The 72,089-nt window shown below is 43.4% G+C and overlaps 3 long non-coding RNA genes across 4 annotated transcripts; 1 reads left to right on the forward strand and 2 right to left on the reverse strand.

Annotated features, from left to right (window-relative positions):
• Positions 1–23,975: 23,975 nt before the first annotated feature.
• LOC128805710 (uncharacterized) lies at positions 23,976–37,109 on the reverse strand. The gene is made up of 4 exons (XR_008436533.1): positions 37,049–37,109; positions 27,343–27,598; positions 24,566–24,695; positions 23,976–24,224 (listed from the first exon to the last, which is right to left on the reverse strand). It is a non-coding gene; the product is annotated as an uncharacterized LOC128805710 (long non-coding RNA).
• A 125-nt stretch (positions 37,110–37,234) lies between these two features.
• LOC128804468 (uncharacterized) lies at positions 37,235–38,650 on the forward strand. Its single transcript, XR_008436088.1, has 2 exons — positions 37,235–37,329; positions 38,455–38,650. It is a non-coding gene; the product is annotated as an uncharacterized LOC128804468 (long non-coding RNA).
• A 1,076-nt stretch (positions 38,651–39,726) lies between these two features.
• On the reverse strand, positions 39,727–42,198 carry LOC128805643 (uncharacterized). Of its 2 annotated transcripts, none has more exons than XR_008436507.1 (4): positions 42,138–42,198; positions 40,978–41,030; positions 40,067–40,161; positions 39,727–39,888 (listed from the first exon to the last, which is right to left on the reverse strand). It is a non-coding gene; the product is annotated as an uncharacterized LOC128805643 (long non-coding RNA). The 2 variants fall into 2 exon arrangements; XR_008436508.1 differs by lacking the exon at positions 42,138–42,198 and adding an exon at positions 41,217–41,306.
• Between the last annotated feature and the right edge of the window lie 29,891 nt (positions 42,199–72,089).

Below are 72,089 nucleotides of genomic sequence, written 5' to 3' on the forward strand. Positions count from 1 at the left end.
AGCCCTTGTGCTGGAACTCGGGTGGGGCGAGCACCAACACTTGCCACTACGGAGCCCGAGTGGGCTGCTGTCCCTGGGTCCCTGGGGGACACATTGTCCAGGCAGCCTGAGCAGCCAGGCACGAAAGGCTGGACCCCCGGTGTCGTGTCTGTGCTGGAGCACCGCTGCCCGGTGGCCTTTTGCTACAGCGGGAAAGGGCCGCCCGGCAGTACCGCCACCTTCGCCCCCCCCGCGGCTGCTCAGGAACACAAAACAATTTCCTTGGGATCAGTGCCCGTTTCCTCCCCGAATGAGCTGTGAACAAGGGTTTTCTTGCTGCCACTGCGTCCCACCCATATCCTCCTTAGCCCACCCTTCCAATCTGACAGCACAAACTCTCGAAGGAAGTGTTCAAGCAGAAATTCAGCTGGGGAGGCTCAAGTGGGCTTGCTTGGCCATGGCTGGAGCAGAGGGGGAATGGCAACCTCCCTGCAGAATAAAGCAGAGCTTCACGTGAACAAGAGGAGCTCGCTTTGACATTGCTGTTTCTCCATGCCAAGGTTTACTGCGGTTCTGGGGGCGGTGTTGGTTGCCTGCTGTGCACCGAGTGAGGGGGTCCTTAGCTTAGCAAAAAGGCTGCTAAAGCTTTAATTCTGCCTGATGCAGCTTCGCTTGACAGTACAATGATTTCAATGTATTTTTTTCTCCAAAACCAGATAATAATTGAGGGTCTTTTGTGTTTGACGCCACAGAGGAAGAAGGTGTTCATTGTACATTGTGTGTAATGAGCTGTGTGGAGCACCAGTTTGCTGTCACTCCCCAATGCAGCTGAGAGCTTCTGTAGGGCTTCATCAGACACAGGGGAGGGAGAGCCCCAATCCTTGCTGTGTGGTCTCTGCTCTGCAGTAAATTCATTTAACCTGCTGCTTGAGAATTTGTCCAGGCACAGAAGAGGCAGATTGGGTAGCAGATTCCCCAGTGGAACAGGTATTGGCCACTCCTTGCTGCTAGATGCAATCTGGATATGCACTGACACTGCTCTGCTCTGTGCCACAGGAAAGGGATTAAAAGCAAAGTGTTGACACTCAGACAGCCCCACACAGAACCACAGACACTCACACCCACATCCCCACAGCTTCCTTAGCTGTCCTGTCTTGAAGGGATCCAGCTACTCCAGTGGCAAAAGAGATGTGCAGATACCCCATGCTCCATGATGGAAGAAGAGGCAGGAGGAACTGGGAAAACACAGGGTGACACTGTCCTCAGGCTGCAGAGCTCAGAGGCAGGGCTGCCAGCCTGCCAGCTCCCTTCTGAAACTACCTGGATGCCCAGCCAATCTTAGTTATATGCTATCAAAGTGGTTTTCATGAGTAAGGACTGTAGAAATGGTCCTGAGCCCAGAGCCTTGATTTCCCCTAGTGAATCAAGACCTAGCAGCACAGAGCTGAATTACTTCTCCCCTCCCACTCTCTGACAGGGCACCCTTTGCTTTGACTGGCAAGCGCAATAAAAATTAGGAACTTAGAGGAAATAGCTTTTTTTTTTCCTCCCTCCTTTCTTTGTTTTTTCAGCTGTAGTAAGCTGGGCACCCCTTTCCTCTTCTGAAAGGTGTTGCAGAGGCTATATTACACTTTCAAAACCATCTCCTATTAACACCACCTTCCTGACGACAGGATGTGGTGGGGGCTTGTTTGTATGGCCCTGCAGGAAGGGGTGTGGGGATACCTCATGGTTGCCCCTGTGCCAGTACCCCAGGCAAGAAGTGATCTGCTCCTGCAAGGTTGTACTGTGCCCAGGGTGACTTGCTTGACACCGAGAGAGAGGAAAGGCTGTCCCCTCTACCTGGCTGCAGAATGGAGAAAAGAAAAAAATATGTTCACCCTTTAGAGACCAGAGACATTTTGAGAGATTCATGTTTTCAGATCAATGTGCATTTAAAGGGAGGTGGATATTTTAGGAAGCAAATGGTAATGAGTAGAGATTTAGGGCTTAAGTAGTCATTTTGTCATAAAAGACTGAATTTGTATGCTTCAGAAAAATAGTCTTTTCCTCTCAGTTGATGATAGGTTTCCTTGAATTGCCATAATTATTCATCTTTTTATGAATGCATAACAGACAATGACATGTGATTAAATCTCTGTCCAGGGCTTCCTTTCTGAAGATCATAGAGATACATAGAAATCACTCTCAGCTCTCTGAAAGGTTGTTAATTCCTGTCCCTGGCTGCTGTATATATATATATCATTCAGCATAGGCACATATAGAGAATTCCACAACCTATAGGTGGTTATATAAATGCCTGTGAAAGTAATAAATTTCAATTAAGTCCCACTGGTGTTGCAGTCTGTTATCTTAAAGAATATCATGTGTTATGCCACAAATTACAGCCACAGAAAGCTTTGAAGAGAGTTTGTGATTTAAAAAAAAATTAAACTTAATCTTCCTATAAAAGAGCTAACAAAAACTATTTTAATAATTTCACTTGAAAATTGTGGTTGGGAGTAGAATTGTTTGGTTTTCCTTGGAAGGTAACAAAGCAAGAAATTTAGTGATGGTGGGGGAACTTATTTTGAAGAATATTGTCTTGAGAGGGTATAAAGGACACCTTTTATGTCCTCTCAGCACTGGTTACAGCGATAGCTTGAACACAGCCACATCTTATCACACATTTTTGTTGGCAACGAAAGCTGGTACAGAGTCCATGACACCAGCACAGCATGCAGTGCTAGAGGAAGGTTTAACTGGAGGTTTTCCTGCCCATCAACGTTTCTAAGGCCAGCAGACACTGCTTTCCCAAGGTGCACAGTGTGTTAATAGGGCACCTTGGCAGTGGTGCTTGGTTGGGGAGATCACTGTGGGCTGGGACACACTGCAGGCTGCTGGAGATACATTTTTTTGCTAGGTTACAGTAACACAGGAAATGAGGCCACTCCTTGTTTAGGTCCATAATGAGGTACAAACACACCTAGGTCTTACAGTGCTGCTAGGTCTCCTAGTTCTGCAGCTGGTATGAAGACACTTCCCTCAGTCAGCCCTGGGTACCAAGTCAATGACAGGGTGTCAGAGCAAAAGGGATTCTCATAATTCCCTGCCAGTTTGTGCTTTTATTGCATCAAACAGGAGCATGGATGCATTTGCAATCATCTGAGGAGATGGTGCTGAACCATTAGCCACTTGTGAGAACCTTGTGCACAGTCAGATGGTAATTCCACCAAACTGCTGGCAGTTTTTGGGAGGTCAGAAAGCAGCCCAGGCCTACCAGCACCAGTGGTGGGTCCATAATTCTGCCCCTCCCCCAGAACTACAATGCCATGTTGTCAATATGTGATCATTCAACATCAACAATTCTGCCTTCTCTCTGCCCTTTATCTTCCCCAGTATTGTAGCGTAAATGCCAGCATGTACAACTCCAGTTTGAGATTAAATGCCACCCTCACTGCAAATGAGAAAGATCAGCTTTTTTTCATTGGAAATATCCAGAGAAAAGTATTCTTGTTTGTTTTCTGTTCTTGCTAATATTTTAGCAACCAATCCTTGTTTCTGTTTTTTATTCATTGCAAATTGTCTAGCAAAAGAATAAAAGTTAGTGTATGCCATCCATTCTATTAATATATCGAGATCTTTAGACTTGTAAACACCAGAAAGATTCAAGTTTGCCCTGTGCATGTCAGAGGACTCTTAATAAGCTCTGCTGAAAGTCAAAACCATGTTAGCTTGCATAGGTGACCTCTTATCTGAGATACACCATCTGTGGTCAGCTCAGGGTGTGGATAGGAAGATCTCTATGGCTAAGGGTGTCTGCCTATTCCTGTACTATGGAAGACCTAAATCATCTCACAATCTTCTTATAAAATGCAAGGGATACTTCAGCTGCACACAGTTGCTTTTGGTACTACAGCCAGGTGATTAAGTCTCTTGTTTAGCTGAAGGAACTAGATTCTAACTATTGGAGGGTTTAAAGTCACTAGTACAATTGGACAGAAGTCAGTGGATTTTTATTTAATTGTGGCATGGATTTGATTTTTATTTAATTCTTGGCATGAGTTTCTGAGTAAATGTAGCTGTGACCTACTTGAGATTAATGTTTTGTGATGAATTTAATGCTATTTGAGAAAATAGCTTGTCCTGGGAGCCTTTGCACCTCTACCCTAGCTGAGATTCCCAAGCAAGGTGGGAATCCCCATGCCAGTGGGGCTTGGTCAGAACTTCAGGGGCAATTCAGACAGGATGGCTTTGCCATGTGTGGACAGAAAACTCTGATGTGAGGAATGCGCACAAGGAAATGTCATGTCGAACAATGGAGTGTCTTTAGAGCTGGATGTCAGATTAAGAGGATGGTTTTGGAGGTTGGGACTTAAGTCTGCCCCAGGCTTGTCTTAGGTACCAGCATCTGCCACGTGATCTGTCCTTGGAGCCTGGATATGTTTGGGCATTTGGCCCTTAGAACTCCTCAGTCACAACATACGGTACTCTTGGCCTGTGATTAGCCAGCCAATCAACATGGTGACATTACTGCTTCCTGGATGGGTACCAAAGCTTGATACATGGAGAAATGATGACTAAACCAGGACAATCTCTCTGGAGCATGGCATACGTCAAACAGGCCAGGGCCAAAACAGGAGCAAATTGGTCAGGCAGGGTAGAGAAATGATGAGGGATTGACAGAAAATGTGAGGTAATTGCTCAAAAAACTAAGGATGGTAATAAGAAGGGGAATTAGAAATAGCTAAGAAGAAAAAACTTGTTCCCAAACATTTGCTTGCTTTCAGAACTGAATGTCACAAAGAAATATTTAAAGTTCTGAAAATGTGGGTAGTTGGTTTTCTTTGTTACTGCTTTTTGCCAAGAGGAAACAAAGGGAGTCTAATCCACTCCTCCTTGGCATGCCCTTGAATCTTTACTCAAGAACAACCCTAGTGAAATAACTGGGATCATATTAGTGAAAAATTGATTTAAGACTCTCTTTTAATAGCCCGAGCAAACACACTGGCATTCACAAACCGCAGAAGGGCTGTGGAGCCTGTCCTTATCAGAATTCCAGGTTAGTTCTGTGGAGACATCTGTGCCTTTCCAAGATACTTATTTGTATCAGACACCTCCACCAAATCCTAAGTATGTAACCATGTGTGTTTGACTTTAAAGCCAATCAACTGATGTACTGGTGTCAGTCCACGTCCCATGTCTCACAACAGCCTGCACTGTTGCGAATGCCAAGATCTGACATCTAGCAATGGAGACAGTTGGAGAGATCATCAGAGCCCTGTGTTGCAACTTCAGGAAAATCCGTATGCAAGAGGGGAAGAATTCTGGAGGGACAGACTGGAACAATTGTAAATATTTTGCTTTTGGAAAATGAAGATTGTCTTTTCCAAATGGAGACAGCTGGTAGGTACATGAGAATTGTGTAGTGACAGCAGCATTTTCTTGGAGCATTCTCAATTGAATTACACAAGTCTCTCTGTTCACTTCAGGAGCATCACTACTGCAACTGTGTCCCAGAGGTTGCTAGGACCCTCTGAGAAAGGTTCTTTAAAATCCTTGCTGTTTAATCCTTTGATAGCTATAATGAGCGACTGGGCTCTCCTGGCTTATGTACACATCAGTATGTGAAATTCCCAAAAGTATCTGAACAGAGCACTCACTAGTGGCACATCAGAGTTGCTTTGTTAGCCAGATGTGAATTCTTTGCACAATTTGCAGAGTTTTCAAATATTTCACTCCTTAATTAACTAGATGCAGACTTAATTAAGTAGATATAAACATATTTTAAATCAATTACCTATGGATCTGTCCAGCTATTTATCAGAACTTTCCTATAAGATAAATCCTTATTGCAAATGCCACTCAGTTAAATATTTCTGCAGAAATCAAGAGAAGGAGAATCCAAATAATTCGCTGTGAGGCTCCTCTCTTGCCTTCCCTTGTTGTTCTTGTCCTTACAGAACTCAATTATATTCCTCTTACTTAAAAAGCTAAAATATGTTTTTCAATGGTTTTTAATGTTTTTGGTAACATTTTGTTTGAGGAATGGGAAGAGAGAGGAAAAGCCGGAACAGGATCATAGAGGGAAGGACTGGAGAGCTGCATGATTTATAACAAGGAAGCAGTTTTCCCAAGGAAGAACACAGGATAGGAACTGAAGGATAGGCAAGGAAACCTTTGGTGGGATCTGTGTTATTGTGAGGCTGCAGTTCACTCAGTGCCTTTCAACCTAAGTTCTTTCTACTCGTCAGCAGCAAACCAGTGAAGCCACTGTGGATTCACAAAGCTTTAGTTGCAAAAGTGTAGCCTGCATGTGGTTGCCCATCTGAGCTGAGAATCCGGACCCTGAAGCATAAGTCCTACAATTTGAATTTATAAATGTTAAAGAATGTGCTCAACAGCAGTGATCGAGTCAGTTACAAAGTCATATAAGACCATGACCCTCCTGCTTCTTTGAGTCAGATGCTTTTCTCTAGGCCGTGTTATCTCTTGTAATGCAAGCAGGCTGGATTAATTAGGGCTATGTTTTCTCTATTGTGACTCCAGGGAGTTTATAAGAAGGATGAATTTGTCCCTGAGGCCAGGCCCAATTCATAAATGTAATGTCCTTGTCTGTTTCATTGTGCCATGACTCTAGAGCTGGCTCAAGGTTTCTCAGCAGTGCAGGAAAAACTAATTCTGCTGCTTCAAAAATGAGGACAAACTGCCCTGAAAATTATGCATTTAGACTATGGCTGCAGCAAAGGGCATTTTTGAGAAGGTGAGAGGGCAGAGACCTAAGGTACAACAGTGAAGACCTTTGGCTGTTTGGGGATTATTTGGAGCCTTCGTTAGGGAAAATCAAAAAGATGGGGAAATGAAAGGTATGAAAGGATCCATGAGATGCTCGGGACAGATGGAAAAGAAGGGTTGAGAGGGATCACTGAAAGGGCTGGAAGAGATGATCAGGAGAGGCATTCAGCAGCTGTTGGAAGAAGGCTTTTCCCTTTCCCTTAGCCCAACACCTTATGATTCTTTCCTCCTCCTCAGATCTAGCTCTACCTTTGTGTAAGGAGGCTGCGAGTGCCCTAGCTGGAGGTCATTGACATGTTGTTCTTTGAGAACAACTTCAGCACAGCTGAAGCTGCCAGTTTCCTCGAACATTACTGAGGCTTGCGATGGATTGTCTGGTATCTAATAACATGTAGCTGCTGATCTGTTTTTCCCTCTGTGGACATTCATAATATCTCTTTCCCAGGAGGATCTTCACTGTCTAATATGGGACACATTCACATCGCAGCCTTCACCTCCACAGGGCCACTAATTGGGTTTTTCTCCTCTAGCCACCTGCCAATTTTCATAAAATGTGTTGGAATTTAATACCTTGGAGACCTCCTATTGTCTGTCAAATTTGTTTGAAATTGGTCAACAGGTTCAAAAGTTACTGGTGAGGGAGAAGCACAGCTGAGTGCAGATAGACAGGTGGAGAGACACACACTTGAGAGTGATACTACAGCACTACCTCTTTGGAAATCTGAACTAAAACAAATGGATAGACACTCTGGTCAATGCTGCTGCTCTCTGCTGTGTGACAACTGCAACCATAATACCCCCAAGCATCAGCAGGATGAGTCTACATCCTTTTGCCATCTTGAAAAGTATGATCTTTTCCTTGCAAAAAAAAAAAAACAAAGAGTGCTTGGTTCTGGGCAAACCTGTCCATCTGACTTAAGGCTCCTTTTTACTGAATGTTCAGTTTCAGATTTTTTACGTGCCATCCTTCTTTGTGCAAAATTACTAATGCTGGTATACGAGGACATGTCCTGAGCAAAAAAATGGTCTTCAGGGCCCAACCAATCTTACCTGTGCCTTGCAAGGTGAGGATGGGAACATTACACCGGCATGCTTTCTCCAGTATGTCTTGGCACCTGACAGACTGTAGTCCCAGCACAGGTTACTCTTCTTGGGTCTCATCATGAGCATGAGGCACCTCACAAGCTAGGATGAGATGGGATCCTGCATTCAACACTCTCCTCACCAGCATGGTTCATGTGGCTGTGGGAGAAAATACGCAATTACTCAGCAGAGCATGCTCCTGCAAGCTGGTATGTTTATGGAGATTTCTCAGTATCCCTGCCCCTTCCTGCATGCTGTCGACACCAAACAGTAGGGCTGGGTAAATAATTGTACTTTTTGTTTGTCTTCCAAAGACACTCCATCTGATAGTGAATAGCTGGAGGTGACTTTCCCATATGGGGCAGTCCCACTCTGTGTAGCACATTGAAATGCTCCCCAGCAATGGGACAAACAAGAAGTACTTCCAGTTCAGAAGTGACGATATGTACCTAGAGATTAATATTTATAACTTGGCCCTGAACAGGTATTCACAGCAAGCAAGCAGAGTCAGCAGGGGACTGACAAGACCTTTTCCCTTGAACCTGCTGCAGCCTGGAAGTGTGTGCACTCTTCCAGCCGGAAAGAGATGTGGATTTGTAGCCTTTAAGATGATGCAGCAATCCACATTGATGTTGCCCATACTTGATCAAGTATTCAAATCTCACTGGGTAAAAGGGCACAGTGTTTACCTCTTCCTTATTTTTTTTTTCTTTTTTCTTCCTTTGTTTTTTTACAAATCTTGTCTGCCCTGTCCTCCTTTTCTTCCTCTTCAGTTTTGGTTACTTTACTACTGAGCAGCAGCAACAAAGCAACACCACCAATAAAGCTTCTTGCTTAAAGCACTGCATCTTCAGCTGGTGCAGACTTGTTGCACAATCAGTTGAAGCTGTGCTTATATTGCTGTGGGTTATCTGGGTGTTCCCATTCTTGCCCCAAGAGCCATCTGCTTCTGTATGGGTTTGACTGCAAGGATGTGCTAGTCAGTGGGATTTCAGGTTGGATTTCCAATGAAACAGGCACTTCAGTGAGTGGAGTTCTGGCATCCTCAAGCACCATTTTCCCAGGATTCTTTTCATGGAGATTTCTGGGCTGAAGCTTGGTGTTATAATTTTAACACAGTTCTTATACATTTTTATCCCAGCCAGTGGCACTGGGAATATTTTAGTGAATCATAGAAATGTTTAATCCTTGTTAGGATCCCGCTAAGTTCTTTGCCTTTATAATTATCTTGTGGGTTAGCTCAGTCAGTACAAAACTATAAGACAAGAAAAACATCCCTGGATCTATGCTGGAGTCAAATAACTCAGCAGTGCATTTGAATGCAATAGGCAGTGGAAGTTTAGGATCAGACAGTTCAGATTAGCAGGCCAATGAACCCTCCCCAGTGGCCAATGAGCTGTGCAATTCATGATGCTGCTCTACTCGTGCTTTTGTCAGAGGTTATGAATCAGAAGCATTTTTGACAGCACAGCACAATTTCTGCATTCACAGCCCAGAAAGCCAAAGTGAGTGAGGTGGCAGCACAAAAATGAGTTTGTTTTCCAAAACCCTCCAGCTCCACTCAAAGCTTCTGAGTCACTCTGAAAATCTCACTGGAGAGAAATGAGATGCTCAAAAAACTCAGCTGCTGGATGACTGGGAATGTTGATCTTAAAAACATATCTTGTGTTTATCAGATGGGAACCTAAGGACTTGATTCCTTGAGGGCAATGTTTATACCTTATTCAGCATGAGACCAGTGTGCTGTTGTCACTGATTTTGGGGAGAGATGTTGAAATATGTCTTATGAGGAAACCTTTGGATTCAAAGGACCAGCTGGACTGCAAGATGAGCTGTAGAGTGATTCAGAGGAGGCTGAGCACATTGGGAAATCAACTGTCCTACCTAGCCTGCCCTCAGCAGTCTAAGGCTCTGTTCAGGGATAAAAGCCACTTTTTTGGTGGGGACAATCTTCTGCACTTGCACACAGGTGAGCTGTTTGCTCTCCATACAGTGGCAAATACAGATATTTCTGTTGTAAGAGGCTTTCAGTGAATGAGTGAATGGAACTGTGATTTACTTCTGCTGTCGAACCCAGGAGGAGCACTTTCTCGACCCCAATGCTGCTCTTATGTACAGTTTGGGGGATGGTAATGGGGTAGGGAGTCTGTCCCTTGTGGTCTGATCCTGCTTCACTGCAGGCAGGGAGAGATGAAATAGCACAGGAGTTCACTGAACCTTGCAGCACAGACCCATGTTTGGCACTCATTAAGTATCTGAAGCCCTGATGCACCACAGTCATATTGATACTGCAGAATCATAGTTGGAGGACTGGACTTCAAATGAAATCCAGACAAACTGATATGCCAGCTTTGCTCATTAGAAAATTTCCCTTCTTGCTTTGTGTGTATCAGTGATCTTTGGTGCTAGTGAGAGATTGTGCTATTTCCATTCTATGAAACCTGCAGGAAAACTCTACTTGTGAACAAAAAGGCCTAAGCCAATTTTTTTTGCAAGTCCTAGGCTGGGACTTAGATGAACTGTACACAACAGTACAGCTTTGTCAATATTCCATCCTAAGCAAGGGTATTTTCACTGCTCAGTATAATTTATCTGCCTATGAAATGATGAAACTGCTGATCTCATACATAAAGCTATTTTGGGAGAGCTCAGTGGAAGGTGCAATAGAAAAGTTGCCCAGAATTAACCCCCAGACAACCGAAGAAAGCACAGTGCTTGATGGCATGAGTTTCATATGATTAAAGCTAGTTTGCAATACTTGGTGAAAATGAGCACTTCCAAGTAAACTTGTGAGGTTTTGCTTTCTTGGGTTACTTTGCACTAACACCCCTGTTAAATTTATAAATACCATGATCATGGTGACTTCCAGAGGAACAGACCCTCCAGTGAGGGTGTCCTGCCTCTGGATGGGCAACATCAAATTCTTCCTTAATTCTTCCTGCTCTCATTTAGACCAGCTGCAAACTTAGCATGCCAGTGCAAATTTCCTGTTTTGCTAACAATATTGCTTGCGAGCCTTGTTGCATTTACAGTGCCTTAATCCCTTCATCTAGAGTCTGACCTTGGTTAGGTCTTGGTGAGTTTGGATTTCTCTTCAGAGCAACTCCACTGAATTTGAGTGCTTCCACTGAAAACTTCACTTCATTGCAATATAAAACCAGTCAGAGAGTGAAGTCATATCCCTGGAGAGTAATGAGAACATGGGGCCTGACACGGCTGCATTTTTCCAGCAATTTTCAGCAGCAGTAGGCTGAATTCTGTGGTGATGTGCATCCATGTGGCTTCACAGAAGGGGATTTTTTTTTCTCCAGTCACTTTTTTTATGTAAGGGGTCTCTGACGCCTGCACGTATGATGTGACGTGGAAGGCCCTACAGCCGAACAGCTGTGAGAAGGAGCCTCCTGTTATCTATTGTGCGTGAAGCCTACCCTGTAGGTCTGCATCGGCAGCCACATATGGAGGGAACCCTTTTCATCTTCTCCTCACTGACTGCTGAGGGCTGCTCCCACGCGGCCGCGGAGGGCCGGGGGGCCCATGCTGTACAGTTGTGGTTGCAAATTCTTGGGTGGGGAGGGGAGCTGCAGGGCTGCATGGGGGAGGCTTGGCTGGGGCCAGGGCGGGATCTTTTCAATGGCAGCGCAGAGGATCGGTTAATTAAAGCGCTCACAGATGGTTTAGGTTATAGGACACATGTGTGCACCCGGCCGCATGACGTTCATCCCAGCCAATTAATGGGATGAGGGAGACCGGCCTCGCGTGGGAGAGGGATGCTGGCTGCACTGCTCACAGGCAGTGGGAAGGTCGGAGCTGTGTGGTGGGCACTGGGGTTGGCAGGCCCCCTTCAAGGTGAGCACCAGCCGAGGGTCTGTTGTCTGTCCCCACTGCAGAAGCAGGATGACCTGCAGTTGCAGACCGAGCCTCGAGTGCTACTGAAGAGTGGAGCCCATGGGGCCCAGCCCTGCTGGGGGAGTACTGCGTGGGAAGGGCAGCAGGCACCTCACCTGTGCGCCCTCTCTCCGGGCCTCGCTTACTCCAGCGTGTGCCGAGGCCACAGGGAGCTGGAGGAGTGCTGTGGGTATACAGTGCCTGCAGCACTTGGGGAGCAGTGATGCACGGCCTCTGATTTCATATCTGCTCTGGTCACATTCCGCACTGGGAAACTGAGGAAGAGCACTGGCTTTTGGTGATGCAAGCATAGACCAGGAATGAATTCCTTGAAATAGTTTTTTTTTAAGCTACGAAAGGGTATTTTAAGAAAGTTAGAACAACACAGAATGTGATTTATCCTGTCACTGAGCTCCATGCAAACCACACAAATGTGCTTGAAATATTAAAAATTCAGTGAAATTATGTCACTGGGTCTAAGATTAGCTGAGAAACAGAAATATGATGGTAAAAATTGCTCAAAAATTGATGACTAAAGACAGGAAAAAGAAAATCCATCCAGCTCCACCTTGTTAGGTAAACAAATGAACAGTAAATCTGGATTATTTGCTTACATTTGCTGGAATGTAAATTTGCAGATGCTCAGGAGCTTGAGCAGATTGACAGTCAGGGACCAGCTGCTTTTGGGTACTTCAGAGCTGGCCCATGGCAGTAGGTGGCTCTGGGATGAAGATGACCCAGCTCTCTCCAACCATGTTGGTGTGTGCATGTGGCTTATCATGACAACCAGCTGGGGTTGCCAAGCATTGCTGCATGTTTAGGCAACCTGCAATTTGCTTGGGCTGATTATCCCTTTAACTTCAAATATTTTCACTGTATTGGTGGTATTTGGAAATTTGGATACACAATGCTGTTTGGGTCTTTGTTTTGTAAAGCCAAATACCTTAAATGCTTTTCAGGACTTCACCCACAGCCGTGTAGGGAATTGTATCAGTGTAGGGAATTGAAGCAAACTCTTCTTCCAAATCCAGGGTGCAGATGTAAATTCTGGGGTCAAATATGATCATCTCTCAGCCACTGCTGGTCCAGTAAATGGTGGTTAGAATTGCCTGAGCCTTTGCAACTTCTTTCCTTTTGGTGACAAAATTAAATTTTCTGCTTGAATTTGTTTCTGAACGCTTTTCACTCTTGGAAAGGAAACCATTTTAGTGTCAGAAATATTTAATTCTAAAAAGCTGTCTGGAGTGGCAAAGACAAACCAATCAATGTAAGTGCAGGAAAAAAACAGTCCATTAAACCCAGAGTAAAAACAAATCCTGGAAAATATTTATTGGAAATTAAGACTTAAATAGTCTATTGAATGACGAACCTCCATCAAAATTTAGAAGTTTTCTAAAACTAAAATGTTTTTGTGAAAAATCAATCTTTTTGCTAAGAGGCTAAATGTTATTAACAGAAGCTTATAAAACAGGAGAGAAAATGATGGAGAGATGCATTCATTATTTGAATTAAGTGAAGAATACAGTGCAAACTAATCAATGTTTCTCTACTATGGTCTGTACAGTCAGGGATGGCAATTTGGCAAATTTGGTGTAACTGATGTCAAAGGAGGCATCTGAAGTATTGAAAGATGCTGTGGGCATTTTGTGAACTCTCTGAGAGTTTGTAGCCTTCATCATGGCTTTGCACAGTGCTGCCGACATCAGGGATGGCTTCATGGGTGCTGGGTCCTGTGTGACAAGACTCAGTGGCTGGGGCAGAGTGCCCTGTATCAGTGTTTCTGCAGTGCCTTGAGGCCCTGACTGGCCACGCTGCCTTGGGCATTGCTGTTCCACTCTTCTTGGCAAGTCACCACCTTGCAGAGGCGTATAGGGTCTGCTGGGCACATCTCTGTGGCATTTCGTGTGACTGTGCTAAGGAGCTGCAGAGCCTGGTTTAGGGACCTGGGCTGCCTAACCTGGTTACAGCTAATACAAGCATGCAGTTTTTTTGATCATGGTGCATTATGGAGCAGGTGATATATCCCTACAAAAAGCCATGCTGATGACCTTTAAATCCCATTGGAAAACACAGTCTGAGCTCTTAAGGCATTGAGACACCTGAAGAAATGTCCCCATTACTGCTATCAGCAGCGGTGGCAGTGGCTGTGTGGCGCTGCTGTTTCACAGGGTGCTGGTGACTCTTCCAGAAGCAGGACAAGGAAGGGTCAGAGGAGGAAACCCTGATTATAAATATGGCAGAGACCTCCATGACATTTTCTCACTTCTGTTTATTCTCATATTTTTGACTATAAAAATGTCTGAAGTGAGATCAGTAAATGTATTGATTTGAGGAGCCAACAAAACAACAGCAACAAGATCTAAGCTGAAAAACCCTCCCCACAAAATCATCTCATGAGGAAATCATGTGGGTCTGTGAGTTCATTTTGGCTGGAATACCCAGTCATGCAGTTTTTGCACTGTCACAGGACACTTCTGTACAGAAGGTACTTCTGTAATTCAGCTATTTTTCTCATCATCTTAGGAAAGGAGTGGGACAGAGAGAGAAGTACATGTGTTATTCTGCTCTGCTAAGCCAAAACTAAGCACAGATGTACTGTGGCCAAGTTTAGCTGAATTGACTGTTTGTCATAGCTGCTTTCAGAAAACACATGAAATCTCTGGCCTCTGTCACATGAAGAAATTTGCCAGAGGGAAGCTCTCTGTCTTGCCAGAGAGAGTGTTACTTCACATGAGCAAAAGGGTACAGTAGTATGGCTGCCTGCAGGGCTAGATTTTGAGGTGATGTCCACAGCAGTGTGCAAGCTTGCTTAATTGATTAGGCATTTGCATTGATTCAAAAATGCATGCAGAATAGTCTCCTCACCCTATTAAAATATTTGTGTTTTGGTTTCTTTCATGCTGAAACACAGAGTGATCAAGTGCCACAATACCTATCTACCCATGGCAGTCTTCACAGAAACACAGGCTTGTGACAATATTTTGTTTTCCTGTAGAGAGTTGATGAGTTTGCTTACAGGTCTGACTAAGCTGACCATGGTCAAGAGATGTTATTTGGTATTGATACTAAAAGACTGAGCTCCAGAAGGAAAGGATACAGTAAAAAAATCCCACTTCCAGTCTAGAAGAAAGAAACTGTGCACATACAAATCCACATCCAGCTCTGCCAGCCTCAGTCAAGGAAGAAAATAAAAACATTTTCAGAAGAAATTTAGCTTCTGGTAGGGGGGAGTTAATGGGAATTGACTGTCATTCACCTCATCAAAATAGGATCGTGTTGAAATTGTTGGGTACAGAAAGCTTACTATCGTCATAGCTTCTGAAGGGAATGTTCCTGAAGCATCTCACCACCCTGTTGTGGGGATGTCTGGGTGCTTTCTGGAGCTGGTGGGCTGGCAGAAAGCATCAAAACATGCAGATTTTATTTTTCAGACAAAAATAATAGGAAAGGACTTTTGTTGATTCTTTTCTTTTCCACTGACCTTCATTTTAATGCAGTCTGGCTTATTTTGCCAAGACAAACATGATGTGTTGGCTCTGATGCTGAGCATGGTGTTGGCTGAAGGTCAGGGAGTTAGCAGGATGTTTGAAGGAAGAAAAGTACCCATCATGAGGCAGCTGGGCAGATCTTAGACACTTAACACCTGGGTCAGGAATGGCTTCCACAATGAGACATTTTTACACACACCAATTAACCAAAAGCACCTCAGGTTAAAAAAAAAAATCCCTTTTATAATGATGCAAGGGGGTAAAAGCCTTTCCATGCTGAACTAATAAGCGTAACACACAGAAATCAGCAAGGCTAGGATTTCACCCTTTATTTCTCTGTTAGATTTTGGAAAAGACTGGGTGGTTTTGGGGGACTTTTTTGTTTCCCTTTATTTTTTCTCTATATCACCCCAAATTATCATCCAATATTATTAAAAAAAAAAAGAGGGATCTGAGGCAGTGAATTTTTTCCTGGATAGATGCATGGGGATATGGCCGCCTCTGATTTCCTCTCTTTCCATCAGCAATATTAATAGTTTGGTCCTTTGTTGTGGGCTCAGAAACTGCACTGTCATGAAGGAGATGGAGAAAAAGGCTTCCCAGGCTGAGGACATAGCCTGTAGGCCGTTCTGTGTCTCTCCAAGAGTCGCAGTGTTTTGCTCTTCTTTTACTCCTGCTGTGCTTGTCACAGCCCAGGTGCTGGTGGCCAAGGGGCTGCGGTGGAGAACAGACCATGTGAGCTGGAGGCAAAGGCAGCCCTGCTGGCAGAGACCTGTAGGAGCGGGAAGGTTGGTGGTCCCCTCTGCCTGTGATCCAGGACAGGAGTCTAGAGCCAGCCCTTCCCCAGGAGGGAAGGCCTTCAGCATCCAGGCTGCCTTGCTGGGGCTGGGCATCAACACCAGCTTCCCTGTAAGCATGTGGTCCTCTGCAAACCTTGGAGCCCTCTCCTCTCATCTGTGCTCTGACATGTTGTTGAATCCAGGATTTAATTTGGACTTTTTTTGGACAGACTAAAGAGGGTGGGAGCTGTTGTCACAGTTTCCCCTGCTATTTATTCTTGCACAGTGCACACTTTCCACCACTGCCCAGAACAAATTCAGGAATTATCTGCAGAAAACTGTGGAAATCACCTGAAGCCATTTCTTTATAGTTCAAAGTGAGGCATTAAAAACAATGGACCGAGTAAAGCATGAAAGTAGATCAATCTCACCCCCATTTTAACTTCCTCTCCTTCAAGATCACTTTGAACCTACAGTAATTATGATTCTTTCTGCTAGCTTAAATCACCCTTGCCCTCATTAGAGCTGTGCAGAGTGACCATTTTCCATTTCATGAGTTGCCACATGTAAAAGCCGCTGTGTTTGGAAGTATTCAGGCATACCTGCCTGCACTACACAAGTCATAAGTGATAACAGTCATAATTAATATCCATTATACACCTTCCATGTACACTGACATCACTGATAACATCAAGCACAATTTATGTGCTGCTACAAACAGCAAGCTGCAGTCTCTTTTGAAACATCCTAGAGATGGGTTTGTTGGTTGTACTAGAAAGAGGTTCTTTTTAGGCACTCAGCCTGAGTATTTTGAAGTGACCTGAAGTCATATCAAGAGTATAGAGTTTCTGTGGGCTTAGAGTGGGGGAAAAAAAAAAAAGGGAAGTGGGTTTCCAACCAGTCAAAATTTTTTAGGCTGTTTTAGACTTTAATGTTGTTTTTAAATTAAATGTTACATTCTCAGGACACACTTATTGTTCCAACAAGTTTATTTCAAAGCTATGATCCTCTTGGCAGCTGTCAGTCACTTTTCATACACTGTGAAACCCTTTTTCATGTATTAAGAAGATATTCTTTTTCTACAGTGAGAAGTTGAGAAAAAAATGCTACCTGAATGTATTTGCAGTAATATATCCTTTTTCCAAGTGTGATTTCAAAAGTCTGTGGGTGACCACTGTCAGGAAAGCAGATCCTACCTCCTTCTGCCTTCAAACCAGATGTCTTTGGAGACCTCTGAATTGTATAGTTGATGTTAAGGCACCAGTCTGCCTTCATGGCAGAGAATAGAACGAAATTGTATTCTCTAAATATTTTAATTGCCTTTCCTGATATCAGTGGTGTTACATCTGGGGTAATTTGGCCTCTTAATTACCTCAGAAAGAGTCTGAGTATCGAGCAGATATGACGGTAAAAAGCTCAGGAGTGTGAGTGCATCCCCCCGCAAAAGGTCTAAATGGCTGCCCGGCGGTGTAAACTTTTGTACCCCTTTCATGCCCTGGGAGGTTAATCTCTCCATGTCCTCCCCCTTTCATATGCATGAAGAAGAGGAGATTTAGGGACTGGCGGGCGGTGGGGCGGGCGGTGGGGCGGGCGTGGGGGGCGAGCGGCAGCGCGCGGCCGGGGGCAGCTGCGGGGCTGCCGGCGGGGAAGAGGCCGGGCCCGGCCCACTGAGCGGAAAGAACAAACTCTGCGGACCCGTCTGACACGCGGGTCAGGGGGTCACCCCGAGCTGGTGGAGGCGGCGCAGCAGATTGGAGGCTCGCGATGCCCCTCCGACATCATTTAGACAAACAAGCAGATGGCAGGTGTCAGCGGTGACAAAGAGCCATCTGTGCAGCGGGGACCATCCCCTCCATTCTCTCACAGGCTACTTCATTAAACCCTCACTTCAGAGTGACTGTGCCGTAGCCTTTAACCAACGGGGTCCCTGCTACCACGGGGTGAGTTTTCTTTCCTCTTCTTTTTTACATTTTACTTTATTATTTAAGGGTGGCTCGAGTTCTGCTCTCAGCCACCTATGGGCAGCTTGTTTGTGCACCTTATTGCCTCCGAAGGGGCAGAAGGGAAGGAAAATAAAAACAGAAACACATAACAAAACCCTCCTGCCATGCCGAAGAAAAAACATGTTTGCGCAGAGCTGAATAAGTGACTGTAAACACGGCAGAAGGAGTTAAAAATCCCCCTGGGAGCTGCTGGCTATCTGGTCTGAGGGGCCGCAGGGAAGCCCTGGGGACCCCAGGGGTTTTCACTGGGTGGAGTGGTGGAGAGGGGCTGTGCAGGGCAGGCCAGGTGCCCTGCGGGGCAGCAGTGTCTTCAGGGCTGGCCAACCCAACTCTCTGCTCCTCTGGAAGCTGAGGCAGCACCTTTGCTCCTCCCGAAATCCAGATGTTCCTCCAAAAAATGCTAAGGATGAGCCTGGCCACAGGGCAGGTGTCAGGAGCGGGTCTTGGCAGGAATGGGTATAGACTGCAAAGAGAGGCACAAGGCCAGTGACAAAGGGGCCCCTGGAGGTGGCACTGGCAGAGGGGGCAACAGAAGAGCAGTCTGCTCTGCAAGCCTCTGGTGGCAGCAGGCCTCAGCAGATGTGACATCTTTCTGACCTGGGGGAGGAAGGGACAGGGAGCGGGTGTGTGCCACCGTTTATTTATTTTTTTGGTGGTTGGGCTGTGAGGGGGATCTGGGAACTTTCTAGGCCAGTGTACCTCTGCGGCCAGTCGTGCTACTTTAGCCTCCCCTGCAGATCCCAGTGGAGAACGGCACCAGCATTGCCTCTGAAGACGCCTGCCTGTCCCAGGGAGTCTCAGAGGAGCTCTGCCAGGGTCTCCTGGGAGACTCCCTGCCCCTTCCTGCCAACAGCAAACTGAGAAAGTTGAAAATCCCCTGTGAGAAGCAGTAGGATGGGTGGAAAACACACTGAGACACCTCTTCTCCCCCTCCCTGTCTCCCCATCTCAGAGAATGTGCAGACACCAGGAAGCAACACTCAGTGGTGGATTTTGGGATTGGTTCAAACAAAGCAAAAGCTATTCCCAAGCTTTTGCCAAGTCCCTGATCAGGCCTGAACTGAACTTTTTAGCACTACTGGAACACGTTTTTTTGTTTGGTTGGTTGGTTAGGGTTTTTAGTGTTTTTTTTTTTGTTTGTTTGTTTGTTTGTTTTTTCTTGTTTGAATGGGTCTCTGCATTTTCTGATTTCAGCTAAGGTAGTAGAGATGAAAGCACTAAGAAGCTAAATCAAATGCTGTCCTTGTACCATCACTGATTTTGGCAGTACCAGGTAGGACTGGAAATATCCTTGGAAAGTACATTATGCAAGAGCTTTCAGACTGAGGATGTCCAGATATATTTAGAGCTGTGACACTTGGTCAGTTGAGCTACTTGAAGCTAATGCTTTCCCTGTGCTAGGTAGCAGCACTCACCTGAATAGTTTCCCTGTGCTTGATGACAATGCAAGGGGCATTATTTCTTTATATAAGTCCTACTTGTAATCACAGCTTGGCATGCCCTTACTCCATCCTTTGAAATGCTCACAAATGGCATGTAAAGAGTGTGAGTACCAGGCTGAATCCTTCTGGTTGTCAAGGTGTGAAAAGTGAGAAGGGACAGAAAACTCTCCTATATCAGCAGCAGCCATGTCTGGCTTTCAGACTGGCAACATCAGATCCTTTATTAGTTTATAAACATTGGAGTCCTCTGGGGAGTTGTCCAGATCCACTTACCGCCCCTGAGTGACAGAGGCAATGCTTGGAGTAAAGCAGCATCCATGAAGGAAATTTGGCTTCCCTGTTAACAGAAAAAGGCTCCTGATACAAACTGACCAGTTACATGCAGGAAGCCCTTGAGTGCCAGCAGTAACTCCCCTCAGCAGAGGGGAAATGGCTGGTTGGCTAAGAAGGCAAAGGGGCTAACTTTTCCCATCCTATTGGCATGTTTACTTAGGGCAATTCCCAGACAAATAATCTTGCTTAGGCTATCTTGAGAACAAAATCTTGGCGATGTACCATCCACATTTCAGGCCTGGCTGGACTTCAAGTAGCTTCATCAATGAAGGTCTACTCCCCAGTTAGATAATTCTCTTAAAAATAGCTGTGTTTACCATCAGCTTCCTGTTTCACCTGATAATAAGGTGAAAATATCTTACTCCTGACAGCTCATGAAATAACCCAAATCCCACTTAATAAACAGGTATGAAAAAGAAGATGACCAGTGGGTATATTTTCAGCCAGCCTCTATGTAGAATTTGGAGCTGGGAGTGCCAGGTGTGTGTGTGTAGCTCACAGTCATGTATGTGAATGAAACACAGTTTAGTCTCTTAATTGGCAGGTTCCAATGGAAACATTAAGATATTTTTAATATAAACAGGTTTTACCAGTAAGCAGCAATAATTGCCATCTGCTTATCACTAGTCTTGGCTTTTTAACTGTTTCATTCCTGTTGTCTGCAGTCTTTCCATCATTAAGTGATGTGGGATTCCAACAGAACATTATGGTATGGTAATCTGATTTACATGGCTACAGGGATAATCATGAAGCCTGAAATACCAAGTCAGTATTTGAATGATGGCATTTCCTTCTGCTGGTGGGATGGTTTCCCTTGATGGTGTATTCCCATGCCATGGGTTTCATCATCTTCATTAAGCTACAGTACAGGAAAATGAAATTTTATCAGGCAAAGGCTCAAGTGTGTGCTGGGGTCCAGCTTTCCTGTCCATTTCCTAGGGGTGAGTTTCTGGAAGAGGCATTCAGGCAGCTTAGTAGCAACCAGGGTATGTGGACCTGGGCACGTTTTTGGTACAGCTCTGACATTAGTTTTAAGGAGGATCTATCTTGTCTGATAGATATGAAAAGGGTCAGGGTTGCAGCTCAGTATCCTCCTTGTCTTCTTTGAACAAATTAGTATCCATAGACATAATCAGGCCCTCAAATATTCACAGCCCCATGGTTCAAATGAAGTCTCCTAATGAAATGCAAATTCAATAAGACAGTTACATGATCAGCATCAGCTCATTAAGGCCTGGCTAGTCTGTCTCCTTTCTTTGTTAGACCAGTATAAAGCTCCCAGCTCTGGTGGAGTTACCCTGGGCTGAAAGCTGCTGGGCTCCAGGCGATGTTTGGCCCAGACAGCCAGCTTGGGGGAGGCCATGTGCTGTGCTGTGCTGTGCTGCCGGATCAGCGGCACGGGGCTCATGAATATCAGCTGTGGCTGAGGCTTGCTGGCTCTGAAGGAGGGGAGAGGGCTTGAGTTACTGTCCTTCATCCTGCATGAAAACAGCAGTGGGCCCACTGAAACCACAAGGTGACACTGAAATAAACAAGCATTCTAACCCCCAACCTGCAGCTAGACCAAAATCAGGCTTGTACTTGGATTTTGCTGGGAGAGGCGCTCATCTTGTATTTGCAAGGTTCTTGAAGCCACTGCTCTTTCCTCGGTCACAGGAGTCGGTCAAAAGGATGTCAGGCAGCTGGCTTGCTACCTTCCTGACCCCATTTCACAATGTCTCTGCTTCTGTGAAAGGGCTGCGCCAGACAAAGCACAAGGGATGCACAGCCTTGTACTTGTGATGCATCCAAGTACAGGGTGTTTTTTTCTTTCTTTTTTTTTCCTAGCACCATCGAATGTGGCGATGTTTGACAGGTCTGACCTGCTCAGCTGTAATGAGTCGTTGGGAGAAAAGGGACAAATACAGTTACCTCTTGCCACAAGTCTTGCTGTTGGGAGATGAACTTTGCCACTCTGCCTTGACTTTAACAAATGCCCCTCAGTGTCTCTCAGTGCAAATGTGTTTCCTTTTCATTTTCAAATAGGGATGAATCCTGTATGTTGGATTAGAAATTTCCCATCGCTGACAGAAGTGGAGGGGAAAAAAAGTCATGTAAAGTTCAAGAGGAGGGTAGAGGGAAGAATGAAAACAAAATGAATGAGCAAGAGCCCGTTTCTGCCTTTTTTTTTTTTTTTTAGATAGAATTTTACAATAATTGGTATTTTAAGGTTCTTGTATCAAGCCTTTTTTTTGCAGGGGCAGACACAGCATAAAAAAATTGGGGTTTTGTACTGAAGTTGTTTATACATCAGATCTATGAATTCAATGTCAGTTGTCCACAATAATCAGAGATGCAAAAACATGCAAGCATGCTTATTAAAAAGGAAAAGGTATCCCTTTAAAAGCCAGACTTCAGGTATGTAGTTCTGCTAATTGATTTTCATTGTTTTATATCTATGTATTAAAAGTTGTTTTGGGTTATATTTATCACACACAGGAATAAATGAGAAGTTGCTTAGGGGCATAACAAATCCAGGAAAACAAAATACATAAAATAAATGCAATTTTATACATACAGTGCATTCAGGGCAGACTTATTGTAGCAGGTTGTAGCCTCTTCTCTCTTTCTACTAGCACCTTGTGCTGTGGCTGTTGTGATCTGGGTCATGGGAGGACGGAACTGTTTTTTTTAAGAAGAAAATGAGAAAGACCATAAAACTCTGTTTTGAAAAAAATGCAAACCCCAAGTAGAAGAAGTCCTTAGGAGAGCAGCAGGAATGATCAGGGCAAGCAAATACAACCTATGAGGACAGGCTGGAGGAAATGGAATAGGTTTGGAAAAGGCAAGTCTGAAGGGAAATCATGATAGGAGTCCTCAGATATGTAAGGTTAATAGAGGAGGGATATTGATTTATTGTGCATTAAGAGAGATGTAGGTTAGGAAAAGCCTGATAACTGTAAGCATGAGGAGCAATGGTTTAGGGCAGCACTGGGTCCCTGCTCACTGGAAGCCGCAAATGGTCTTTTTGCTGGGTTTGGAGTCTTCACCCATCCTCAGAGGGGAGAGGAACCAGTTTGTATCTTGGGTCACCCCTGCCAAGATGTGACACAGAATGCTTGGTAAGGACATATGGAGGCAGTTGGTACGGGCACGCAAGATGAGTTGGAACATTTTGCAGCTGGGACAGCACAAACAGAAACTCTGAGCACAAATGTGAAGACAGAAGGTTAATTTCAAATCAGGCTTTAAGGCAATTGCTTAGTTTTTCAGGGTCTGAGTGGCTAATTCCTCTTAGCATCATAACTTATTCTTACATCCTATCTTTGACCCATGTACACCCCACTGGACAGTTGCTAAAGTCTTCTAGTCTGGGAACAATATAGTGTGGCTGTGGTAATCAGCCTCCCGAGCAGTTATGAGAAACAAACAGCCTGTACATGCTCAGACTATAGTTTCCAGTCACGTATTGACCAGAATGCACTCGGAGCAACGACTGAGTGACTTTGGTAACAGGCACAATCATAAAAGCCAAAAAATCTTCACAAACAATTTGTGAGTAAGGCTAGAAGTAAAACATGTTGACTATATAGCTTGCTAAAAATATCCATCATGGCTCTAGCTGTCATCACATCTCTCCTCTAATCCTGCAAGTAGCGTGTGAAGGGTTACCCTAATGCCCCTGCACTGATTCTTCCCTCCGAGCACACAGCACTGAGTGCCCGAGAAGCCGTGAGCAATTGTCAAGCAAAGCCGAATTTACTCCCCAGGCTTTGTGCAATCAGCCACTGCTCCTGCCGTTTTGTCATCAAGTCAGCCGCAGCCTTCCCCATGTTGCTGAGGAACATGCTGGAGCAACCCGGAGTGTCACGCCTTCAATGGAGGCTTTCACTAGCTATCAGTGGTTATATTATACCACATTAGAGGTGTCCCAGATACCAAGCTCCCACTGAAGAAGAATGTAAAAAATCATAAAAATACCACTGCAGAAAGTTATTAATGAGGCAGTAACATTTGTTATGCTTTGTCATGAAGCCGGATTCCTATGCCAGAACTACACGGTGTGTTAGAAACTAAAATCTCCTGTTTGCAGCATCTTGTCAAAGGAAGCAACACCAAAAAATGACATCTATACATTTTCAACTTTAAGCTTTACTGCTTACAGGATGTTCAATCTGAGATGTATTTTTGATTACATCTGGGGACACAGTGGGGACTTGGGAACCAGATTTTCCTGAAATACCTGTTTTCCTGGCACGTACTTCTGTTATTACAAAGTCTTTTCAAAGTGAGATATGTTTCCTAAGTACTATTTATATCTATTTGTCAAATGTATTCAAGGAACTCTTGTATGAATCTAACAGGCAGATCTGACAGCTTTACTCAAAGTGTGTTGCTGCATAGAAAATCTGTTCTTCCTTCAATGGCATCAGAAGTAGGCCTGAACAAAATCTTCATGGGAACTCAACACCTGAAAATTCTGGAAAATGAAAGACAATGGGTACAGGGTGCTTTTTATGTAGCTGCAGCAGGCTTTCCATCCAAAGAGATAAAAAGTTGGAAGACACATCTTTAACAATGGGATGCAGATAAATGAAAGAACAATTAAAATATAGTGTAATTGCAGAAACAGTGCTTCCTCATCCATCCTTACCTCCATATCTCTATCCATTCCCTCCCTCCCTCCTTCCTTCCCTCCTTCCCTCCCTCCCTCTCTGAGGGGACACAGTAGTCTTCTTGTTCCTGTGAAGCTGATCCATCCTGAGCGATGCTCCTGGAGTACTCCACTGCAAAGGTATTTCATCCTGAGTGACTGCCTACCTCTCTGCCTGTACACACAGGCCTGCCAGTGTCCATGTCTCGATATCCATTCTGCGTCCCATTGGTGTTTGCTCTTGTGGCAAATATTTTCCATGTATCTGAGATACTGCTGATATCAGCAACCAACCACCTTTTGGAAAGTGCAACAGACAGAAGAAGAAAAAATGAAATTAATATTCCTGAACACCGAAGGGAAGAAGTCCTGCCTTGACATTCAACAAAATTGAGTTTTTAAGACTCCAGTGGGAAATAAATGAAAAATAAGTATCCAGATGTTCCAAGCATCTTCAGAGGGCTCGTCTGATCGAAAACTCTTGGGAGCTAATGGCGAAGAATCCTATTAAACTTGTTTAAATAAATATTGATTTAATATCTTATGTTAAAAATATTCCATTTTGGAATATTTTTAGCTCCATTTTGGAGCTTTCCAGTGTTGTTTTTTTATCCCATGTTGATGCTGATGCTTCCATTGGTTGTTCAAGATTGTTATAACAAACTTCACTCATTGGTTGTTCCATTCACGGAAAGGAACACCAGTTTATAGTGATGCTGTATTTATCACAGAGGTGCACATCCAGCTCCCAAGAGGAAGGCACTGCAAGTGCCAAAACCCTCCTGAACTTAGATGTATTTAACTCATTGTGACTGGAGAGGCAAGGTCCTGGTAGCTGTGTTGCAGAGACCTGGCACCCTTGAGGTCTTAGGAAGCAGAAACATGGCTCAGATTACCTTACATTGTGGTGTTTTTTCCCCTGTAACTCTCAGGGACTTTCTATACTTCAGTTGTCTCAAGATGTAGCCAGGAAGAATAATTTACCCAAGCCTTTGCTGCTTCAGTGCTACCAATTGGCAACATCAGAAAGTTACAAAACCTATCCAGTGTTTTAGACAAAGGATGAAACTGGAGGTGGGGCAGAAGGGGCAAAGAGGGTGACGAGATAGAGAGAAGGGATTTCAACACAAAGGGAAAGGGAGGGAAGAAAATGATGTGTTGGGGAGCCAAAGAAAGTAAGCAGAGGAAATGGGAGATGGAAAAGGAGAGAAGTGTTACTGAGAAGTTACAGAGAGAGAAGGATGGGCACTGTCCATTACTAAGTAATTAATTTACACGTTTTTATGTAATGTTTCCCCTCTAGTGCTTCTTCTAACACTCTATGCTCACTGGTTTTTGGATTTTAAGTGCCTTATCTCAGCACTGACCTGCCATTGCCTCTCCTCCCACCCTGCTGCAGAGCTCTCATATGTGCTGAGAAATGACCCTCAGTCCATCTTCCCTATGCTCAGCAAGGGCCTGGGACCCGCACCTGTGCTCAGCACACCTGCCCCTGGATGAAGTTTGGTGTTGCACGGCCCCATGCTTGCCACTGGAGGGGATGAGACACAGCTGGTTAGTGATCAGGGGTGTTCATAGGCATATAGGAGGGGAGAGGCAGTATGGGAGATGGGTTACTCCATCACAGGACTGGTGTAAAGAGGAAGGGATAATTAGGCCTGTCCTGGTCTCACTTTATAACAGTACAGTGACTGCAGCTTGAAACCCCACACCCTGCAGTGTCCTAAGAGTGCAGCCCCATGCCAGCTGCTGAGAGGCATTGCACTAGGAGCCCTGCATCAGAGAATATCACCTACCACACAATGAGTAGCTCCAAACCAGTTGGTGTGGGGAGAGACATGTTTCTTAGGGTCTGGATTAGGGTCTCCTCACTGTCTTGGGATTGAATTCTGGTGCCCAGCGTCCTACTTGAATCAGGCATTCCTGTGCATGGCCACTATGCAGAGAGGTTGAGGAGCTTAGGTTGAGGTGTGGGCTTGAAATTTAAAAAGAAAACTAAAATGAGTTTAGGACTCAGGGAAATAAGGCCTGTTTGCAAGAGCTGTGTCCAGAAGGGCTATGCAGCCAATCTTTACTGTCATCTGCTTTCCCAGGACACACAGATGACAAAGGAGGAGCTGACACCACATTTACTTTTCTAAGTTCTGTCCTATGTTCTTGTTTTTATTGCTCTGCCTTTGTGTGCAGCCTCTACTGGCACTGGGATCCCCCTCGCTCCCTGCCCTGGGGGGAGAGAGGGCCATGTTTTTTTTAAACTTTCTGTCTCCTCCGTGACAGTTTCCATTAGTGGTTTGACACCCCTGTGCTTCTTCCATGAGGGCCTTGCCTTTACCCTGTCTTTAATCATGTTGTCATATGATAATAGGATCAAAAGAAAGAACACTGAGTCTTGCCCTTCTGGAGTGCTTTACGCTCACCCTAATAAACAGCTTGTGCTTGGGATTGTGCTGCAGCTGGCTTGCCCTCAGCCCCATCCTTTCTGTGCCATACTCATGCTGAACTTCAACCGTGGGGCTGTCTGGCCCCAGCAGCCGTCCCCAGCCCAACATCCCTCTGCCCTCCTTCTGTGCTGCTGTGGTATAAGCTGAGCAAAACAATTACAGAGCAGACAGCACACTGAAAAATATGACAGATTCGACCTGCATTTCCATCTCTTAGCAGAACTTTGGAAAATGTTCAGTGTGTGCACGTGTGTGTGTATATATATCCATGGGGAAAAGGGAGTTTACACTCATTGGCATTTAGCTCAGGACCTCTTGAAGCAGCAGAAGTTGTTACCTGTCTGCTTTTGTGCTGTGCAAGACATTTTGCAGTAGGAAGCTGGTTTCCTCAAAAATCACACTCCTAAGCCTGAGATTGCTGGAACTTCAGAAGCGGCTTTTCCCACCTCTGAAGTGGTGAATGCTCAAATGGAAGGATTATTTGATGTGCGGCTTCTACTTACGTTACAGTAGCCTTGAAAGAGCTCAGTGAAGTGCAGGAGTCTTGCTCTCACTGTAGTATTTTCTGCACACAGACAAAGATGGGACCTGCCTAAAAGACCTTGCAGTCCATTTGGAAAAACAGTTGGTTCTCAGACTATCACATTAAAACTGAAGAGATGTGATTTTTGTGATTCACTCCCATATGTAAAGTTCCATCTGTTTCTTCAGAAATGCAGTCCAGTGCCTTGCTGACAGAAGTGACCTCTCTTCTCAGACCTAGGGAAAAATGGCCAAGTTTGATTAATAAACATCCAGTGAAGAAAATACACCTCTGTTAGCACTGTTTGCAGGTGCACCACAAGTTCATATTGAAGCCACTGGATCCAAGATTAGGTCAAAGTGATCATGATTGTCACTCTGGATTTTCCTATTGCAAGTATTTGTAACTGCTAATAAAACAATGAAATTCACTGTCATCTCCCTTCTGCCTAAATGGCTAGTTTAAATGATTAAATAACTCCTTAATCCTCCACATTAAAACATGTTTCCCAAATTCCTAACTACTCAGGATTTTTATCAAGTCCTTCAGCTTATATGTCTCTGAAATTAGGACATCAGAAGTGGAAAAAATGACAAATATGTAGCACTTTCACCCTCATATTCTTAGATATCTAAAAGCCACCTTTACTGTTCTTTCCTCAGTCCTGCAATGGGAACAGACATTCAGTTGGTTACAGAGCTCATTGTTCAAGTCTTTCATGGAGTTATTTCTTCTCTGGTTTGAGGGTCCCAGCTTTTAAATGTTTTAAATATTGTCTTTGTTTCTCCCCAATGCCCTCAAATGTGATAGACTTAGTCTGCTACTTAATAATTTTCGGCCATTTCTAGCCTTTAATTTATATATTGCTAGTTTACATAAAAGCCTATCTGCTTTCACTTCCCTTCTGAAACACTAGGGTTTTTTAAGCAGTAGAATCATCTATGTTTACTACAGTTTCTGTGGTTCCTGATTATTTTAACAATTTTCTGTTTCATTTCTTTCTCCCAGTGAGCTGGGCTCATAACCATTGAGATGTTGAGCAATGTTGAGAGATGTTCAATTCTTAAAGTATCAAGAACTGATAGTCTTTTTTTTTTTTTGTACTTCATGTTGTTTGCCTAAAACAAGGGCAACTAAATCACTGTTGCTTTTGTCTAAACAATCTTTCCAGTTCCCATCTTTCCTCTGTCTATCAAGAGGAGCTCCAGAAACAAATTTCCCAGTGTTAAATTAGTTACTATTTGAGTCAGAAAATTTCCCCTTTGAGAATCACTGTCCAGAGAACCTTGTTCTGTTGCTCTCAGATTGTCCTGTATGTTCACATGTTACAGACAGGGACTAACAAACCTGATTTTCCCATCACCTGTTAAAACTGATGATCTATCAAGAGCCACCAAAGAGCTCCACTCTAGTGCTGTATCTAATTTGGTTTATTGGCATGTCAAATTACATTTTGTTCAATACAGGATTCTTTTCCCATTTTCTTTTTGTCTATTTGAACCTTCCTAAAGAATTTATAATACCTGATATAAATATTTTTAATATGACTCTTCCCCTTTATTTTCAATGCTACCAACTCTTGTTATGCCTAGAAATAATCAATTTGAATTTACCTTCTTACTACAACTCCTGTTGTAGATTGTGGACAATCCCTAAAGCACCTGTTTACTCTTAAAAGCGTGTATTTCCACAAGGTTATTATTCCAGTTCTGCATCCTCAGGAGACACTTGGATACGGGCCAGCATATGAGAATCCACCCACATGAAACCTCCTAGCGTTTGGAGGTTCATCCATCACAGCATTTACTATGTGTGATGAAGCAATGATCTCCTGTGCTCACTTCAGAACCAGAGATCTATAAACTGATTTTCAGGCTGCTTTCATGTGATGACTGAGCCTTTAGTGGGCACAGAGGGCTTTTGCTCAGCCTGCCTTTACACGTGTAGGCTTTCCATGGTCCCCCAGATAATATCAAGATGCCTTTCAATGCTGAAGTCAGGGTCATTTAGAATCAGCTAGATAATAGAAATTATGTCTGGTGTGAGCCAGAGTGATTAGGGTTGGCAGCAGCTCACTGGTAAAGAAAGGAAAAGAATACTACAGATAGTCTTAGCTGAAATAAGGGGATTAGAATTAACAGAAAACCTTGTTTTGGTATGAGACTATGTTATCTGCTAGGAGCATTCATTATCAACATGTTCTAAAATAAATAAATGGCTTTTCACTAACAAGACATTGGATAGAGATAAAGCATGTGTGGCACTCTATCAAATGCACAGGCAAATAGTTGAGTTCCCTGGTCTATTTTTTTCTGCTCTTTGTTTGCTCCTTTCATTGCCTGGAAAGTCTGTTTCTCCAGGGACACATCCTGCACTTTGCAGTCACTTCAATACAGAAGATCATGGTGCCACTATCTTTCCTATTCCTTTTTTCCTCCCCATGTTGCTTTTTCGTTATTGTTATTGTTATTGCTATTGCTATTGCTATTGCTATTGTTGTTATTTTGTTCAAACATGTAAAAGGAGACATCCTCCTAAATCAGTGGCTGTCTTGCAAAGAGCTGGAACAGAAGGAATATCACTCAAAGTCCCTGAGCCCCTGTGAGCTGCAGTCTGGCTGTCAGCATCCTGGCAGATTTATGAGAATGGCCATGACCAGTTTGAAAGGGCAGAGGGGGGAGAAGAAGAGATCCCAACCCATTAGTAATTCCCTGCAGGAAAGTGACAGAGCTGATGACATGCATGGAGGACACATTACAGGAGATGGGCTGGAGGAAACATTCCCATGCAAGAGTGATTTCAGGCCACTTTTGGTTCCAAGATTGGTTTCTTCTAATGATCTATTTCTAGGCCTCCGATCCTTTAGCTTGTAGTCTATTTTGTCACAACTGGTGCCAGATCTTCCAGCAGAAGAAAAGAATCCCATGGAGATCAATAAATTTTGTGAACATGAGGGCTGCAGGTTATGGATGAATGAACAGCAGAGCTCGGAACTGAAAAGATTGCCCAGAACATGCAGCAGGACCAGGGGTATCACAGTGGATCACTGAACCACCCTGTGATGCCATAAATGTCACCTTTGCCACATCAGGCAGCCCAGCCTCAGAAAAATAATGCAAAAAGAAGGGTAAGCAAACTGAGACATATAAAACAAATGCCAGCCTCTTCAAGGTGGCAAAATTTTTTGCTTGGTTGGGGTTTTATAATTTTTTGTTTTGAAGAATCCTGCATAGAACCAGAGCTAAAGAGCATAATGTTCACAAGGTAGGTCAGTTTGTGATTTTTTTGGTATTTATTCAGAATCTTGTATGATGACAATAAAGAGGTCTCTTTCTACTGAAAACACATGTAGAACTGGCTAGGATTGCTAAAATACATTGTCAGACTTTCAGTGCAACACCCACACTTGGAGCTGCTATTTACAAGAGCAGTTGCCTTAACTACAATAAGATGGAGATGTTTGGAAATAACATGATCATAAGGAAAGGAAAGAAAAGAAAAGAAGAAATAAAAATGGGCACAGGCCAGGGAAGATGAGCACAGGAGGATGCAAAAGAGGAAAAGGACCTCAAATATATTTATTGCATAAATAGCCAAATCTAGAAGAAAACTTATATTTGTGAGATACTGAGGCCTAGTATGAGGACATGGGATAATTAGAACAGTTTGTGAAATAGAAGCCCCTTATTTCGAAGGTGTGTCTGAACAGTTTTTCATGATCAGATAACCAGATTGATTATTGTATACATATTTTTCTCTTGTGCTTTGCTGATGTAACTAATTTGAATGATCATAATTGAAATGGTTATTTGACACTATCCATCGAGAGAGAGAAGCATCATCTCTAACAATTGGGTTGAAAGTGCATAGATGTAATACTAGTAAACTCTAAAGGTATCAAAGCCTAGGTAGAACAGCCTGCAACAAATCGTGTAACATCTAGAGAGATAGAGAGAGCGATCTTTGGAGGGTTCTTTCTCTCTCTTTCTTTGAGAGACCTTTGGAGGTTTCTTTCTTTCTTTCTTTCTTTCTTTCTTTCTTTCTTTCTTTCTTTCTTTCTTTCTTTCTTTCTTTCTTTCTTTCTTTCTTTCTTTCTTTCTTTCTTTCTTTCTTTCTTTCTTTCTTTCTTTCTTTCTTTCTTTCTTTCTTTCTTTCTTTCTTTCTTTCTTTCTTTCTTTCTTTCTTTCTTTCTTTCTTTCTTTCTTTCTTTCTTTCTTTCTTTTCTTTCTTTCTTTCTCTTTCTCTCTTTCTCTCTCTCTTTCTCTCTCTCTCTCTCTCTCTTTCTCTCTCTCTTTCTCTCTTCCTTTTCTTTCTTTCTTTTCCTTCTTTCTTTCCTTCTTTCTTTCCTTCTCTCCCTTTTTCTTTCCTTTCTTTCCAAAATCCTGCTAGACCACATGTTTCACTGGCTGTGGTGACATGATGAGGTGAGGTCCCTCTTGCTGCTGTTCAAACACAGAGCCAAAAGGACACCCCTGCAGAAGTAGTTTGAATAAAGGAAACAACTCCTCCTGAGCTGGAGCAGTGGGAGAGAGAAGTGCCACGAAAGTGAATGCTTGTCTACCTTAGAGTGTCCCAAGGAAATACAAGCACCTACATAACCTGGGTACATCTGGGCTGCATAGATCCAGGGGTAGGTCACTGAGCTCTGCTTTAGTGTGGCTCAGAGAGCTTGGCCCTTTGAATATATCTTAGACATTATTTTGTTTCAATGTTCAAAGTTCTGGAGGATCTGCCTTGTGGCAAAAAAGGACTTTGGAGCCAAAACCTGCAGCCATTTTCACCAGGGAAAAATCAGGGTTATTCAATTGGTTTTAGAGGAATTGCTTGGGGTTTGCACTTAGTATTTGTAATTAGAGCAGGCCCTCTGCGATCAGGTGAGAATGAGTTATTACAGCAATCTGCTTCAGTACAGCTGTCATTAGCACTTGTGACTCCAAAGGAGAGTGCAGGGCCACATACAAACAGGACACTGTTGGGCTCACAGATCCTGCTCATCATGATTTGACTATGATTTCTTCTTCATAATGCAGTGGCAGAAGGCCTGGGTGAGTTGCACTAGTGGTTGTTGTAATGCCAGATGCTGTGCCTGAGGGCATCATGGATCCTCCACTGCTCACTTTAAAACAGCTGCCAGGACAGTGCAGCCAACTCCACGGCGATGTGCCATGCATTTATTGCAAATATGGACAGTGAAAGGAAAAGGGAGATTGGACAAAGGGATGGCAGGGAGTAGAGAGGAAGCCTTGAAGTCTAACTAAGAAGTAATGTCGTGTGGTTAAAATTATGAAGCTCTCATTGGAGTTGCTACTAAACCCACTACTGTATGTCTTCTGCCTGTCCTTTTATCCTGTTCATTTAGATTATAGATTTTCCAGGTGGAGAGGACTAAGAGCAACCTTTTGGGCTCTGGGTAAGGGTGAATGTGTGGGGCCTGCCTTTGGTGCTAGTGGGACAAGGTTCTCCTCTGCACTGAAGGCTGGCAGAAAACTTTAAAAAAAAATGTGCCAAGCATTTTTCTACTCAATTAATGAAAAAGGACACCCTATTACTCCTGCTGTACTGCATACCTCCTGGCTGGAAAAAGAAAAAGAGCTGATTCCTGCGAGGCTGAAGAGTCTCAGTGTAATTGAGATGCAGTTGCCAGGCTGTGAGGGCTAAGAAGAGCTCCATGCTTTTTTTAAGCCTGCAGGCAGTTCTGTTGACTGACACTGCCTGACTGCTTTCCAGGAATGCTGACATATTCTCATGTTATCACTTTTCGTGCAAACTTTTCCCTGAGAGCCTGCTTCTCATTGCTCAGCAATGCATCAGGGGAGAAGGAAAGAGAGAAGAGCTGTCAAGGCACATCAGTCATTGTTGTGTTTGTACTGGAAGGTATATGCATAATGAAGGATAATATTTTCTGGCTGCAGAAGGTTGTGATATCTCAGTGTGAGGTGCCTGTGAGTGTATCTGGTATGAATGTGACAAGAGAGGATTTGTCTTGGGATACAGAGCCTTTTTGCATCTGGTCCCTTGTGCAAATCAGGACAAGTTTGGCAGGGATTGAAAGTCCGTATCATCTGGTGACCCAAATGAATAGTTCCAGATGGACTGGGACCCTCATCACAGTTGGTGCCCTTATTGACTGGGGGGCCAAAGCTGAATGAAAGGAGAGATTCATCATGGAGGTCTGTGTACCTTGCTTTGCTCATGCCCTGTAGATGGAGAACTTTAATTCCACAGCTTTATTGATGTGCCACATTGCACAAACAATGGGCACTCCAATGTTGAAGTGAAAGCCAAGAATATTTAGGTGAGAGTGAACTCACTTCAGTCCCGGGACCCTTCCCACTTTGGCAGTCCTTGCCCAACCCTGCTTCTTTGCAGGCTACTGAAGGGCTGTGAGACCACTGGGGCTGTCTTTTCTCACAGGTAACAGGCATAGCTCTTCCCCATGTACCTCAACTGCAAGGAAAGACCACGCAGTCCTGCACCGCCTGTTGAGGAAGGCAGAGACTATACCTGGGGGTCCTGGACACTGTTTTTTTTTACCTTGGGTCAAGGTTTAGAAGAAAAATATTTTCCCTTTTGAGAGACTTATTGAGATACTTGAACTGGAAGTGAAACTTGGAAACATCTGTCAGCATATCCAGAATTTTCCTCATAAGGCAGAACGCAGCAGCCCTCCACAACAGCCTGGCATGCCTGAACAGGGGATGCTTTTTTCCCCCTCTGTCTTCTTTCTCTTTGTTAACAGGTGAAAACCTGTCCTAAGGGCTGGGCCCTTGTTGAAAAATCAAGCTCAGTTTAGAAAGAAGGCTTTGAGGAAACCCAGTCCTTGGCAATCCCTAATGAATGTCCTAAAGGTCTGACCTTTTCCTCTGGGATCCTCCTTCCCCTTTCCTGATCTGAGTAGGCAAGCAGTGCTGGGAGAGAAAATAGAGTGGAAAGCTTCTGAAGTCAGACATCCCAAGCACCACAAAGTACTCTTGCAAGGCCTTGTTATAGTCATTGCTTGCTTGCCCCATATGTCTGGCCATCCAAAAGGTTTAAGGAGTAACTGATCTGATAGCCTGTATGTGCCATTGATTTGTCAAGCTGAAGGTTTTTTTTTTCTTAAATCCTATTAACAATAGCATTTGCAGAAGGAATGCAGATTACCCAGGTCTAATTGTATATCATTTGCATGAAGAATGAATTAAAAAGCAGCTTTGCAACACATTGACTCAGTATGTTATTGAGCCATTGAAGTCTCACGGCTGTGAGAGTTGGAGCAATTTAATTAGTGGGGGTGGGGCGTGTGGCTGAAGAGGAAATAGCGGAAAAGAGGTGTTTTAATCAAGGAAGCAGAGAAATCACAACTGTTAGAAGATGCAAGATTATTCCTTTCAGGCAAATAACCCAACCAAATAACTCAAGGTCCAGCTGTATGAGAACTTTGCTGAATGAAAACCTGGTATTTGAATTGAAGGGGTATAGTCATCTGGGAGTGTTCAATGCTGGTGCTTTCCCAGAGCTGCGGAGCTCTGCTCAGGGACTACCTTCAGCTAGGGTTATCATCTGTTTTATTTTATGTTTTTTCTTTTGGTTCATGCAGCCCAGGCTGCATCCTGAAAGTCAGACAGGATGCTCCTGATGTCTCCTCTGGGTTTCTGACTGATCCCACAGCCAGGGGTGCAGGTGTGAGGCTGCCTGCCTTACCCTGCCACAGGGTCTGCAGGGCAGGAGCATTGTGGCTCGTTGTCAGGCTTGTGTGGCTGCTCCCAGCTGCAGCGGGGCAAAAATGGTGACAGAAGCATTTAAGTAAATGGGATGGGATCTCACAACTATGTTCCTACCTGGCTCAAAGGCTGGCAGGGTGATTAAGGCATTTATTTTTCCTCTATGAACTGTTAAGTCTCGGCTACAGAAGGGCTTTGCTGTGTTGCTTTCAGGTAGGGCTCGAATGTGGAACATTTTTGTCACCTAAATATCTCTGCTTTTCACCTGACCATCAGGCTGCTGGACAAGGGGATATCGAAGGTAAGGTAACAGTAATGCTGCTAGGATCTTTGGGTCCACTTTCTCTTTCTTAGTGTCTATAACCATAGACACTAGCCAAAACCCTTGTGATGATTTTAGTTCTATTTCTGTCCCCTTCATGTGCTGGTTAACAAGAACCTCATCTCAATACTATATTTCCCAAGGAAATATATGTTAATACAAGTAAGAATAAAAACTGTACAGATTTGAGGCAGAGTGTAGGATTTTTTAATGCCACAAGGCCTTAGGTACACAGAAAGTAACTGAATGCCAGTCATGGGGGAAATCAGATAGGTGATTAAAAATGATGGATTAGTTATTCCCATGACATATGCTTAAGATACATGTTAAATTAATTGCATATCCACATCCTAAGTTTCTTGGATACCAACATTTCTCTTTGCTTTTGGAGGGTTAGATTTTTTTTTTTTTTTGAAAGACAGCCCTCATCTAAAGCCTGTTGACAAGGCTGCCCTCTTGGATGCCAAAGAGTCTTGTGGTATTTAACAAGAAGAGGGCAATTTGCTGCAGATACCAAGGTATGTTAGCCCCAGCTCTCAAATATGGAATATTGAAGATGAAGCAGACACATGATAGCTGGACCACACAACATGCATATTTGTCACAATTCCATGAAAGGAACACTTGTGTAAATAAAACTGACAACTACTGTAGATGAATTACTTATTTATTCACTGCAATATTAATTGTGTAAATTTCAGCTACACCATCATCAACCAATCTGAAATTCAGCTACCATATCAAACACAGTATTTAAGGCAAAAGGAAAGTGGCACAAAATGGGAATTTCCTAGAAAAGAAACAAACTTCTAGGCCTAGAAATACGGACCATGAAGAAAACCATTTTGACAATTACAAACTCATGTTGAATCACATTAGTACTGAAACTTATCTTCAAGAAACAGTTTCTCTCTGCTTCAGACAATGATGTACAAACCAGACATGTGGTTTTTTCCTCAATGTCAGCAGAGAGAAACTGAGTGAATGTGGCTGATTTGTAGCATGTCCTTTTCTGCTGCCAAAATGGATTTTCAACCACTTAATCTGCAGTAATTCATGTAGCCCTTCAGACTGAGGTCCAGTTTAGATGGAAGGATAGTGTCTTTCCTTTATGACTCAGGCAGGTTTTTTAAATCTTAGAACATTTTTTGACAGCACATGATAGTGGCTGATTCTCCTCCCTACCTTTGTTTATAGCTTGCATCTAGCACACTCACCTTGATACAGCCACTAGTCTGTGACTGTCACTCTTGAAAAGGAGCATTTGGGTTTGCTGTCATGGAGTCAGAGAGCTGAGAGGAAGCAGGACTGGGAGAACCCTGAGAAATTTTGGAGTCCTCCTTCCTGCTCTGGATACACTCCAAAGGAAAGCTGCTCTTGACAGGTGGTGATCTCTTATTTTTTGGAAAAGATGCCAGTGCAGAAGGTTAAAAGTCCAAGTAGCCTTGTATAGACATACAATGAAAAAGTTTTTCTAAATCTGAGCCTAGGTTGCAACTGAGCCAGTTTCTTCTTGTGCTACCTCACTGGAGCAGGAGAACAACATACCACTGTCTGCTGTAAACAACCTTCTGCATACCAGAAGATGGTGATTTGGACAAAACAGACTCAATTCTTTTGATGCTCAATAGGTTGTGTTTGACAAATTTTTACCTTCCTACCTTGCTGTTCCTCTGGGTTCTTTCCATTTTGCCTCCACCTTCCACAAAGTGTGGTTCCTCCATCTGTGGCCTGCATTGTGCCAGGTGGTAGGTGACAATGATCATACACTATGTCATAGACACGAGACCAATCCTTGTGGTACCACCCTCCTCTCAGCTCATGCTGAGCTTGTGGGTGGCCAGCTGCCCCCAGCCCCCTTCCCCAGCACTGCTGCTGGGCAGCTTGAGACTCCCCTTCCCCCCTCAGGGTGGCACTTGGCTTTGACCTTGGTGACAGTCAGGTGGTGGACCCCACACTGGTTGTCTTTTCCTTTTCCTTTTCCTTTTCCTTTTCCTTTTCCTTTTCCTTTTCCTTTTCCTTTTCCTTTTCCTTTTCCTTTTCCTTTTCCTTTTCCTTTTCCTTTTTTTCCTTTCCCTTTCCATGTCCTTTTCCTTTCCTTTTTTTTAATTCAAATTTTAATCCTGCAACACATTGAAGGCCCTCCCAGATCTGTGATTATTGAAAATTTTAAAGTGTATTCCATATCTCATATCTCACTCTCTGAAGGGATTGATGGCATCCCAGAGCAGCCCCTTGAATAGTTTTCTTTTCTCCCTTGGTGTTCCCTTCTAATTTGACAAAGGACTGTTAATAATATTCTTCTGAGCAGTGAAGCACCAAGGGAAGTCAGGCACTTGATTCTGAGAGCAGCAGTCTTTTCCAGCTGCTCACAATAATGCAAGTGTAAACAGCTGGGCAAGTAGGACAGGCAGACATTTATGATAAGTATCTGCCTATCTCCCACTGCAAACACCATGGGGCATCCCTCTGATGTGTGCACACAGTCCCAAGTAAAGGATTCAGTTCCTCTCTTGTGGTAAACTAAACATGAAATATTACATGTAAATATTAGAGACATACCCTGATCTTTAAAAAACGAGTAAAGACCTTTGATGTAAAAACCTTAATTTGAGGTTAATACATAAATTATGTAATATCTTGAAGAACACCAAATTTAATTCAGCAGTAAATGGTGGGGTTTTTTTGGCACCATCAGTATTTCTTTGCTTCTCTAACAGAGGTATTTGAATGCTGATTTGTCTAAAATCCAAAGCAAGCTCCAGCTATGCAGTTACTAAGATCACCATCACAGAATATTATTCTTATACATACACTGAATGTCCTCCACATTAAATTTAACCACTAACACAGACATGCACACATGCTCTCTATATATACGCACTTCATATTTTTTCCTGGGATAATCTGCCAAGAATGCTGTGGAATCTGTTACATCCTCTTTAATATTTGTATGTGTTTTTGAACCATTTTTGTATGTGTTTGCTTATATCCTGCCTTGTAAAAAAAATCCGTTATTTCTTAAATTTAGCCTTCCCTGTTATAGAGGTGTATATTTTACTAACAGGCTGTGACTACCCTATCCTTCCTGCTAGCAAAATATGCACCTCTCTGTGATGTGAGGCAAACAGAAGACCTTCTAAATTGAGACCTGGGCACCTGAAAAGGGATAAACTAAGGAATTCTCAATGGAGTTTTCTTTCAAAAGAATATTGGAAATGCATCTCACCTTCAAAGTTCTAATAAATTATTTTAGATGTTAATTACTATTAAGAAATACTCTTTCCACTTTGGGCATGACACAAATAGAGAAACGAGGCTGAAGAGTACAGTTAATTAAAGGCAAAGCAAAATGTTGAGAAATGGTTCAGGCAAGCCTGGGAGAATCCTGAACAGTCTTAATGCTTGAGTCATGCTTTGTACACACCAATTAAGTCTGCATCAGCTATATAAAAAAAATCCATACACCTATGTAATTTTTCATTAAGAGTTTATAACAGCGATAAGGACCTTGGTACAGAACATTTTCTGGGTATTAATGACAAAGTGGGGTTAATGGTCCTTGACTGCACCTTGAGCCATCCACACCTCTCAAATGGTTATTAATCCCCAGGGGTAAGACTGCACCTCTGTAATGAATTTTAGATATTATTTTAATCAATACAGGTTTATGCACACTGACAGCTGAATGTATCACTCATAAATTCTGCTATTATGATGCAAATAATTTTAAATATTAAGTAACAATGTTCTGATACATATTATGTGTTCACCTAAAGGTCCAGTGGTCTTCAATACATTTGATTTTCATTTTTTAAAAACACTTTTCCTCTCTCATGTATGCAGAAGAGATGGTGTCTTGTGTGCAGAGATTATTAAAAATCTGTTCACAAGCACAGCTACAGATCTGTCTTCCCTTTTCTTCCCTGCTACACCCATTTGCTGCAGTATATTCAATATGATACAGAGTTCAATATGTTTGTGAACTCTGTAATGCCTGGGTATTGGTAGGGTGCATCTCTGAAGGAGAGTTGCAGGTGACGTGTTTTTTATGTAATGTCTTCTGCTTATCACTACATCCATTTTTTAATGGCACAAAGACTACCTCAAGATTTTAAGCTATCAGTGGTCATTAAAATAACTTTAAAAATAACTTTTTGCTTAGACATAGGGAAGAATGAAGACTACTGTTTGCTTTCTTTTCTAAAAAAAAAAAACAAACAACCCACAATCTTTTCAGGTTCTGAATAGCCATCACTGGAAGCAGAGCAGAGGGAATGAGACCAGACACAGGATTTGAGATTCTGTTTTATTGCATGCATGATACTTGTGATGGGAAGCCAAGGGTCACTAGACTTGGAGCTGATCTTGGCAAAACACTTCAGCTCTCATTCCCTTACCTGCATGTGCTTTGTTTCATTCCAAGCTTGTAAGCATCCTTTGCTCTGGAAAGGTTGTGCTGGATCACTTGGGAGCATCTAGGCACCTGGAGTTCTTCTCCCTTCAAAATTGCAGAGTCACAAAAGTAATTGGTGCCATGGAGGTGTCCAGAGCTGCGTTCGTCTGAGATAGCTTAACTTCCTAAAACCTGTAAGGGTCCCCAATACAGGCTCCCTTTGCACAAGAATGGGCTGCTACATGGTAAGGATTTGAGATGTGTGCAAGTTTTTAATACTCACTTGCAGAGCAAATCCTGGGCAACAATTTCTCCTCTGTCCAACTGGTTGAAGTGGACCAAATTCTCACCTGATTTCAGTCAGCAGCTAACATTTTCCTGAATGAAAATTTGGTTCACAGCCTCTGATCTTTATATTATGCAATTTTATGACTTGTTAATTCCATCAAAATATGTCTCACTGATCCAAACTGCTTTTTGTGATAGCATAAGCAGGTTATGACAAAAAGCATTTTGTCATTCATCTCAGAAAAAAGCATGGCTAGAATATTGATTAGCAATATATTGCAGTCTTTGTATTGCCTTTGTCTTTGTGCAACAATAAATACTTGAGATATTTTGATAAATGCCTTCATTTTCTGGACTCAATTACCATCATTCAATTAATCAGATTTTCTAGTTAGCACATTACATGGAGAAGCAGCCCCTGCATTCAGACACACAAATGACTGAAAATAACTTCCTGCTTTGAGATCCATATGTACCTGTCAAATTGTCAACTAATTTTAAATTTTAATTAGTTGCAATTTTTTTAAAGCTCTCGATGCTTTTATTCCAGACAGAACTCAGTCATCCTTCAGCCTTGAGCTGCAGGATTCCCTCTGTACCCTGTTTGCTCCAGCACTACCCAACAGCCTGGTGTAACTGTAGCAGGATCTGACCCATATGTCTCAGGAGATTGTTAAATGTGGATAGGATCACCCATGAAAATAGGAGATGAAAATGTTCTCAACAGAAAAGGAGAATCAGGGGAACATGTTGGCAGCACAGTGAGGAGACTTCTAATAGGAGCATGTCTGCCGAACCTACCTGGGCTTCAGCACTGGACTGACTGAGCCACTGAGCATTCCTGTGCACCTGATAAGGTGCCAGGGACTCACACTGCCCGGACAGGTGCCCTGAAGGTGTGCTTACCTCTGAGTGTCTCATGGGGCTGGGGACAGCACAGAGTCCCAGTGACCTGCTGGCTAGAGAACGAGAGCAGATGGACGTCAGCATGGCTGGCATGGCATCTCTGGAGGAAAAAGTCTTCAAAATACTCTGCCACAGGTGTGAAACAGGCACCCATCCAGTGGCAAATTTTCAAGGGAAGCTATGGGTGTGTCATTGCTACACAACATCTTGTAAAGTTAAAATCTTAATCATGGCTTTACCCCAGCAAAGGGTCTCTAACACATGTTTTGTGTGTTAGTAAGCTCCCTCCCTATTACTGTGATTGAGTTTTAATAGCACTGGCTTTCATGATGATAGGGAGAGGGAAGTGACAACAGTGACCTTGAGGTAACAATAACCTTGCAAGCATATAATGCCATTTATCACTGCATAGCTCCTTTCATTAGGAGATCTGAAGCTGCCTCACAAAGATAGGTTTTTGCAGCACTGACACAGCAAAGCCCTAATCCCTTCCTGGGACACTGTGATCATATCACAATGCAAATCATTACCACCATACACTCCCCATATTGGTACAGTTTGATGTCTTTTGTTAAGGAAATTATCTAATTAATATTTTTCATAGTTTTCATCTTTAATCCCTGCTATTATCTTTCACCGATATCTACCCATCTGTTTTTCTAAGCATTTGCATTTTCTCTTTCATTATGTGTATAAACAGTCCCCTTTCTAAAGAAATGAGATGTATTGCTTTTTTTTTTTTTAATAATATCTAATTATTTTCTGCAGAAAAGCCAGGAAAAAGGGAATTCTCATTTGGTGTATACATATATAAATGTAGTTGTTAAATTCTGCCTTCTGGTAGTTTATAAATGAAATCTGCTAGTGGTCAATGCCTGTGCAACGCTGTGAACTACAGTTCAATAACTCTGTATAATGGAAAGATTTGCCACATCCAGATTTTTAACAATTCAACTTACAGTGGGCAAGAAATCATTAAATTAATTTCTTTTCCAAACCCAACTGAGTGCTTGCTAAGTTCCATGCAGCCGTTCTGGAGACCACCTTCTTGCAAAACTGTGACCTTTGTAGAAGCTAACCTATATTTTACTTCCCTTTATTTTATGGATACTAGATTCCCATTAATTTATTTATTCAGCCCTATCACGCAGATTGCTCACCTGCATCCATTCTCTGTGGAAGCAGCAACCTTGACACTGCTGACTGCCAGAGGCCAAGGACTGCCTCAGATTAGATATATGAGTCCCTGTGGTGAACCCAAGATGAATGCACCCTGTGTGTTGCATACAGCGGCTGCAGCCCCTGCAGACACCGAGCACTGTCAGAGGCAGCAGAAGGGGCTCAGGTGTGGTTAGGGTGCTCTCAGTGCTTGGTGGGATGTGGTTCAAGGAGAGCATGTGTTTCAGTGTGCCCACAAGTGAGGCATCTGCCTGCCACGGTGGCTGCCCTTGGTTTATTCTAGCTTTATCCTGATTAGCATCCAAGTAACAGGAAGGTGCCTGGGAGTGGGGATTAAGAAGCATTTTATCTTTTTTTTTCCCCTAACTGAATCTACGATGTTGAACAGTGTTAATGAAGAGCAGGTGAGCAAGTGGGTATGTGACAAATATGCTCCAATATAGCTCTTCCAATTATCACTCTCAATTTACAATTCCTGGCAGCATTTATTTATTCTCACTCAAGAAACTCTGCTAACACCTTGCCATTACAGAAAGCCTCCTTTTCAGAAAGGCAAACCTTTCCAGAAATGACTGAGAATTCTAATAGAGACTAGGCATCCTGATACCTTTGGCAGTTTTGCCACCCAGCCTGGACACGCCCCTAAATGCTACTGGGTGCCCCCCTGAGTGTTCCTGGGTGTCTGTCCAGGCACTCGCTCCATGCTGCAGGGAGTGCAGAGTGGTGTAGTCACAGTGCAAGCGGCCCTCACAGGGCAGTGGCCACCTCACAAAACTTTCAGATGTCACTGAAATGCTCCTCTATGTCTCCTGCCTGCCTGACTCATCCTGGCTTTCCAGGATGCAGGTCATGCCCAAACCCTCCCAGGGCAGTGAGAGAGCTGCAGGGAGCAAGGTGGGTTGTGGACTCTCCCCACCTCTGCCCCACCTTTGCCTCTTACTGCAGCTCTTCAGCTGCACCATGACTTATCTCCATGAATGAAGATGTGTTCCAGTTGTGGGGGCCTCTTGGCTCTTCCCAGGACTCTCCTCCATCCTGGCATGGCATAAGCACTGGTGAGCCCTGGCTTGTACATCTGCACAGCCATGGCAGACACGTTTGGAAGGTGGTCTGGGCTGATCTGCAGGTGCAGGTGCTACCAGAGACCAGCCATCCTTGCCCAGCCCTCAGTCCCCAGCAAATTGCTGTCCTGTCTGTAATTGCAATATTACAGCTGGGCACACTCATAACAAGACACAGTTTAATAGCTCCCATCATTTGTCTTTCACAGCAAGCTGCACATCTGAAACAGGGTCATAAGAGAAGGGCTGAGCATAACTGAGGGCTGGGAAGGGTCGCCTTGTTTCAGAGGGCACCCACATAAAAGGAGCTTTTACAATTTGAGTACAGTAACATTTGCATGGCTGCGCTTAATCTGACAGTTATTTATTGCTCTGGCTTAGATAAAAACCTCCATGTAGAAAGGAATCAAGGCCTAACTCAATATGTGCCAAAATCCACAGATGGCCCTTTTCTCTGGCATGATGGCTTGAGAAAGGCAAGACAGACCTTCAGCATTCACCAGATTGCAGAACCTGTACCTGCTCCATACCTGCTCCGTATCTGCTCCCTCTGTCTGGCTCCTGCAGCCTCACCCCAATGGACAAATGGGATGGTAAAACAAAATGGTGGCACAGAGGAGACCAGGAGTTCCCCAGTCCACAACAGCAGGATCAAGCTGGGAGTCCTTGAAGAGAGCTGGGGTGTGGATACAAGCAGTAAATCACAGAGCTGGGGAGCAACCTACAGCAAAACACATGTATCTCCACGCTGAAAATGCAACCCCCTCAAATCCATTCTCAGGGTGGGGATTGTATAACCTAGAGCTGGAGGTGGCAGAAGATTTCAAATCAAGAAAATAGCCATAGAGGCAATTGTGCTGGGAGGTGGGGTCTGGAGCTATTTCTGAACTTGAATTCAATTAATCTGCATCAGTTTTTCAGAGAAGAATCTAGCTTTTAGAGAAGAAAATTCCCTGTGATCTTTTTTGAAAGGAAACATTTGAGTTTTCAGTTTGAAACAATGCTTTCCTTTAAAGAGTTTCCATAACATTTAATAGGCTATCCACATTGCCCATAGCCTAAAGACAGCTTTGTCTGTTTTGTTTAATTTTCTCAGAAAATGGAAACTTTTCATTTTTGTACAGCACAAAATAATTATTTTTGAGCTAGAAACTGGTGTCCCAATTACTTAGGTAGCTGTTAAAGCCCAGCTGGGGCTGAGGTATAGTTTTGGAAAATGAGTGCTAGTCCTCATAGGGCTGCAGGAAGAAAGATTAATCCTCCTGCTAGAGGGAGAAGGAGGACAGTAGAACCTAAAATTGGCAGGAGACTTTAAAATATTCAAAGGATGTTATAGATCTAATTTCCTATACATGCTTCTCATCTACATTGGGGTATATCAAAACCTGCATCTGAAAGAATAAGCAGAGGCACTTCCCTTTGGAGAACAGCAGTGGAGACAGCTTCAGTGTTTCTTGACCAGAAACTGCCATGCCTTGGACTGAGGCATGCCCTGATCAAGGGCTCTGATTGCATGGACCACACCAAAGGTTACACTTTCCCTGGAGCTGGTAGCCTTGGCCCTCACTTGAGCCAACCAACCTGTCTCCAAATCTCCTGCTCTTCTACATGTGTGGGACAGGGGGCAAGGGAGCTGAAAATTCTGCATCTGGATAGTCAAATTGGTCAGATTAACCTTCATTAGCAAGATACGGTGTCTTGATGAATCCCCAAACCCCAAAATTTCTGTTCCAAAGAGGGTAGGAATTTAAATTTCTCTAGGAAACTGAGTCATAAACAAGAGAACCTGAAGCTGCAAAAGAGGTAACAAATGTGAAAGACATGACAACGTGAAAGGTAAATCCAGCAGGTGGAATTAGCCATGAATATTTGGCTTTCTTCCTTCTCCACAGGCAATTGCATACATGCAGTAATATTTGGCAAGCCCAAATGCTGATGCTTATTGACACACCAGATGTTCCTGGTGGCCAGGAATGCTTTTTTTCAGCTTTTACTGCCAATGCAGCAGGCAGTTCCCCTTGTACAGCATCTCAAGCAATGGTATCTGATGGATACATTGAGGGGTTTCATGGCTTTTTGTCCATAAGGATGGAGTTCTCCCACTTGGGCATCCCATGCCCAAAGTGTTGTCCACCAACATGTGTGATCATTAACTTTGGGGATCTCACTCTGCATTATTTGCAAGTGAATCTCATGTTTAAACACAATCAGCTTACCACATGAACAGCTACACTTTGAACAAAATGTAGTTATTCTGAGAATATCTGACATCAGGTAAACTTTGCTTGTTTTATCCAGTTTTGTGTGAAAAACAGCTGGCTCTGCATGTTTGCAAAACCAACACTAGCAAGTCCATGTTTGTCCCAAAGCTTCTGGAGCCTTTGGAATCACACAATGTTTTGAGACAAAAAGTTATGCAAGTACATAGGATAGGAACTACCAAGAGGGAATGAGGGTCTCCAGGCTGTATTTCCACAACACAATTTTGTATTCCTAACAATAACATAAGCCTCCCTGATTCAGCATGTTTTTGCTCACACACATGGTTTGCTTCGCTTCTTAGATGGTCAAAGCACATACAGGGTCATCTCAAAGCCACAGGAGAATGATGCGGTTGCTCTGGATTAATTTTAGTGATATTGAGTATTGCCTGAGCACTAAATCTGCAGGGCAGGACAAATATATAACCATATATTGCAACATATAGCTATACTGTGGACTTGATGTTGTTTAATTAAAAAAAATTTGTCAAACTCCATTTAGTCCAAAAGCAGGATGAAGGAAAGAAAGAAAGAAAAATTGTTCACTCCATTGTATTTTCAAAGCATTTGCCCTTTCAATGAATGTCATGAGCAGGGAATGTTTCCAGCAAATACTTGGATGGGAGGAAGCTTTCCAGCACTGCTGAGTGGCTTTCACAGCAGCTGTGATCAAGATGGAGGGTTTGTTGTTTTGGTTTTTTATTTTATTTCCTTGATCTGTAATATTCATTGATGTAAATATTAATCTAGACCTGATGTTCATCTTGTCTTTGCAATATTTTGCACAGAAAGAGGGTTTTTTTTCCCAATAAAATGAACAATGCCTGAGAATGCAGGAGAGGATGTGCTGACTGTTATTGGTTTCCCTACAATCAACAAAGGAGGTAAGGAGAAGAAAGAGTTCACCTGGCAATGGCTCACAACTCTCCTGTCAAAAGGACAGTTTAGCAACAAAGTGGAAAAGGGGCTCAGGTGGCAGATGAATGGAGGGTGCCTGCCACATTCCCAGGAAGGCAGTGCTTGGCCCTGAAGCTTCTGCTGCTGGTCTCCAGGGATAACTTCAGCTATGGGCTCTCAGGTGGCTGAAGCAGCAGTAGGATCAGCTCAGGCCCACCCTGTGAGCTCTCTCATGACCTGGCCACTCCACACAAGGCCAGGCATCCCTCGGCAGTGGCTGGGAATACAACTTCTGCTGTGCTGTGTGCTTGGGCTGCCCTGGGCGGGTGCAGCCAATGCCTTTGCAAACTGGAGCTCCAGTGCCTCTGAGGAGGGCGCCATGAGCATAAAACACTCTCAATGGTGAGTCTTCTGGAAAGATACAGAGTGGCTTCCTGCTAGCTCCTCTTGATCTGACCATACTGTTGTGTTGATGAGATTTCCGCACTGATGCTTTGTTTATGCTGAACACAAACAGTGGCACATAATGTGTGGTCCAAGGAGATCTGAACAAGTGAGTACTGAACCAAATCTGTGATGGATTAGGGCCTGTTATGGGATGTTCATTGATGTTACATTTGTGTTTCAGTGCTGTAACATTTGAATCACGATGTTGTGATATGCAAGATAAAGGCTGGGGGGGGCCTTTATAGTACGATCTTTATGGCTCTGGCACTGCACAGTGAAAAGCTGCAGGGATGAGAGGGAGCTGTGAGCAGGAAAGAAAAGCCATTAATGAAAGCTCTCAGAGTGGTGTTTAGCATGAAAGACTCATAGGATTGTGTCATGTACTTTTAGAGGAATTAGAGATGGGCTTGAACCGCAACTCCTAGCTCTAAATACCTTCACTTGGAGCAATATGGAGCCAGATTTATCACTTAAACACAGTTCTGCTTGGACTCTTCTGCCCTTTTTTTCTGTTTTGGCCTTTTGGAAAGCCCTCACTCTCCAAACAGAAGTGAGGGGATCAGGTCTTTGCACAGAAGGTTGCAAAGTCCCTGTGGGGCCTGAGTGGAGGCTCGCTTCGGAATAGCCCATTGCCCTGAGGGCAATTAGAAGACAGTCCTAGTGCCAGAAAAAAGGCAAAGGTGGATGAGTTGAGGTTGTTTGCCTATTACTGCCAGCCTCATTGGCTGCAGCTCTAGGTTTACACACTTTCTGATTCCTGCTGTGCCACTGCCTGCATACAAACATGAGCATCACCTTGGGTGATCCAGAAGGATGTGGTGACTACTTCAGGTGTCTTGTCAGCAGCTCTCTGTGTGTCAATGGACTTACCTTGGTACAAACTAGGTATAAAAAAAAATGCAGAAAATCTGGGTTTAAAAGTCCAAATCCACAAATACAGTAATTTGCCAAAATTCAACAAATTGTAGTTTTGTATTTGTGTTTTTGAAGAAAGATAAATGAGAAAGAGATAATTTAGAAAGTTTGATGTTCTGGACTTTAATTACTTTTGCTTTTAATTTCTACAAGATGTTCTTTTCCTTGGGCTTATTCTGTCACTTATTCCCATGGTGGGATTGAAATTGTGTGGAGTTGTTTTTTTTGTGATGATGGGGCTGCAGCGACTGTATTGCAGCACTGTACATTAGCTGTATATTGCAGCACTGTACAGTAGCAGCAACACTGGAGTTATCCCAGGGTGATCCCTGCTTGATACACATTTGGTTTAAAGCATGAGGGCAAAAGACTTTTGTGCATCCCTGAGTGAGCTGCTGATAACCAATCCAGCAACACTATTATTTGTACTTAATCTGTGTTTTGAGACCAAGTCAGGGGTCAGGTCAGACTGTACTAATCAGGACATAAATAGGGAACAAAGACAGCCCTTTCTCTCAGTGCTCCAGAGGCCTCATCCTGGGTGAGCTGGAATAGCTCCCTAGGCTGGTGGATTTCAGCAAAGCAGAGCTGATTTTCTGTGGCCGAAGGTCTGGCTGTTGGCACTCAGACACGTGGCAGATAAAACACACAGATAACACACAATATGGCAGCTGTGGGCTGGGAGGGTGAGACAGCAGTGCTGGGCAGAACAGTGCACTGTCAGCTCACTGTTCCTTGGCCAGCACCAAGTGGTGTTAAATGGGTCATTGCTTTACCTGGCTACACAAAATACCCCTATTTAATGTGCAGGCATATCAGGAGGGCACTTGGCTTGGGGAGACTCAGCTTTGGAAACCAGCAGGGGTCTTCTAATCCTCTGTTGTATAACCCCTGGGGTTGTCATCAGTGCCAGGTCAAAATGGCTAAGTGGGATGTACATAAAATGCTACCAGTCCAAAGTGCTGTTTGATTTTAGTAATATTTGCTGCCCCTTTGAACAGGTGTAAATAACTGTGTAACACGTATAGCAAAGGAGAGCTATCTTCACATAGCGTGCTTTGACTTCTTTGCTGGATACAGCTCTGTTTCCCTGGGTTCTGATACCTTTCTCTGACAACATTTTCTGAAGTGGAATCACTACTTTTGAAAGCATTCAGAAAAAAATACGCATCCTTGTTAAGGGGAGTGCTCAGCCAACTCCCTACCAAGGAAGCTGTCTGATCCTTCACTGCATCCAGCAAGCAGCTCTGCCTGCCTGCCTGCTGGCTGCCCTGCTACCCTGGCCATTGCTCATCTGCACAGTCCTGCCTCACCCTGTATCTACCCAGAGTGACTTCGTCCTGTGTCTGCAATGACCTCACAGCACTGTATAACTGTTCTCCCACTGTCCTCTGTCACTCCATTGCAGCCCTTCAACACTTCCTACTGCATTTCTATTACTTTCAGTTATTATTTCTTTACAGGCTCTTCTGTTCAATCTCCAGTTGAGTCAGAGTTTCTCTATATTACTTGATGCTTTTCTTTCTACCTTCCATTCACTTTTGCCCTGCTTCCCTCTTTCCCCCATCTTACATGAAGCATTTCCTCATCCATTGCTTTGTATTCCCTATTGTGCTCCATCCCATGACTCACTGCACAGGAAATCTCAGTTGTTTGCTTAGGATGTTCTGGAGGGCAGGGGCTGAGGTCTGGAGAGAAAGAGGGGTAGGAGACATTCAAAGAAGTTTGGAGGGAGACAAGATCTCTGTTCACTTTCAAGCCTAGCCAGCTGATGCTCTTGAAAATAATCAATAATGCTGTTTTTTTATTCCGTGTTTTCTCCCAGGAATGGAAACATGTTGTCCTCTACTCCTCCATGAAGAGACATCCAGTATGGCACAACTAACCAAGAAAGCTTTCAGTTTTCAACCTCTTGTCTTTCCTAATCTGTAGAATACTTTCAGATGAGAATTTCCCCATCTTTCTAGCTATGAGGTGCTGTGACTGTTGTGGTGATGGGGAGGAAGCAAAGCCTCTCACTTTGCTTGCTTGTGGTTGGTTATGATGCTGATGGTGGTAGTGGGAAGTCTAGGTAGAAATCCTTGATTTCTTCAGTCAGGAGTAATTTAAAGGAAAGAAACTTTGCCCCAGAGCCAGCAGCACAGAAATTTGAATGTGGGTTTTTGCAGTTTTGACCAAACCCTTCCTTATACCAGCTCCCTCAGACACTTGGGAAAGATTCTGCTTTAGTTCTAGATCAGATGGAGGTCAAATGTTTGAAGTTCGCATGAAACAGCTCACTCTTGTTATTAATGACCAGGGGCTTGACTGTACCTGGTGAGTAGCTCTTATATGTGTTGGGAGCAGCACCTCTATTGTGGGAAGGCCCTTGAGCAGTACCTGGGGGCTCAGTTCTCAGTTCTCTGCATCCTGCAGGAGAGAAATTACTGGCTTTCCTGATATCAGCCAATTCTGGTGGCTTCAAGGTTATGGAGTTTCCATATGCATTGATATTTCTTTTCTGGAAAGGAAGAGATGCCTTGGACAGAGAACGGAGAAAGCAAAGGGGTTTAAAAACAAAGAGTTGTGACAACTCTATTCAGAAATGTGGAGTGAAGGGAAGTATGTTTCCATGCATTGCCCAACTTCCTAATTCAAGCAGTTCCTTTTGGCGAGCCCCAGGTGGGTGGAAATTTGCAGCGTTTTGTGTGTCAACAGCCCATGGCACCCTCCCCTCCCCTCCCCTCCCCTCCCCTCCCCTTCGTGACCTCTTCCTTATACACTGAGCCTCAGGGAAGGCAGGAGCTGGAAACTGGCCTGCCCTGGCACTTTTCCAATTCATAAAAATTTGCTTCTGCCACCTAGACAAAGGAGATCTAAGAAGGGAAGGTAATCCCCTGAACTCAGCAAGTTCAAACTCCCGTCCCATCATCCAAGGCAGCAGTCTTGTCCTCAGAGGGAATTAGATTAATCACATTGTCCACAGCTTTGAGCTGCTTGCTGGGTACTGCAACACCAGGCCAGAGATCCTGAATGCTCAGAGGAAAACTCTGCCCTCTTGCCCTGGTAGTGAAGCCTCCATTATTTGTGTTGTGTTGTAGACAGCTGTCCCAGGTGGCCCTGGTCTTGTGTTGCCCAATGCAGTGCAAAGAATAGGAGTTTGTTCCTGCCCTAAGGAGTTTGCTTTTTTTGAAGAAGACAACATCAGAGGTTGTATTTTATGGAGAGGTGAGACTGAAAGTAGCAGAGAAAAGTAGTGACCTCCTTGCAATCACTTGTTGAGGTCAGTTCCTCAGAGGTTGTCTTAACTTTGAGGGGGCCAGTAAAACAACAGCACATGGTGAGGCAACAGGAATAAGTCTGGGATAGGGCTGTAAGAAGTGGAACTGCAACATAAACAGACTTTCTTGCTTCAAGTGTGTAAAATTCAACTATCTAGAAAAGCTTCAGGAGGCACCCCCACCTCCTCCCCACTCTAAAAAATAAAAAACTAAAAGAAAAACCACATTTGCCTTGTCCAGGATGACAAAAGCAACTTCCAGCTGTCACAGCAGGCTGGCTGTGCCCCCAGGTTTTCTGCATCTACCAAACACCACCACAGACAGCTGCAAGGTGTCCTACCAACAGCACACACTGCTATCTTTAAGGCAGCAGTTTTCACAGGTAGTAGTACTTCCTCTTAGCTTGAAAGGTGAATGTTCACCTCTAACTGAAATTCATGCATGTGTAAGAGTTAGTGGTAAGGCAAGGATAAAAGGCTGGGAAAGGCAAGGAATATTTTTCTGGGAAGAGTTTTGCCATATCCTGTAGGCAGCCATTACAAGTGACCATCAGCCTTGGCTAGAGAACATTAATAGTGGGAGCTTCCACAGGTACATGTGTCCATTTTTAATGGACCATTCAGGAACAGCTCATTCAGAGCCAACAACCACCTCAGGAAAAGTCCCGGAGCCACCTTGGGACACAGAAGAATAAATACATTTCTTTTTTAGATGTAAGAAACAGTACTCTTGAGAGTGAAATCATGAGTTTGCTCTCCTGTGTAGTTGTACCTTGCTCTGAGAACACCCCTCTGACCTGGGTCATGTCTATAGCACAGAGAAACTGGAGACAGGAGCACAGGGCACAGGGAATATTACACCAGCATCCATGAGCCCCACTGCTTCCTAACAAGACACAGACTTTCCAAAGTACGGCATGGCACTGTGGTGGGGCACCATCTCCAGCAGCTGCAGAGCCCAACTGGAACATGTAAACTCACAGGGGAGGTCTCTGCAGAAGTGGGAATGAGCCCAGTAGCTCTGAGTCACGATCAAATTACTGAATTTGCTCTCTTATGAGTCCAAAAACACTGAGAGGAACAGCACATCTTTTTTTGCTAGGTGGGTAGTAGGACTGGAAAAGGACTCGAAGAAGTAAAACTGGATCACCAATCTACCAGTTATACTCAGGAATTTGGTACCATTTGATCCCTACACTTGACTTAAAAATCCACTCTTCGATCAGATGAATATTCTTCAGGCAAAGCAATGTTATTCATTTTATGTTTTGGGTTATTTTAATCAGTCTGTCGGACTTATGTGCAGATTAAATATATATGCTTGCATGGTTTTCTGTGTGACTTTTAGAGCAGAAAGACTATTATATTTACAGCAATTTCTTCTTTTGAGACAGTTGATGCTCCCAGTATATTTGAAATCTAAGAGTACAAGAGTCTCTGTAAGTGTGCCTGATGTTCAAAACAGGAATGTTTGCTAAATTGCTGCAGCCAGGGCAAAGCTGGGCACTGACAAACAACTATTTCCCTCTCTCCAGTGCGCTCTGCCAAGCACTTAGTGTCTCTGCCACAGCAGCTTTGGGTCCTTCCTCAGAAGAGATCCACACTAAGTGTCCATAAATACACAGAAATGTGCCTGTGCCTGACAAGTGTCGGCGGGAAGCTGTTGTCGCTGACTCTTGGTTCCCAGACTAATGAGAGCTCAGTAGTCTCAGCAAGCAGAGCCACATTCTTCAGATGAAAGGCTGCTGCACGCTGCACTGCTAGTGACGGGTCCTGTGAGCTGTCTCTACTCAGCTGAAGCACACAAACGGCAAGGTAATGTGCCTTGGTGGGCAGAACAGGAGATCTTTAACCCATCTTCCAAACTGATGTGCTCTGTGACCCTGCACTCTTGGTGATTTTGTTTCTAACACCTTGGGTTAAGTTACGTGCGCTGTGATGCTGACTCCTGTGATGCTCTCACACTGCTTGCCAGTCCCTTGGCTACCCCAGTGAGGGGTGGATCCCTAGGGATGAGAAGTGTCCTCACTTAGCATATTCTGCCCCAACATAACTGCTCTGGCACCCAAAGGAGGATCAAACATCACTTTTCCATCACCAGTAAGAGCTGTGTATGCTGCTTTGGGCTGTAAAATGGGGAGTTGCAGAGTTGCTTATCCCATGGTTATTGCTACAAGCTTATTCCCTCTGACCTCCTGCACTGCACCCTGATCCTGCAGGGCTCACAAGGCATTGCATTACACTGCAGTGTAAATCCCCAGACAATAAAAAGTTGATATGTCCAAGGAAAACAGAGACAGCAACATTTATGTGCTTTAAGCAGCTATAAATGCACTGTGCTGTGGACGAGTTCAGTATTTTCATAAGACTGCCTTGGTTTTCTATCACTACTTAGAGATTCCCTCAAGGCCAGTGTACCAAGAAGGCCCTGAGGAACCGCTCCAGTCTTGCGGTCTGTGTGCTGGAATTGATCTCAACAGGGTACTTGTGGCTGCACAGCAGACCTTTATCTAGACACTCTGCAGTAGTGTTAGAGGCCCACACATTTCAAGAGCTACTTATCTGCTTAGGTGGTTGGTTACTTAATCTCAAAGAAGAACACAGCCTGATCAAATACAGAAGAAGATAATGGATCTCATAAAATGCAAAACAGCAATCCTGCAACAGTGGTGGAGGATTTCAAACAGTCCCTCTTCTGTTCATAGTTGGACTCTAGGTACTGTGTATGAATACAGGAGAGTCCTTCCCATAAGATCTCACTCTTTTCTGGCATCTTCCCATTCCCAGATCCTCTATGAGGTGAGGACCCAACCCCCTCCTCTTTAAGCTCTTCAGCAAGGGTATCATTCATTGTGAAGGTGACAAAACTGGGCTTAGCATGTACATGAAACTGCAACGGATTCACCATTTCACAGAGTAGAGAGGAATATAATACATATACATCTGAGTAGAGGGGGAAAAAAGGGTCTGTGAGGCAGATGCTTTTAAGGAGAAGCATCTGCCTTATAAATTTATAAAAGGGCACCCAAATGTACTTGGAAAAATGTTCCCACTGCTCCTTAATGAGAATGTATTCTTTTTGAAGCCATCTGGGACACGCATGTTGTCCATTTCAGCTCAGCCAAGCAGAATTGTCATCACTGTGATCAGTACATTCCCTCTTCAGTGGCTTATTTTGTACATGGTTGTGAAGATGGATTAAAGAGTTGATAAAAATTTTGGAGCAGTTCTGTCCAAATTCTGTAGAAGGAGATTATGTGAAAGAATAAAATCAAATGTCAAAAATATCCCTGCATTTTAAGTGATGCTGCTCTATTTATAGAGAAACATGTATCAACAGCCCGCTCTATCCTTGCACAAGTTTTATCTTTGTGTCAATGCATTTTTTTAATGTGAGTTATTTTTTGGTTTACACTATGAGCAGAATTCTTCCACCCTAGATTACTCCACAAGTTTTTATAATATGCTGAACAGCTGTAACTATAAGTAGTAGTAATGATATCCCTGCATAAACTTTTAATTCTGTTCATGGAAAAAGTGTGATACTCAGTTTCCAGGTCCTTCCTTCCTGATTTCTTTTGTGTGGTACAGACTGGGCTTTCACCTGATTCAGTATTGCTCTTAGGACTGTTTTAGGCTCTGATTTCTTCCCCATTTCCTTTTCCTTTTCCAGACTTGGCTAACAGAATAGCCCCAGTGCAACAAGTTTGGGTCACAGTCCCTCCGGAGCAACAATTGAATGGGAGCAGAAGGGGCTTATGGCTTCCACAGTAAACTTATGCTGGTTGAGGTTGGGCCTTGCACATGTCCTTGGAGATCCGTTTTCCCCTTTATGACCTTTGACCGCTTCCAGAGACACACGAAGAACTAGTGCATTGTCATTAGAATGAGGCATTAGAATAGTCCAAACCCAGGAAATTTCTATTTGGTTTCATGCCAGGAACTGCTTGGGAAGGGCTCTTCCCAAAGACTGAGAGGGGACTTTCCAGATCACAGGCAGTTTCTTCAGTAATTCTAAAATCAATACATCTGAGTGACATGTCTGAATACAGCCCAGATAAACACTCAGGTACAAAATTCCCATGCATGTCGTAGCCTGCCTGGGTGGTGAACAAGCAGCCTGTGTTAGGAAGAGTTCAGGGAGTGATGTTATCTCATAAGAAGTGCCCACAGACCCTCTGGTACAAACCCTAGTAGTGGGAGAGAGTCAGCAAATTAGAGATTTCACAAAATGGGATATTTCTGCAGAAAATCAAAGTGGGAAGTTCTCAATCAGCTATGCCACCAGCCAAAGAGGGAAAATAACAGTGGAATGAGAAAAAGGCTGAAAGAGCATCTTCTAGTGCAGTCTTGCCTCCTCACCACAGTCCTATTCTTCTCTCCCTAGCACCATCTACACTAATTGGTTGCAATCATTCAAAAACTTTTTGAAGCCTTCTCACAGGATATTCCTGCATCCATCCCAAATTTGGATAAGTAGCCACAATTACCATCTCCTCTACAAACTCAGGAACCTGTGGCAGCAGCTCTCTGGCAATAGAAATCAGGCACAGACTTTCTCAGGCATTTTCCTGGGGAAAGCTGTGAGAAATTAGAGGAAGAATGAGAAACAATTCATATCCCCTCTTGTTGCACCTGCTGTTGTGCACATGTGGAATGTGTCATGGAGATTTGTTTACCAAAGAGTGATTTCTTCATTGGACACTAGATAGTGTTTAGATTGATTGACCAATTAAGTCAAAGCTGTATCGGACTAACTGTAAAGATTACTGAGTTTCTTAATAAGTATAGTATAATATAATATAAAATTATATAATAAAACAATTGATCAACCTTCTACAATCATAGAGTCAATGATAATTATTACCTGGCTGGGGGCCTGCAACAACACAAACCAATTCCTTTTGGCAAACAGACCTGTGCATAGGTCTCCTAGGACCACATATTTTCCTTGCAGAGGTACTTCATTCTCATGTATCATTGAATAATTTTTGTTGTGGTAGAACATCCAGAGGCAAGGAAGAGTGTGGCAGGTGCCTGACAGATGTGCGTAGCAATAAGTTGCCTGTCCTGGAGTATTTATAATTGAAGCAGACAAACAACACACAACGGACAGGGGGAAACGTGAAGCAGGCAGTCTCTACATAGACACACATAGCTGCAGGAGGCCTAGATCAAAGACATACTTCTTATTCTGTGACAGATCTCAGGACCTGATGTTTCCTAACCAAGGTAAATGAAAACATGAAGCTGAACAGTTATGAGCAAGAAAAGATAGGAAAAAACAACCAGCTCTATTTGGAACAAATAATTTCCTTACAACATTTGGTAATATTTTATTTTAATCAGCCTTTATTCCTTTTAACCAGACTCTGAAACTCCAGATCTCACTCAAAATGTGTTTATTTAAAAACAAAAATTCCCCCTAAAAGTTTTGTTTTAGGATATTTGGCAGCAACTCTGTTATTCTGTGAACAGCTCTTAACAGACTGTGTTCTGGTAACAAATGTTTTGACAAAGTACTACTAAGCAACTCTGTTGTTTCCAAGGCTTTTCTTCTCTGGAAGCATTTAACTAAATGATGCTGCTTCCATGAGGTGCAATACTCATTCTGTGTAACCACTCCAGGAAGAGATTTGATGGAAAAAAACGTTCAGTAAAAATAGTGAAGTCTGGTCCAGCATGGAGCTTAAAAGGACATGCCTGAGCTTTATCAAAAGGGCAGATTGAGACCCAGTTCCTACTCCAACCATTGTCACCTGCCTTTTCACTTGTTTGTACTTCAAAACTCAAGGGCAGTTGCCAATACCATGGGATCCTGCTCCACCAGGGAATATCAGGTGTTTTCATTCAATCATACCAGTGAAATGGTGACACTTTCAATGGGAAGAGCTTCTTGTTTTGGAGGTAAAGACCAGCCCATCATTTGAGAAATGGCCATTTCTTCTCCTGAAAAGAAGACCTTCTTTTCCATTAATGATTTCAGATCAGCTATATGCAGTTGTAAATCTCTCCGAGCTATCTTTTTATTGTATTGTCACCAGATATGTGAGGGAACTTCCAAGGCCAAGCTTGAAAAGGTCAGATATTTTCTGGAGGCTGGTATCTTTGTTCTTTCTCAGGAGAGACATTTGACCAAATAGATTTTCTGTGCTTTGTCAGACCTGCTGTCAGGATAGATCTCCATATGTGTGCAGTGACTTGAAAACTGGAGTTCATCTTTGGTTTGGTGAGATTTTGTCAGACACATTAGATTCTACCAACCCATAAGATACTTGCACAATACAATAAAGTTTTCTAAAACCAGCTATGCCTTATCATTCAGAATTCCTCACCTGCATTTAGTTTTAGGTTTAAGACTATGGCATTATGCAGTGTAAAATTAGTTAATCTCAACCACAGAGCATTTGTCAGACTGTCTACTACTGGGGAGTATTGACTCACTAAGTACAAGTAGTCTTGAATATGTCAGGTTCTTAGAGTCTGGAGTTTTTAAGTGTGATGACAATAAAGAGAAAGATTATCTGTGCTTCTATCATAACCAGTCAATGCGAAATAATTGTCAAAACAGTCTAAATTTCCTTTATTAGTTTCCTCACTGTCCTATTTTCCTATCTCATTTATCTAAAATATTTCTTTGATGTAAAGCTGCAAAAAACTGAGATATTTTCAGCCAATGGTTTAGATTATGGCTAAAAAAGAAGACATAAAAAGTGAGCTGTTACAATAAATACTGATTGCATAAACTACAAATTTCTTAGTCATCTTCCTTAGAGCAGTCTGAAATCCAACCAGAGTGGCCAGTGAGACCTGGGTGTCGATAAAATGTGTCTCTAAGGAGTGACCCTGGAAAGGGATGGCTTCCAACCCTCTACCAAGCCCTACAGCCAGAGTCCAGGTCTGGGCACAGCTTCCTGTCCCCTTCCACACTCCTTCCACACCAGGCTCCAGCCCTGTGAGACAGCCTGGAGAAATGCCACTTGAGCAAAAATGAATCTACATTGCAGAAATTGCATTCATTGTAAGTTTAAAATAAAAGCCATCAGTGTCAAAAGGGGAAAAAATGAAAAAAAAGAAAGAAAAAAAGACAAGAAACAAGCCCTGTCCTACACAACTGCATTGCTGGCTGCAAACAGCTGAACATTAGTCAACCCTTGACTGCACAGAGATTGGTTGTAAACAAAACGGAGAGAGCTGAGACAGCCTTCTAACGAAGGCTATTGAAGTTTGTGCTCTCTGTAACTTGAAAGCCGCAAATGCTGAAAGAGCCATCTGTATTAAACCATGGCTGGGATCATGTTCATTAGCTGGTTGGCTGTAAATATAGCCTCCCCCCAACACAAAAGGTAATGCATGTCAGCTCAAACCATCATCAGCCGGTTTGTGTAAATATTTACTGGGCTGTTCAGACTGCTGTAATTTGAGGCTGTTGATGTCTCACAAACAAGTTAGAAAATGAGCTGGCAAGTTCCCGAAAACAGTGTCAAAAGGCAGCTCTGGTACAGTAGAGGGAATGGGAGCTTTGTGCTCTTTTCTCTGTGGGCTGCAGAGCTTCCCAACTACTCCAGTCTGGCTAGCTTTTGGCCTCCTTACAGTCCAAACTCAGATTTAAAGGTTTATAACCTTTTACACTTTATTTTTTCTTTAGATTCTAGGAAAATGTTTCTTGGGAGTTTTGAATGTGATGACAAAGATGAGAATTTTTTGTTTTAATTAATTTTTTATTCCTTCTTTCATAAAAATACATCAGGACATAAAGGCCCTATAAGAGGGCTGCAGGATCACAAGTAGTCCACCCACCTGAGTTAAACTTCTGCCCCAGTCCCCTGTGGATCATGGAGAAATGTTGGGGTAATCTTCATGTGGATAAACAACCACTGCATTGGTCTTTTGGGCTTGGGATGACTGCACCGGGTATCCAAATCTGTTGGAGAATGCTGAGTAGAGTGGCTAAATAAGACACACAATGTCTCTGCTAGTCCCAAGGCTGGGAGAGCAGAGAGCCACAGCCATGTCTTCTCCAGGAGGCAAGGGCAGGGCACATGTCAAAGCTCTGACTCCATGTCTGCCCACACACTTCCTTCCATCTGTGTCCCAGGATTGTAACTAACAGGCTCTTCCCAGGGAGCAGTTTGGATGTGAACATCTTACAAAGTGGGGAGTGGAAGCAGGGCCAGAAATTTCAGCAATTCAGTCGTGAAGACATACCTCAGGACTGGAGGACAGTCTCTGACCTATTTTACACTGGTGTGGTTGTAGCTTCAGCAATCACCTTTCCTCTGTCTCCTGGAGCTGGAAGAAATCCCCTATTCACAAAAAAAAAACAAAAAAAAAAAAAACAAAAACAAATTCATGAAAGATCATCCTTCCTCTGCTCTCATAGTGTATGTGAGGCCAGGATATAATTTTAAAGATATGCACAGTGATGATAGTCTGAGTAGCCTTTTTTAGGGCACTTCTATTTTTGAAGTGTGCTGGTCCCCAGAGTCTTTTCTTTTTGTCCTCCCAGTGAAGACAGCAAGGAGAGTTTAGGAACCAGAGGTGATCTGTAAATCCAGGGAGCAGTACACAGAGAGACGCTCCTTGGGGCTGGGAAGGTTGGTGCATTCAGCATGTGCTCTATGCCCGTAGGCCTGCTCAGCCCTGGAGGTACTCCCTGAGAAATGACACATTTCTCTCTCTCATGGAGAGTGCCATTGCCCAAATGAGCTGCAGGCATGGTGACAAAGAGAAGGTTTTTCCAGAAGACATCTGTTTTCCTCACTGATGAAAATCATCCCTATCAAAATGAATACTTGCCATCTGAGTGGCATTTGCTGCATTTGATGGTGATGGGGATTCATGAGTGATGCAGAACTGTTGGGGCAGGTTTTACAGAAACTCTGCTGCCCTCCTTGTGTGTGCAGGTTTGTGTATGCAGCAATGCAAGGGCTGGGGTGGGGTCTGGTGTGTAGTGCACCCCCATTGCCTAACTGGGACATGGCTGGGTATGTGGCTGTTACAAGGCACCTGTGAGAGCTGCCTCCAGCTGTTTGGGCTGCTGCTGTGCATTGCCTGCCTCCAGGAGCAGGAAAAAGCATGACTGGCCCAGCTCAGGGGCCATCAGCATTGTTTCTGGGCATGTGTCAAGAAGCAATCAAGCAACAAAATGACTGCAGCTTTATAGCCAGGTATACTATTGTGTTATACATCCTACGCCTGAACTATTATGTGCTATGTGCTGCAGAGCTGTCCTCTCAGATTTTGAGATGGCTCTACGCAGAGAGAGTAAATTTCCACCAGTGGGGTGCCCTGGACTTACATAACCTCATGGTTTAGTCTAGGCGACTTCATGTGATAGACCTCAGAGTCTGATCCTGTGATCTCAGTGTCTTACAATGTGACTCGTGCACTAAAAGCAGCCCTCTGAGAAGCCAGCTGTGTAACACCCAGATAGTGAGTAATTTCATTTGTTTGGTGACAGGGGACAGGTTTGCTGCCTCCACACATAATTCAGTATTTCAGATGATTTCCATCTGAGGTGGGTCTCTGTCAAACCAAAATTTCAGCTCTGACAACCATGCAAAATGAAGGTACCCACTCCCACCCAGCCTTCATTGATGGCTCTCCTGTTCAGCATGAGGAAGGCATTCATGTGCTCATGGTATGGATTTGGGGCAGCAACCCCTTTATTTAAAGTGGCAAAAAACAGAGGTCTTAGGGTCCTCCTTATCAAAAATCTTCCTCCTTGCAGATTTAAATGAAGTGGCTAGACTCCAGAATCACAGACACAACAGGTCCTGCTCTTTTGGTTACTTCAGGAAATAATACAGATATTACCAGGTCAAAAGACTAGATCTAGTCCTATGGAGGAAAAATAGAGCCCCACCTGGACTATGGCATTGTGTGGGTGTGTATTGCATCAATCTCCATTGGAGGGCATTTACATTAATGGTAAGAACTAGTTTACCATGAGAAGCTGTATTGTGGGCACCCCAACAGCAAGGACTGAGCTGGCCTGAAGAGAGAAGGAAATCCCTTTGCTAAAGGGATCACTTCCAATAGGTTAGACAGGAGCATGAGTCCTGCTCTGTCAGTCTTCTTTCTCCATGGGAAAATGCAAAGTGGAGAAGCTTCCTCAGACAGGTCTGCCTTCCAAAACAAGGAAAGCACAGGAAGATAGGAAGTAGCTGGGAGGAGGGGAAATGTAATGTTTTAAATATATTTATGATAATATTTAATGTTATGAAAAATTTAAATAATTTTTCTAATGAATTTTCCAAATACGATCACTTTATCACCTGAAAAAGCAGCCCAGAATATAAGGGCTGCTATTATTATGGTAATATTATTACCATGCTGGCTTAAGTGGACAATAAACAAAAACCTTTATGCAGATATTCATGTAAACAGTATAATTTCCTCATTACAGAAAAGTTTTTTTTTTCTATAATCAGAGAGTCTTTCTTCTTGGCTCATCAGCTTAAATCCATCAACTTTTGCTGACAGGATACCTCACTTGGGTCATTCAAAGAGGAGAGGAAAAATATTGCTTGTCATAGCTACAGGCTGGCAGAGACCTCAGCAATTTGAAAAAAAAATTCTGTCCAGTTAAAAGCAAGGTGTGAATCTAAGAACTCTGTTCCAAAAGCCTTTTGTATTTTCAGCTGCTCCAGCTGATCATGACTTGTGCTGGTGGTGTCACTGCACTATGCCATGGTGGGGTGTATTTGGCAAGTACATTGAAATGGAGGCTACTCAATGTACCTATTCCATACATTCTCCTCTGGCATGTGGGGTGTCCCAATGGCCAGTCTGTGGCCTGCCAGCCTACAGGGCAGGACACCATGTTGGCTACCATGTGATCAGTTATAGCAATAGTGACAACTGTCCATCTTTGTCTTTTATGACAGTGGAAGAGGAGGAACATTACCAGCAGGTCAAGTGATGTGATTGTCTCCCTCTCTGAAGCACTAGCGATGCCGTTTCTGGAATGTGGGGTTCAGACTGGAGCTGTCCAATACAAGAGAGACATGAATATACTGGAGGGAGACTGGTGAAGACGCACTAATGTGGTTATGGATTTGGAGCATCTAATAGATGAGGAGGGGTTGAAAGAGTTGTGACTGTTCAGCTTGGACAGAAGGCTCAGGGGTATCTCATCAATATATAAAAATATCTGAGGGGGTAGTAAAGAAGATGGAGCCAAGCTTTTCTCACTGTGCTCAGTGACAGGACCAGAGGCAATGGGCACAATCTGAATCACAGGAGGTCCTGTCTCAACATAAGGGAACACTTTTTAGTATGAGGATGACTGAGCCCTGGAACAGGTTTCCCAGAGAAGTTGTAGGATCTGCAGACTTGGAGATATTTAGAACATGAGTGGACAGAGTCCTGCATGAGCATGGGCATTGGATCAGATGATCTCCAGAGGTCCCTTCCCACCACAGTCTCTTTCAAGGAAGTGACATTTTCTAGCATCAGATCATCCATGCTGAATTTAACTGAGGTTTCACATGGCTGTAAAATCCGGCGTTTATGAGGAATATTTTCCCATATATAGGAGAACAGGTGTCCTACTTAACAGAAATAATAAAAGACATTTTTAATAGACTCAGTTTGATTGTCACATAGTTAAACATCCTTGCAGCTTGAAGGAAGGCTCTGAAGTTCCTCCTGTAGTGGATTTTATAGAGGTGTTACTGGGAAGTGGTTTTTAACCAGAATGCAAAAAAGACTTTGAGGTAAGACCGGCATCTTTTACCTCCATCTGACTCATCCAGAAAATCTTGTTACATATTTTGATCTGAAATTAGCAAACGTCAAGAAATTTTATCTAAGTTAACAGCTGTCATGTCTGTAGTCACTCCTGCATAACTTTAATTATTGCCTTATGTCTGTCTTGTGCTACTGTACAGGAGAAATATGGAAGATCTTGTCCTTTGCAACCACCTTCTCTGAAATCACAATACCCTCTTACTGGGACTGTACACTGAAAAGCCTGGTCCCTAAAAAGTGAATTGAAGTCTCTCAAGTCTGTACTTCTTGAATCAACACTGGAGTCATGGAGAAAACAGGTTTTTTCAATGCATTTAAATACTCATGAATACAAATTTTTAATTTTCTAGAGTAACTATTTGGTCAAATCCATATCCAAGCCTGCAAGAAAATTACTTATAAGGAACAAAAGAGAAATAAAAGTAGGATATTACAATTTATTGTGTAGACATGAAAATTATGGCAGGGATTATTTTGGAAGACTTGCAGCAATTTTCGGATGGCTCCTGGCTGGCTTAGGGAGCTGTTTCCAGACTGTAGGTAGGCTGACACATGCCAGGGATCACAAACTCCAGGTAGCCCTGGCTGTTGGCTGTCGTCCGTCAGCTTCTGATCTGGCAGCATTTCACAGAGCCCTGGAGGGAGAGCTCCCAGCATGGCATAAGGGCAGTTGGAAGGATTTCTCACCATTTAGCAGTGATGCACCCTCTGTCCCAGGCAGTCAAGGAAAAGCTCTTAACCCAAGAGGAGTTTGGAAGAGGGAAATAAGTATATCTGGGAAGACAAGGCCTCAGTCCTTACTGTGTTGATGGAGAATGAAGCCTTGTTTTCCCTCCTGCAGCACTAGTCTCTCACCTAACCATGGATCCCCATCCCAGCTAGTATCTGCACTCTCTCCTTACCTCTCCTTACCAACCTCTGTCCATTTTAGTATCCACACCGCTTCCTACAGTTCCTGGCCCAATTTATGCCAACAGAACTAATTTTTATTCTGTTTGACTACAAACTGCTCTTTTTTCGGCAGATTGGGCCCGGCAGTTGTGATGTTTGGAGCAGATATGGGAGAAGTTTTCTTCATTCTTATTTCAAATGCTGAAGCTGCAGAAAGGTCTTGTTCTGCCTCCAGATGAGCTTCCCTGGCTTGAGCTGGTGCAGTGAGCAGGTCCTTGGGGAATACAAATGCTAAGACTGCAGAAATCTCTGCTAAGAATTAAATTGCTACTTTGCTAAGAGGCAACCAACTTTGGACAGCACTTTTATGGGAATAACTGACAAACTACTTACTTCTCCATATCCTGCCTCCAGATCCAAAGTCTCTGATCCAATGTAGGGGTAGTTAAGCTTTTCAAATGCAAGATTTTATTTGTTTGATTTTTTTTCCCCTAACATGGACAAAACAATTTTTCTAAATTCCTTCTCAGAAACTAGTCAGTTGTTCTAAAATGTCTTGAACTTAAAAGCAGATGTTGTCTCCAAGATAAGCCAGACACACAGAACACACAAAATATTTATCCCAGATTACTAAAGCTAGGCAAAGTTAAGATCAGGCAGATGAAAGATTTTATGTCAAAGGTAGAGAGGAATCTTAACATTAAACTGTGCTTTGAACAGAGACTATGAGAGTAATGCATAGCTAGGCAAGATATAGGAGTGCCAAGTTCATCCTACACTGTTAAGAGCTGCTTGATTTTCTGGGTATAAAATAGCTAAAATTGCATGCTCTTCAGCAAGTGCTGACACTAAGCTGTGGAAATACATCAGACAAGCAGGAGGCCCCAAGCCTCCAAAGCCATTGTACTTCCCTAAATAAGCTAACAACCCAGAGCAAACCCAGGAGGTCGTGCAAGACTGATCTGGTATGAGAATCAGGCAAACATTGTAGCTGAGGCAACAGTGGGTACACTGTTTGGCAAGAGACTGTCCTTGACCATGGCACACCATCCTCATGCCTCATGCAGCTATAGAGAGCAGGGCAGAAATATTCTGTCTGGCATCTGCACCTCTCAAGTGCACAAAGAACAAGAATGCCCTGGCCTATGTCCTAGCCTGAGGATGTTGCTATACCACCAGCATGGTGGAGTATAGATTAAGATTCAGTTGTAGTTGGAGCCATTCAACTCATTGGTACCACAGTGGGAAGAGTTTAGCAGCTCAGCATGAGGCCAGTGGGACTACATGTACTCAAGTCATCCCCAGTATGTATAATGTGTGTGGGATGATGAAAATGGTGAAATGATCTCATCCTCTTGAACTATATCCAGAACTGCAAGACAAAGCAGTTCTAGCCATATGGTATTTTATCCTGGCTGCTGATTTACGAGCCAGCACAGAAGTTCACAGAGTGGTTTATTTAAAAAATGTTGCCTGCATGGAGTAAGGAAAGATAGGCAAACAGATATGAAATATGCCCTGTGTTAGTTTGTTCCTTAAACATTGTAATGTGCAGGCACTCAGAAAAGCTGGCTATGGTAACATCTTCGAAGGAAATATCAGCTGTTTTCAAACAGCTGATAACAAGGATGTAACTCAGGGAACTTTTCTTAGGGGAAAAATTAGAGGAAGGAAAGAAAATATTTTATTCAGCGTTAATCTGTGGATTTACTCTTAATCTGTGGATTTTATACTTTGACAGTGTCTGGCTGTCAGCTTCAAGCAAGAACATAGAGAATTGTGGATGTATGCAAATGCCAACTATTTTGTTTTTAGGGGCATAATTGCTTCTTTCTATCCACATGCTTTGTGTTTGTAGATGTGCTGTGGGTAATGGTTGTGCTTTCTAGGGAAGGCAGGGACTAGAGAGAGTGAGAGGAAAGGAGTCTGAGCCCTCACAGCTGTAGCATGGACTCTGTGTTGCTGGCAGGTTTGTGAAATGATCTAAACCCATCAGACAAAGAGCTGTCTCATTCTTGAGCCATCCTCTGGTAACACCTTGAAAACCGCAGAATTTCCCAGTTCTTATCACTTTTATGGCTAGCGTGGTCTCATAAGCTCCATGGCCGGGTCATTCAGGACCTGGGGGCATCATGCGGCATTCTTGGCTCTCAGAAAACAAACACTGTCCCTGAGAAAACAGCTTTGCTGTTTTGCCTGCAATCTTCTTTCCAAGGGAGAGCTTACCAGACTGCAAATAACAGATATAAAGGAAAAGGCATAACACTTCCTCAGGGAATAGCGAGGCACAGGGTGGGGGGATGCAGTCTGCATAGAGAGGAGCTTAAGGACAACTGCAGATAAATGACAAATTGCTCAAAGACATTGTGGATGCCTCATCCCTGGAAGAAGTCAAGTCCAGGTTGGATGGGGCCCTGAGCAACCTGATTTAATTGGTGGCATCTCTGCCTGTGTCAGGAGGCTTTGGTCCCTTCCAACCCAAACCATTCTATTCTTCTATGATGCTATTGCTTAGACACTGACAGCAACAGTTAAAAAAAATGTAGTGAGAGTCTAACACACCAGTTCTTTTGAAGTAATGAGAAGCAGGTATGGTCTGTAGAGCAGAGAAGCTATAGCATAGAGCAGAATGGGGACAAAGAGCTGAAACACCTTGGCAGGAGGAAATTCAGTGAGTATTTCTCCCTAGCTGACCATCCCTAGCTGCCAGAAATTTTCTTTTTAATCCCTTTTATGATTAGTGGTGACCTGGGTTTTTTTTTGAAAAATCAAAACCATGATGGGTTTTGATATGACAATACAAAGCTGGAGTTTCCCTTCTGCAAAATTTTTAAAGGGAAAGGTTAATATGGCTCAGTGCCACAATTCACTGGTCTCCCAGTGTGCTCCAGTACAGCATTGCTCAGCAAGAAAATGTAGTCCTTTCATGAGCACTGGCTGTCACTGTATTGCTGATATGTTGGAGTTACATATTTGACTTGGTCAAGCATAATTTAGCATGCTAGGATTGTTCTTAGGACCTGCTGTTGCAGAGCTGGGAGTTTCTCATGGGAATTTACAGGGATAAGCATTTTGCATGATTGATCCCAGAGCTCCTAAACAAGTTCATCTATAGAGCATTGGTTGTATTATAGCCTGTAGAAGGCAATAGTGCTACATTACTTAAGAGTGGCTGGCACACATTGGGCAGAACTAACTCTCTCTGACAAAATTATTTTATTTGGAAAACATATCAAAGCAATCTGAACATCAGGAGTTATACACAACTCTTAAAAACTCCTTTCAAACTCTTCTGCGGCAACTCAGGATTTATTCAGCTGAGTTCAAGTGTGGAAGAGCAGCATTTGAGGTAAAAAGTACAAGCTGTTTGCATTTGCCTTGCTAATATGTGACTGTGGGGAGATCCTGCACAGATAAACTGACTTGTGCAACAAAGGGTTTGCAAACAGCGGGCAAGTTTGGCATTTTATTGTCATTAATGACAATGGAACAGCAATGTCTTAGTCAGTGCCAAAGAACTCTCTGATCTGGAGCTCTGCTGTTGGTGAGTAATATCCAGGTGGATTGTCAGGTGTGGCTATAAACACAAACAACTTTCAGGTTCTCAAAAGCCTTTCCTGCACTGCACAATGAGTTCACTTCTGAGGGTACATCAAAGGTCCTAGGGAAGGCAGAAGACCCCTCATACTTCTAGAGAGTTAGCCCACAGCTTACAGCTATAAATCTATGTTTGGAAGAGCCAGAGTTATGAGGAACAGGCAATGAAGAAGAATTTTCTGCTCTTCGCCTCTCTAGCATGTTAATGTGTTGCTCTGGAGTAAGATGGAATCTAAGTGCTCTTGAGACAGGACAGTTGGAGGGGAGACTGTCAGTAAGAGTGATACTGAAAATGAGTCTGGTTAAGAACAGAATTGGAAGAAGCCAGTTCCAATGTGCTTTTGACAGAGACCTTTTATCTATATTTTTAACTTCTCTATCTCTCCAGGTGGATGTCTTGATGAAGTGTTTGTGAGGTTGGCTAAGAAGCAACAAGACAATTCAAGGCAAGTAGCAAATGCCTGTTTTTAATACTGCCTTTATATCAGGACACCAATCGTGCTGCTGTCCTGACCTGAGGTCAGCAACAGCAAGTCTGGTCCCAAACAAAGGCTTTTAGGCTTTTCTCTGCATGGAGGTCCTTTCAGGCTGCTGGTGGCATGAGGCCACCACTAAGAGTCCTGTGAGAGCTGCATTGCCGTCGTGTCCACTTGGATACCGCTCGAGTGGCCCGGCCGGGCGACATGACGACGGCAGAAGGCACTCCCTTTGGGTTTGCAAGGAGTGCCTCCGGAGGAGAGACAGGACGGCGAAGCCACTGAAGAATGAGGCTGACTCTCTTCGGGGGCGAACGTCAGGCTTTATTGATGACTCCTGGAGCTCCAACAACGCCTAACTCAAGCCGACCGACGAGAGCCCCGAGAGGGACTCTGCAGCGACTTATAAAGGGGGGAGTGGAAGGGGAGAACAGCCAGTGGGGTTAAACTGGGGAGTGGCTTTCGGGGAAATGGATAAGGATGACAACCTATTAGGGGAAGGTCGGGGAGGGGTCCCTGGTCCTGCTCCAATCACTCGACGCCCCTGATGGAAGTTTCCAGGTGGTGGGAATGGGCTGCTGAGTGATGGACAGGGCACCAGGGAGGGGACACGGGAATGACTCAGCAGTTCTGCTGAGTCAAGGGGCAGGCTTAGGGAGGAGTGCCAAGGGTGGAACCAAAGGGATATGGGGGAGCAACAGGGGCAAACCATTTTCAAAACTTGGGTAACCACGATAATACAAACAAACATAATAAAACACAATACAACACTGTATGATGTAGGACAGTTGAGGGACTGAGCCACAGGAATGATTTTGTTGGTGGTGAGAGATCACGGGGTACAGTTTACTTGTCTTCTCAGTCCCTGTTGCTGTGTGTTCAAAGTTAACATGTGCTGCAGTCCTGAGACTTCAAATTCTGACAGCTGTAAAGCCCCACTGTAGGATGAAAATATGCTGTTGACATGGGTGGATTTAAAAGAAGAATATCTGAGAGATGTTTTGAGAGCTGAATAATCTTCCTTATTTTTTCTTTATTTTTTTTTTCTTTAATAATCCTTTCATTAGCAAAGGCAACCCCCAGAAAAGGCTGGCATCTCATTGTGTTGGGCATCATTCAAATACATATTAAAGGTTGCTTCATGTCCAAGACTGAGCACCAAGATGTTTCCTATTACCATCCAAGTAGCAGTTGCATCTGAACAGTTTTTCCTTATCTCCTGTTAATAGGCCCATCAATGTCTCACCTCATGACTCAGAGATAACACTCTCCAAGAGCCAGTTCTGTTTAACAGGTGATTAAGAACACACCTTGTGACTCAAAATAACATCAGCCTATTGTGAGATGCTCCGCCCAGGGGGAGAAGCTAGGCATTCCCACCTGGATAAATGCAGGAATTTCTAGACAGAAAGGCAGCCTTTCCACAGGTTTCCAAGAAGACACAGCAACCACATCTGCCACTCCAAGAGGACTGCAGCCACTCCAATTTGGACTGCTACCAGCACGCTGGCCAAAGCGGGTGTCAGGTTGTATTCTGACTTTGCCAGTGGTCTTCCTTTTGTATCATTGTGTGTATTTTTGTCTTTTGTTTTCCCTTTTCCCAATAAATTGTATTTCTGACTTGGAGTCTCTCACTGGTTTTGCTTTCAAACCAGAACATTCATTCCAAAGAATTTACAGTCTAAATAAGGCAGACAAAGTGAGGCAGGAAAGATGAAGTTACTATATCTACACAAGAAAATAAAGTAGGAAAGGGCCTATTCTCTAGCCCTTCAGGCCAGTGATGGCATGTTTTGTGGCCACATGGCTAAGCACTCCCCCATGGTGACTGGAGAAGGGGGAACTCTTCTGTCCAAACTGCCTGCTGGGGCAGTCCCTGCTTCATGCTGCCCTCTGAAATGATCATTGACATTGTCTGGGGAAATCAAGTCAGCATGGGCCAAAGCCATGTGAAAGAGTGTGTTAACAATTAAACAGTGTAGACAATTGTGAGTCAGTACTTGGGTCCTTGCCCTGGCCTTGTTTGAATTACCATTTTAATGAATTGACTTTGACCAACATTTTGTGGAAAACCCATGACAAAGCCTGAAATATAACCTATATCTACTGAGTCTTCCTCTGGAGCCCCATATATGATTCCTTCTCTCTCATTCATTAACTTTTTATATCTTTTCTGTGCTACATTAGTGTTTAGAAACAAATTCTGCTGAGAATGTCAGTTGGATGTGGTCTGTAGCTGAGGATGTCAATTGGATATGATCAGTATTATGAAAAGAGATACCCCAGTATAAGGAGGATATAGGATCAACAAGTTGTTTAATTTGGTAGCTAGTTTTACCATTTTAGGAAAACATGAGGTACCTTAGTGGAGTAAAATGGCATGTCAAGGGAATGTGTTCATTGACTTCTGATTTCATTCATCCATGCATCCTCTCTTTGGTCTTCAACTTGGATATAACAACTTGTCTTGTATTTACAGACCATCTGAAGCTACAATTTAAAAATCCAGTTTGAAATTATTTGTCTGTGAACTGTAAGTTTGTCTCCCAGCGGTGTAGCTGAGATTGTGTTTGGTTTTGCATGGCCTCTTGAACAAACTTGAAAGGCATTCCTCCTGACTCCACCGCCAAGTGAGTCAAAGAATGAAGCAGATCAAGGACCAGATACAGACTGAAGTCTTTAGCCTCCAATTTTCATTTGCAGTTATTAAAGGAGAAATTATCTGAAGCAGAAAATTCAAATAAAATTCTCTTTAAGAAAGTCCTATAGGATCTTTCTTGGTGACAGGCCAGACTGGGAATGAAGTTTTTTGTCCATCCTGAGGGAAGGTTACAGTAATTCAGAAGTTCAAGGCAGTCTGGTTCCAGAAGGCAACAATGCCATCAGCAGGTTTGCTATCATGCAGGGCACACCAGGAATTGCTGCCCTTGGAAAGAGCCATGTATCCTTCTTGCCTCCTTTGACACAGCAAGGCAAGCAAAGTGGCTGTGGTGGTTTTGAAGTGTTTGCTAGAGGGAGTAATCCTATATTTCCTGTGTATATGGGCTGTGACTCTTCCTTGCCTTTGGTCAAGATATAAAGGGGAGCAGAAAAAGACTATTCTCTTCCCCTATTCCCATGTGTGTGCAAGGATCACTTAATGAAGACTCTTGTCTGTTTCCTGGAAGGTCAATAGTGATGTGCCATTTACAGCTATGTGACTTTTCAAGCCTTCTGGTCCATGAAATCTGCATTCTACACAAGAAATGGAAAGGACTCTTTACTACTAAGAGAAAACATCTATTACATTGCATTAAACATAGGTTCTGCAGTATTTATACAATTTCTAAACAGCAGTACAAGAGGATTCTGTACTCCTCTTGTACAAAGCAAATTACAAGACATGCCTAAGGACATATATGAAATACTTTGTTGAAGCAGGCCGTATTGGTTGGCCCAGACTGTGTCTGGCATATGCATCCCAACAGAGAGTTACCTTCAACTGGCTTTCTGTGCCAGCAGAGAAGGCTTTTGTAGACAGTGCTAAAAAGTATCCAGCAAGGTCCAAGAGCAAGAATAGGACCACCAGGTAATAGAGGAGTGAGAGAGGACCCAGGGAATTAATTTACCAAAGCAGAAAGACTCCCCCTCGTGAAGTGCAATGATAAGATCTCTGGTCACCTCAGCAACCAAGTATTGCACATTGTCACGTGTTTGCAGGATAAGTGCATAAGGTACAAACATGCAATGAGTTATTGCTTCTAACTTGTGAAGAAAGCTGCATTCTGTAAATTTGTTAGGCTAGTTGATTTCCATACCCCATACCATATTATCTTAATTTGCTTCTAGTTTATTAATTACAATCTAGCATGCTAATTTTTCTCTCTGAACTGCAGAACAGCAGTTCCCAGACTGCTGTCTCAATATCACAGTTTCTCCTGCTGCTGTTTCATCTGCACAGACTTTTCCAAATCACTAATCATTTCATCAGCATTCAAAAAAGACATTAAAGATGTGCACGTATAATTTTTCCTGCATTTGTAAGACGCAACAGTGGGGGTTACTCAAGGGAAAATGTTAAAATAAGGTCATTATTCAACTTCCACAGGCTGTTCTTTTCTTTCATCTGCAAGTTAATTTTCTAATACAATAATAGTTCGTAGTAGACAGTAGCAAGCAGATGGAAAAACAGTGGGATTGTTTCTTTAGTAAGTAGAAATATCACACTTGAAATTAATGAGGAGATCCAGATAAGTGACTTGAAAAATATTTTTTTCCTTTTGTTTATAAATGGAAATTAATTTCCTCCACAAGAAAGGTTCAGTTAAGACAAGGATGCTCTGAAGGTGCCCCATGAAGGGGATCTCATGCTTATGTTTCATGAATGTGTATT

The sequence above is a fragment of the Vidua macroura genome, chromosome 3 (assembly GCF_024509145.1).
Source record: "Vidua macroura isolate BioBank_ID:100142 chromosome 3, ASM2450914v1, whole genome shotgun sequence".
In the NCBI taxonomy this organism is placed as follows: domain Eukaryota; kingdom Metazoa; phylum Chordata; class Aves; order Passeriformes; family Viduidae; genus Vidua; species Vidua macroura.